The sequence below is a fragment of the Ascidiella aspersa genome, chromosome 2 (assembly GCF_963924565.1).
Source record: "Ascidiella aspersa chromosome 2, kaAscAspe10.2, whole genome shotgun sequence".
NCBI classification, from domain to species: domain Eukaryota; kingdom Metazoa; phylum Chordata; class Ascidiacea; order Phlebobranchia; family Ascidiidae; genus Ascidiella; species Ascidiella aspersa.
Window position 1 is genome coordinate 25,539,862 of NC_139448.1, and position 70,705 is coordinate 25,610,566.

Genomic DNA, 70,705 nt, shown 5'->3' on the forward strand with positions numbered 1-70,705 from the left:
AAGCTTAGATTTAAAAAAAAGTTGGAAAAAACAGTAATAAAAGTCGTCGAATCTACATAGCCTTTACGTGTATATCAAAAAAATTTAATATCTTTTAAATTGGTAACTATGCTTACCGTTCTGTTGCGAAACGGCTTGCATTTGTAAGTAGTTTGTTCCTACACAGAAAACAGCGTTTTACTAATTGTTTTAAAATAAAGATTAACTTATAGACCAGCTGGCGATACGCTAAAAGTGGTTCAATACACGATTACAGACAGTACACGATATCCTATCAGGGAAACGTCAATCGCGATCTACCGGTCGATCGCCGAGTCGTTCGCTTCGTATATACGTCATTACAGTTGGTGTCGCACACAATTAGCGCTCAAAATATTTAAAGTGTTCTTGTGAAATTTTGTACCGAACCAGTCGATCAAGAGTCTCTAAAATAATTTTCAGTCGATCGCAATCAAACATAAATTGGCCACACCTGCTATATAATATAATAAAGAGAATGCCTTATTGTAAGAAAAATAATATCTGTTGTCAGAAAACAGTACCTCGGGACTTTAAGTAACTTTACCATAGCACTGTTTTTTATTGATTTGTTGTATTTTTGTTGTACATCTTCAGTAACGGTTAAGAATATTGGCGCAAAGGAACCAAATGTTGGCCTGTTGTAGTCATTCTATTTTAGGCCCGACAAGCTTGGATATTTGTAAAACAAACATTTGCCGAAGTAATAACATTAAAATTGGAAACCTGGTATGTTTCATCGCAAGGTGTTTTTTGAAGGCACCTGACATCCTGCGGTGTCTCCGTGCAATTAAGCAATCTGCAAAGTGTGTACCTTGTTTAAGAACTTACTGTATGTTATATCATTAGTTTACCAGCACAAAAGAGCAATCCGGTTTGGGGACATTGTACAGTCAACTTCAAGCTTTTATATTTTAATATTACAAGATAAAACAAACAATAATAGCCTATAAGAAACTCTCTTTTACCCCATGTCGACGAAACACGTGGCGGGAACATTGCCTTTAAAGCAAAAGCATTCGTCAGACATGTCGAAGCAATCGAACTGACCGTCACATAATCTACTCTTGGGGATTTTCATTGCTTTGTCGCGACAATTGAAATAGAAGCTGAAACCAAGATTAGGATAAATAACTTTGACTATTATTAGTAAGTTCATTGCTTTAAAGCAGGGGTAGGCTATATGCAACCTTATTCGACTTTACAAACATAAATTGAAAAAATGAAAAGCTTAGATGCTAGTATGGACAAAAATACAAGAGTTTAGTTGGCAAATGCGCAATGTAATTCACTTATTTTAATTAGGCTCAAATAGAGTTTGGCGGAAAGGTATGATTTTGGAACCCTGGATCTGTCATTTGATGGCTTGCCAAAAACATAAAACGACCTTCATGGCCTCATAATGCTCAAGTTTCATAATGCTCAAGTTTTTTTTTTGTTTTTTTGCATGAATAAAACGAGTATTTCGAATAGTAAGCTGCTGAATGATTGTCACAGTTTTTTTAAGGAGGTTGTAGACCGGATGCTTACATTGGCGGCCACATTTCGCCATCAGGCTGCAGGTTTCCGATCCCTAGAGTATAGGCTTTCCTTTCATCTTTGTTTTTTACACGCTATACAAGATTAGTTCAGCCTGAACGTTTTATTTTGTTTAGTCTGTCCTCCATGGTATTGTTTGCTATATTTGAAAGATTCAAGTTGTGGTCTGAAACGTCCGGCCAATTTAAACCTGATTTATACAGTTAATATGTTTCAAAACCACATGAAACCTCCAACACAGTTTAAACAAAAATCACTGATGAAACCTACTTAAAATATTAATCTTGAAGCGACTTCGCCACTAAACTATTCTGAAGAAAGCTATCACCAAACCTCTCTGGACGCTCGTCATCTCCTTCGTCGCAGTCCTCTATCCCGTCGCTGACCAGATGATTGGGTATCACGCAGATCTTGGCGTGTTTAAAGCACCTAAACCCGGTGCCGTAACTGTTTTCATCAGTCTGGCGTCCGCACCCGTCCAACTTGCCGTTGCAGAGCGATTCCCTGCTTGCACATTGCTTGAGATCTTGCGCCTTGCACCTGTAGAAGGTGCTGTGACAGCCTAGGTCGCACTGCGACTGAGAAATGTTCGAGTGGGCGCAGTGCAGGCCTGGAAACGTGCACGCTTCGCTTTCTGTGAGATCGCAGCGAAACTCGCCGACTATTGATCCTTTGGTTCCCCAGCATCTAAATAGTCAATAGACGTTCTTGGGTGAGAGTAAAACAGAAAACGAACTACAAAAACGTTGCCCAAAATCTCTCGCGCAAACTAAGCACTTATCAACGTTTTTGGTCAATGTGAATCAATAGTGCTCGCAGTTCAATGTGCTCTAACCGTAGAAATCCGAGAAAATGGTTTACGTTGTTAGTGTGAGATTAATTTTTACATGAGAGTTTTTAACTGAGCTTGAAAATGAATGTCAATTTTACGTCAATTTACTCGACTTACTTGGCTTCGACATTCATTTTTAAGCTACTCGGGTTTCAAATTAATTTTAGTAAAAAGGTTAGTAAAATAATTAAGTCAGCATTTTTGCTTACTCCAGATCCACTCGGCTGTTGGTGTTGTTTCGTTTGCAGTTGGCAGATCCACTACAGGTTTGAGCAATATCGGATGGGCAATTGCCTGTTGTAAATAACTAGTGTTAGGCGAAAATGCTTGTGGATGTTGGGGCGGTATGGTACAAAACACAATATTGTAGCATCGCGCAGCGCTAACAATACCTATACAAATTTTAGATTATAGAGGTATAGAGTCAGCCAAAACAAGTTTTAAGCCGTGTTAATTTTGAAGAATTTTGAATCTAAGGTTAGTTTGTTTAAATAAATTTTCTTTATAAATAAGTTTTCATCCCAATCTACTGTTTATCAGAATATGCAGGATGCTAAAAGTCCACGCTTTCCGATAAATTTATACCTTTGAAATTGTCTGCGATCCTGGCTATAACCACGATTTTTTCACTCTTGGTGGCCTGTCCTAAACTTAAGCTAAACAATAAAGTTTTCCCATTTAAAAGCCTACAATTAAATCTTTTAACAACAGTTTCTGTTGAACGTAGAAAAGTAATACGGTTGAACCTTGATTTGTAAAGTTTAAACGTGAAAGGCACAAACGTTTTTTCAATAGATTTAGTATACGTTAATTGCAACTAACCTTACTCAAATATTTGTATTGTGCAAAGGGGATTTATCAGGCGTTTTGAACTTCGATATCATCGATGATTTGCCAAGGAAGTGAGTTTAAAACTATAAGCCCACACAATATTTTTAACGTCAATACGACCGAAAATCCTAACAACAGGCATTCTGCCGAAACCGCGTTAATTTCAATAAAGTCTGCGTATATCCCAGGCATAGATAGCATCACATCGAAAGTTTGTATGACCTACCTACATCCTGCTATAGAACAAAGTTTTATGTCTAACGGTGTACTGTACAGTACATGCTAGTAATTTTGTTTTCTTGCAATTGCAATACTGTAAGGCGAAAAATGTAAAACAACATATGCAAAACTTCGCAACCCATTTCTTTATTTCGCCAACCTTTTTTCAGCTCATTTACTGTTATTAATATAATGAAGTTAATAAACAACAAATATTCCGTTTATTACTACTTTTCGATTAACACCAGGGTAACCAATGTGATTTGCGGATTATAGTTACACGAGTAGCCATTAAGAAAAGAAAGGCAGTGTTAAACTAACGAATTACTAAAGTACTTATTAATGCTGCTACGACAAAAATAAGCAAACGTTAAAAAAATGTAAATACAAAACAAACAAACAAACAATTTGCGATAAAACGTTCACTATGTAAAATGAAACATGAATAGTTAAATACCTTACCAATATGCCTAGATAAAGCGTCTGTAATGATCGGCGGATTTGGTTCACCTCTGGCAGCAACAAACCACGTTAATATACAAACCCACCGCATAAGGCGATATCTTACTTTACAAAATTTAAAACTTCGAGGGTTTTGCCTGAAAACGTAGAGATAGATGGTAAATACAAATTGCTGCAACGCATAGCTGCCCCGCTAAATGCACTCTAAACAATGCGGCACGAGGGGAAACGGGGACATTTGATAGCCTACGCCTTTTCTAAATTTGGCAAAGTTGCTATGAGGGAGTTTGAAGACCAACGGGTAGATTCAATTGAATTATAACTTTTAAAAAAAACTTTACACCTCACGTAAAGTACACAAATAAACCTCACATTAAGCACTTTTATTTAAGCAAACTTAACTGTAATAATGATAGCAACATGTTTTGGGTGGTATTTTGTGTTTACGAACATTTCAATTATTTTTTCCTGTAAACTTTTAAAGACCGCAAGATCCTCAAATAAATTCTGATCCAATTCAAAGCACCCTCATTCTTACTAGTTGTTGCCTTAGTTTTTCTTTATAAAAACCTCATATAACAGTTTGACTAACTCGTCATTTATGCCTTCATACACAGCAGTAGCACCATGGCGTCTGACGTGCCAGCTCGTATACAATTCGATGAACTTCTTTGCGGTATCATTGCGAAGTGGATACGTATCTGCTAAAGTTAAAAGGTCTGTCGCTAACTTTTGGACCGAACGTCGCATTTCGACAACCTTTATACGTACATGGTGTAAACCATAATTTGACGTGTCTCAAGACTGCGGAACTCTAAAAGCACTGAGCGACTGACAAGCCTACGTCAAGCCATTGCATCTGTCCAAAGCTAAAAATTCAGTATTTTTATGCTGTCATTACGTTAGAATTCCCATTACGTTAGAATTCGCGGTAAAACATATTTATACTCACAGCATGCCTATGACGATTAAGGGTTTTATGTTGTTGCGCAACAATCGTGGTAACGTTAACGTTTTAATAATATCCGCCTTAGCAATCGTGAGTTTAGCCATATGTGAAACTTGTATATAAAGAAACTGGCATTTCACAATAAAATGTCGTATAGGCTACAATTAGGTTTGCGAAGTCAATAACTAAAAGTGGCCGAAATGAATTATGATCCGTATTAACATACGCCGTTTACTGTAAAAACATCTATATAACCTTAGAGTCTAGACTACTAGTAACAATTAGTCGACGTTGACAACAATTTTAACTATTCTTGTTTTAATCTCTTGGTTTCATGCAACACTTGAGCTTTTAAGTCACATTTCATTTAGTTCTACTTGCGAAGTAAAGCCCATAGTACGTTACGTTAGCTGTTTTCTTACGGGCCACATACTTACATCGAAATTATGCTCGGACTGTACTTAAACTATACTGGAACGTCGTTTCAAGCTATTTGAACGTCGTTATTTTTTTAAATTGTTATTTTGTGCAAAGTCAAGGAAAAAAGAGATTATATTTTGCATTGCGAATATTTGTTTTGTATATCTTTGAACTATAAATAAAAGCTTGGGAATGACTACTCTCAAAACGTAGTAGGCCTATCTACTTTGCCGAACGGACATCGGACATAAATCTTAACAAGATAATTCAAACAAATTTGAACGAAATCCTAAGCAACAGGAAAAACGTATACCAACTTAAAGTTATTCGACTTTTAAACGCTAGCGTGGTTTACCATAAAACGGCAATTAATTATCTTAAACGCTGACAGTAAAATATTTTGAAATATGACAAGACAATGTTATAGCGGTGGCCGGCGTTGCTATTCAGCAAATATTTGACATAACCTATTGCGGTATAAATAAGAAAAATAAATAAAGAAACAGACTGTTTCTAAAGCTTAGAAATAAAAATATACGACATATATATAGTTGTATAGTCACTTTAAATGAAATATAAGAAGTACTTGCGATTTCAAGTTACTTATAAATATCCAATATTTGAACAATAACCGCAATACGCAGTATTTTGAAACATAGTGGAGCTTCGTAACAATATAGGCTATGATAAGCAAGCACCACTATAGCACAAGATTAAACACAACCAGGTCCACCTTTACCAACGCACCCAATTTCATAGTCAGTAACATTACAATATTTAATTTTCAGAAATGTAAGGTACTTTGATCAACAGTTTCAGTACTACGCGTCATTGATAATATTCTAATTGGACTAGCAATTCTATATACGGGCACCGCGGTAATTTAACATTTGTTTCACGACAAATAAAACTTCCTCCCTCAATTGCAAACGTGTCCCTTTTAGATTGCAAAATTAAGTTTTTTAAAGTAAAATATTTATGTCGTAATCACATTTTAGTTTACGCAAAAACCTCGTTTAGTCATAATACAAATGTCTGTTGTATTAATTTATTAATCGGTGGTCGTACAAATTTCATTTGAGGCAAGCTATAGCTGTTATTTTAGTTAACGATTTAAAGTGTCACAAGAAGAAATGCTATGTGATGCGACAAACCAAAATAACACTGGTCAGTATATTAACAAGTAAAACTCATAGTTAAAAACATGAGTAAAAACAGGACCAGACGTTTTGTTTAAAGGAAAATATATTTCGCCAAAGTGGCATCATCAGTTCCTGTAAGAGTACAAATGAATAAATAAAATCAGAGCGCAGCCATCACACTGGTCAGCGTTTGTCGAATTTCACGTGGATGAGCAGCGAAGGCTGATTGGATGAGCCGTCGGTCGATTCGCGAAAAAGTTGCGCTTTCTGCCACCCACAGTCGCCTGTTCCGCCGCGCAAAAAGGCGTGGACTGACAGCAAGCTCGATCCTCGACAAATCTCCGTTGTGTCGTTAGGCTCGTCTGTAATGAAAAGAGTGGTTTAAACGCTGTTTCGTAACTATGGTGGGACAAACCTCACTGGTGACCGTGCAGTTTTTACTAAAAAATGACAAATTTTGTTCGGTGTTCGGGCAAGTAAAATTTAATCTCTGTTTAAACACAAATTCATTGATTGGCTTGGTTTATTACAAAATACATTTTTCGCCGTAATTTTATGTTTGGATCACCCTTACGCCTTCGCACCAGGATTAAATTTCTTGAACAAATTTCGTTATTGTATTGCTGCCAAATTTCGTTAGGGCCCTGTAATAAATTTTCAGCAAATCCCAAAAGAAAAAAGGGGGGTTTAAAAAGTGGGCCTCGGAAACGGCCATTAAGCACTGTTTCAAAATGGCGTTAAGCGATATATTGAAACATAGATGTCGACAAACCATATTTTTTGGGTAAATACTAATCAAAGGTTATAAATAAACATTATAAAAATTTGCCAAAGCCAAACAGTAGCCATGGATGTTGTGACATATCCTCTTCGTCTAATATTTTTTTTTCATATTTACTGCAACGATGCTATGATTATTGCTGTTTTATAAACCAGAATAATTTCGAGTTGCGCGATTAACTTTTTTTTGTTATTAATTGTTCACAAAAATTAGGACAACTTCCAACCTTAGTTTCGTATATAGTCGAATCCTTATTTTTATTAAAAAAAATAGATATGGCGGTTTTTGGTTCGATGAACAGCTACCTTTGGACGAATCGCTAACAATTTAACAAAAGGTTACTTGTCGCACAATCAAGCAAGTAGCAAAAAACGCCCATAACTAATATATATATGCTTTATCTATAATATGTGTTGGTATGTATTGGGAGAGGTAGTCAAGAAAGAAAAAAAGACTTAACGAACTTGGCTTGAGAACTTGCGATTTGACGTCGCTAGTAGCGAGAAGGGAAACCGACCCGCTGTCAAAGGTGGCGCAGCTGACGCGTACTTTGGCTGCGCTGAACCTGTGAGTGGCAGGAAGCCGAATTTTCCAAGTCGCGCAACCCCGAACACTGCCCGGCGTTCGACTTAAGTAGCTCTGTAAAACAGCAGCAAACCTTGACTTTGGTGCACAAATCTGACCTTTACACACCACAAGGTATACTTATCATATAATTAAAACAATTTTTCGAAGAGCCTAGTATCTCGCCAAGCTTACTATTATTCAAAGCATGTAAATTGTCTCGGATGTGATTTTTCTCTAAAGTCCAATTTCGTTTATAAAAGCGGAAGACTGTTATGAGCATATGAACAATTAGGATGCTAACAAAAAATGACGATATTTTTTAAGCGGGCTGGCCTAATATATAATAAATTATCAAGGTTACACAAAAACACATGCCTTTTTCCAGTCCATTTCCTCCTTGTGCACTATGCTGTTTGAGGTGTATATTAACGATTCCCAACCATCGACGGTTTCGTCACCGCTGTACTTCCGGCAATAACTAGAAGAATACAAAAAGTTTAACATGATTTTAATTCGTGTTTCTATTGTTTAATTTAATAAACATTTTAAAACACAATTGGAATATCTCAAAGCACACTGGTATCATCCCACGGAGGCTAGCGAAATCACTCTTGGGTCAAAAGGGCGTTAGGAGGTTAAACTCGTCGCAACGTGCTACCAGTCAACGACCGTTTGAAAAGTGCGAACGTAAGCCTATAGGCAATGTCGGTGGCCCAGTGCGTTAAATTAAGAGTTAAATGACAGTTTACTGGATTAACTAGCCACAAAAATATTGCATTTCTTTCCGAAAAGAATAAGCAAGATATATATAAAATTTTTAAATCAGTTCGATAAAAAAGTTAGGTGATATTTTAAACGTTCAAATTTTTATCTGAAATTCAGTCCCGAGCGCGAAGTGTTTTACCAAAAACACTATACTAGCAAACGCGGTTGTACATCTTTGTAAAAGCACAAAGAAAAAACCATAACGCCAAAAAGTCATTTTAGCAAGTGCCGCTAAACCGACGAACCCGTCCGTGCTGGAAGAGTAGGTGACGCTTAGCTGCCCCTGCTCCAGCTCTCGGTCCGTTGGGCGAATTTCGAGGGGTTCCTTCGGCGCCGGGGTGTGTGGCCCCCCACTTGTCTCACCCCTGGCCAGTCGCCAAGCCAGCGAACCGGATGTCCTTCCACCAAGCTCTTCGTTCGTCGTCTTTTCCGAGTCGAACTCCGTTTGTTCGATGACACTTCGACGCACAAGCTCCTTCTGCGTTTTGAAAATCTTTTAAGTTGAAACGATCGATTAATAAGCTTTTAAGTTTTAAAGTTTTAACAGCGAAGTTAATGTCCGTCTACGGAAAAACGTCTGACTCATTAAAAATTGGTGAAATTGGAGTAAAAACTAAAAAAAAATAGAGTAAAAACTTAACATGGCAATTTAGACAAACGCTAGCAGTTCAATGACGCTCATGAACTTGTAAAAATGACAAAACACGTACACATAAAAACAACTTTAAATTACTAAAATCAAAGGGAATTGCAAAATTTGTGACTTAATTATCAATCTTTGTTGATAGCTGTATATGTCGATTTGAAATCCTTGATTTCCAGTTTAGTGAGTTATCTGTGTCAACATTAAAATCATTTAGAGTTAAAACAACGGCCATATTTAAGTGTTTCAACTAAGTGCCTTTGTTTTAAAGCCAGGAAAACATCAGCTAAAAGCAAGAAATTTCTTACCTTTCTCGCCGCAGAAGAAACAAGGCACTTGGTCTCATTTAATTCCGCGATTCTCTTGGCCAGCCACGTCGCGTCGAACATCGCGTCGCGCCTTTGATTGACAGCAGAGCGATCGACGCTGTAACGCCAAGTGACGTCAACAACCTGTTCTGAGTTTACAGCGACCACTAGCGAGAGCTTCTTTTTCCAGCCTTGCTCGTACACCAGGGGGCGGTCGCACGCGTTTTCGCACGGGTCGCAGTGAAGCCAACGGTCGAAGGTTGGGATGAAAACCTGATTAAAGGACAGTGTTGATGCTGACGTTAAGATGGCAAAACAGCATCCCTAAATGCTTAACGTCAATGAATTATATATTAATTATTTTAACCTTTTTTCAAATAAATTGTGAGTGGTTGCATAAAGAACTACTGAATCCATCATGCAACTTATTTGAGTTATATGAAGTGGTAATGAATACTCTGACAAGTGTGCCAATCTTAGTTGGCATTTTTTAAAATTGTCGATGCTGAGATAAAAATAGTGTTTTCACCCGTGCCCAGTAGATAGATCGGCGCTGACACTCTCTATTGCAGACGTTCCTAACCGGGGGGCGCCAAACAATTCTTAGGGGGGGGGGGGGGGGCTAACTCTACTTCATTATTTAGTTTGGGTTTGGCACCACTTCTACAGCTGTACAAACTTTGTTTTTTGCCAACTTTAACATTAAACTGTAAAAAATTTTCGCGCTCCGCGAGAATCTTTGTTCTATACTTTTGTTGACTTTTTTTTACCACAAAGTCTCTTTGGGTTTCATTGTTTTTTCATATCATCGAAGGTATAACGGCCCTATTTTAAATTTTTTTTCCCCCCCCTTTCGTACTATTTTTTATCCTTATTTTATAAATGATAACAGGCTAGCGACAGAGAGACTCGAACTTTTTTGCGCGAATCTATGTTTTTGCGATATTGCCGTTGTATTCTTTTAAAACACGATAACGCAATGTTTAATTTTTGCGCTTGACATTTTTATTTGCGCTCGACATCACAGCCTTGCAACTATGGAGTATATGCCCTCACAATACGTGTGTCAAAATCATCTCGATAAAAATCAATGTGTCCAGCACGAGAAATTTGTTGTGTGCCCAATGCAAAAAAGTCTCCTATATTACAGTTTAGCCCAGTGATTCTCAACCGGGGTGCTGGCGAGAGATATTTGAGAATCTGTAAGAATCTGATTTTTGCTCAACTCTTACAACTTTTTGTGTAAATTAGACTGAAACAAATTCAATTATAATACGCCAGGAACTTACTTAGTGGGCTGTCACAATCACAGAACGTGACAGCGTTGTTTTTACATGGGTCGGTTAATTCCAGTGAACAATTGAAATAACACTAATTCAAATTTAATCTCGGAAATAATTAAGTTTCAATAATTAAGTTTTCTTGCGTTTCGATTATTTATTTGACCATTGTAATGTCATTTGGAATCGCATTAGACGGGCGTCATTTTGGCCTACAGTGTCGAATGAGGTATTAAAATCAAAACTATATCGCACATAAAAGCAAATAAGACAATGATTAACGTGGTTAGGGATCGTTTTGGACCAACAGTTGTAAAAATACATTCGACTACATAAAGCTGTTGCAATGTTGTCTATTAAGCCGAAATATTTTCTGGAATTTTCCATCATAACTCGCAGCAGTAAGGCAGAATGCTACTCACTTGGCGCCTACGGTGGCTGAAGAATCAGCCTGGCAAACCGGCAAATTGTTACATTTAAAAACGTGCTCTTTTTTAAAAGATTAATTTTACACCTTTTGCGAAAATTTAAAACAACTATCGTGGTTGTTTTCGAACATAATCATTTATATAAAATGTATTTTGTGTAAACGTACTACATTTGGAAGAAGTTAATTTTGTTGTACAATTATAAAAATAATTCCGTAAGTGCGAAGTGTGTTGTTTAGTAGTGTGTTAGCATATACAGAATTTATTTTTAAAAACGGTTCCAGGGAACCAAGCCATGCCGCCTAAACATGGCAAGGTTTATACATTCAGGCGAGCACAAAATTTAACATTAGTGATGTGAAAAAATTAAGATTTAGGCAAAAAATGATTTTGATCAGAACGCTGTCAAGATTCTGCAAGCCTTGCTCGCAGTCGGTAAATGTTAAACAACAATAGCGACCATCGCACTGCTTACCATTCCGCAGTGATGCAAAAACTAGGCCAAATATTTCACTATTTTCGAATAAATGACAATGGTAAAAATTTATACACCACGAAAATATGATACAGTTAACAGACACAAATGTTTGTGTTATGCGGTTAAAAATAAATGCGGTGGTAATAACTATCTCTTACCTCGGTCCAAACGTGGTCGGTCCAGTCCATTACATGTCTTGCTTCAAAGTCGAGCGCTCGGCATATCAGAGTAAAGCAATTGGCCCACTCGCCACACCGACCTATGCAAAATCAACTTGAACTTTACATATGTTTTACTCTGTGAATCCAATATTATTAGCATTGACCCATATCGGGAAAAGTTGTCCATGTATTTGTCTTGACTATTCTGTTGAACGTTTAAAAGATTTGCTTATGTAAGCAAAGTATAGCGACGATTTATAATGATGTAGGCCAGGGGTCGCGAACCTTTTTAGCAAAGAGAACCATATAAGCTAAATATTCTTAGTGGTATTACCCTGAGAGCCATATAACATTTTGTTTACATCTATAGTTATAGTTAGAAAATTTATAGTAATTTGAACAGGGCCTTTTATTTTGTTCTCATTTAAAAGATAGGACATATTAAGGGCGAATAAAAAATTAGTTGAATTTACGGCTATGAATGCGTGCAGTTTTATTCAGGTCATGCTGATGAATGAGAGCTTAGATTTATCCGTAAGCAAGATAAGTTCATCAAAAGAGCCATATGGCGTCACAAAAAGAGCCACAGGTTCCCGATCTCTGATGTAGGCTATATTCCAATGACTAACTATTTGCACCCGTCTTACTATCGCCTTAGTCAACAAAGGTTTCATCAACGTTCAAAGGCCAACCTGTTCTGGTTTGAAGAAGTTTCTCCGGGTGGTTGTAGCGTGGAAAGCGAAGGCTACTGCTGCACCCCGAACAACGGTACGCTTCCACCCTCGACGCTCCCCAAGCTAGCTCCTCGTCTGTGGGGTGGTGTGCTCCTAGACAAGAAGCAAATATTCAAATTAGGACTTAAAACTACTGCAGCAAATTTTGCGTGTTTCCTATGATAACAAGGTAATAATATTAAAACGCCGTTATTTTTATTCGTACTTGATAAATTACCATGAGCGTGTGACGTGTAAACGACAACAATATATACCTAAAGTAGCCCAATAATATAAATATTTAGAAATGGGCATTAGGTAATACAATTGTCAGGAGATTTAGTATGCCAAATGACGATGTCATAGACGCCGACTTTTGAGCAAATAGATTTCATTTTAACGAATAAGGGCCTTCATGATATCACTGCGAATTTCGTAAATAATAAACCAACTTCTTGAGGTATAAACATATTAGCTTGCTATTTTTTTTTAATTAAAACTGAGGTGGATAAGTAATAGGCTCCGATCCACTAAGTTAATATATCGTGAGGTACAGTACAGGTTTGCATATATTTTGGCAGTAGAGTTCAGTAAAATATGTTTTCGGCTACTTAGTTTCGCTGCAAAAATATTTTCTCTCGTGAAATAGCACTGGCTATTAATCTTCACAGCTCCTGTACATTTATACGATTCGCCAATACAATTTTTTTTTCGCCCAGATTTTCAATAAGTAAATAATTATAAGGTCGATCGAATTCCTTTCAAGTCCACCAAATTTGTATACGATTTGCGCTTGCCAACTTTGTTTTTTGCGGTTTACCTAAACTTGACAAACCAATTCCACAATGTACACCGAAAAGCCATCGCAGACTCACCGAATCTGTCGATCTATGATGCAAGCAGAGCAAGCCAGAAAAACAACTGGCCTGCAGTGAGGTTCGAACTCACGACCTCCGGTCAAGCCGGGACCGTCGCTCTACCAACTGAGTTATGCAGGCTCAGAGAGGAGCGAGTCGAGAAACAACCATGCGCCAATACTTGCACATTTTTGTTAGTACAAGCAACTTCACACTGGGGGATCATCAGTCCGTATCAATCAATGAACTATTGATACGGAAGCCGTAATCGTTGGTCATAAAGCAACTTCCGAGGGGCTAGATCACAGATGTTATTAAACACATATGTTTGTGTGTGTCTTTCATTTTTCAATTCCACAATGATAATTACCTATTCTAAAAATGATAACGGCGAAAGGCAAGTAAATCCTGGCGACAGCTAGATTTCAAATCTGACCTTTTAGGACTTTATAAATCGTTGGCGAACTGTAAACATGTTCGGCGAAAAAAAGAAAAGTGACGTATCATTATAAAAGTCAATTGTTGACAAACTTTGTCATTATGAGGCGAGATAAAAGACTTGGTGTGGCAGTTATGGGCCGCAATGACGAAGCTATACCAGGTGAATTGAACAACTACACGCAAAATACTGTATGGTTTCTGATAAACTGATGAATGGATCAAGAGTGCAAAAAAGTCTAAATGATTCTCTAGTCATAGAAATAATGCTTAATAGACCGACTAATTGTGTCGTAGTTTATGTGGAAACAGGGTCCAAAACCGTACGTATAAACAGAAGTGTACAGTAATTTACAGGTAGATTTGTCATCGTTTTAGAGGGCGAAGCTCCATAAACTTTGAACTTATGGGTTATGGTACGGAACCCAAGTTTAAACAGTTCAAAAAATAGTTGACAAGTGTTGGAACTTTTAGTTACCATAAATAGTTACAGATAAATAGATTAGATAGCAAAATTTTATATTTTTGGAACCGAAACAACAAGAACGCAGTACAAGTTAAGAAGAAAATTACAGTTGTTTGTTCCAGGGTACAGTTACGTTCATTGTTTTCTGCTTACAACAATCAAAAAAGTTTTAATATTCATTTTAAGACTCTGTCAATGCTTCCTTTTCCCTTAGATCAGTGGTTCTCAACCCTTTTCTACCCGTGGCCCCTTTTGCTTTTCAAAATGGTCGCAGACCCCTTACATTTTTCTGGTGGAATCTGCGTTTATAGTTCTTTTTAATAATTCAGTATATCTGCCTATAGTGTACCTTATGTTGAATAAATTAACAGACAACACCAAATTACTTTATAACACGTTTATTTTAATGTGATTTCTGCTGCTGCATCTCCGAGGCAGTCTTTAAATGCGTGGTTGTGTTTTCGATAATGCTAGAATAGATAAACGCATGTCATATTTTCCAAATCCAGTACATGAAAACTGTAATAATCCTGCCATTCATTTAGCAATATATTTCTGTTACATTACAATGGAAGTGTTACGTCACACTCAATGCGATTTACAACATTTTACAGCGTGATTTCATCACTTACCAAAATCGTGATTAGGCATGTTTCCCAGCGTTAATTATTTTACTAAAGGTATATTTAGAAGTTTTTGCGGACCGGACCCCCTGAAAACGTTTCAAACGTTGATAGACAATCAAGAAAACGTTGATAGACAATCAATTAATATTGACCAACTAAACTTGCTTTACGCTATAATATTTCATGATTTTATTGCATTTAAAAATTCCCTTCGTATATATCTGAACAGCAGTACCAACCTACATTTTCAACCAGACTAACGCTTTCACATTTCGTACATTTGGGCTTGTCAGTCCAGGTGAAGAAGTCCCGCTTGAACCAGGCAAGAAGTTCAAGCAGCAGGCAGTGGAGCTTGTCTGTTACCAAACACACAAGGGATTTGTAGGGACTATTTCTACAAACTTAGATAATAACACCATTCGTCTAAGTAATAAACTTTAAAAAAAACTTTCATTTACTAGAACAACCATGGAAATGTATGTTAAACAACCATGTCCCCAGTTTACACACCCATCGCCTATTTTGTGCAATTCTTGTGCAGACTGTATTTAAAGACTAACAAAGTTGAGTACATTATATAAATCTAGACATGCTTTTTAAGTAGTCAGCAATAAAGCATGTTTTAGGTAGGTAAGTACAATAAACCTTTATCATATTCTTGTTAGATATTTGGCAACTAATTACCAGCATTTTTGTCGCGAGAAAGTCTCTTGTTTGCCTTTGCCGTAATTGTGTCAAGCGGAATAAGCAACTTTGCTTTCCTCTGTAGGCTTGTATTGTCGTAAATAAGAGAGTGATCGTAGTGGGATATAATTCTGTTGAAAGAGGAAATATTTAATATTTAATAAAGAATTATATAAACAAATGTGCCTAATGTGGGTGTGCAATGTGCATAGCCTTGGAAATTTTATTGCAGGGTTGTCTAAATGCACACAATATTCACATTTTGAGTTAAGTGAATTTCACAAGTCGAAAAGCAAGATGTGCTTGAAAAATGTCTAATTATAAATTATTCCTAGCATGAAATTCATCAAAATGAAGGTTTCACCAATTTAATTGAATTACATTTTTCGAAAGAATCCATTCCATCTTTTATATAAAAATAATTAATGAGAGTATAAGTAATATGAGCATATTTGTTGTATGCTCACATTGCTCACTGTGTCATGTCCATTCTCAAGTGAAACTTTGGTGCTAATTCAAACCAACCAACTCAACTTATTTTTGACCCTTCATGCAATTTCTGCTTTCAGTATATAATTATGGTGATTGGAAATTCATAACAGCCTGTGTATGGCGACAGACGTTGCTCTAAGATAGAACAATTCCATGTGATAAAGTTAAGGGAATAACGTTCACTGTTCAGAGAATATATATATATATAATAGGAATATTTAAATTTAATTTTTTTTTGGAATATTTTTGGTTCTGCCTGATTGCTCATTATCTGTCACATAAAACAGTTCTATATATTTTTTTAATAATCAGACCACTATTTAGGAATTTCGCCGACTCCCCAGACCCTAACACAATATTTAGGTTTTTGTTAAAAATACAGAAACCTTGTGATGTTTAATTGTTTATATTAAACAACCGTAACAAAGCATCGGTAATCTTTTTTTCCCTTTTTCATGCTACTTGAACAGTTTTCTTAAAATTTCAAATCCCTATTCTACCCCATTTTAAAAGCTGGTAATTAACTTGTCACATATATATATATATATATATATATACAAAAATAATACAATTCATTTGAAATACTAAATGTATAAAATGCCGCAATGATCATAAAAAAAAAAAAATTTTTTTTCTGATAACATCAGAAATTTTGTTCTTTGTGCACAAAATAAACTTTTCCTCATACAATGTGTTTTTGTAGGCTTATACAATGTGTTTTGGAGTCTAACTAGGAGTAGTTTTTGAGCTATACATATAAATAAAGGATAAAAAATGTGCGATTATGTGTTTTACTTTAGGGGGGATTTCCCCATTTAAGTGTTTTTGTGGAATAATTTTTTTAAACTATCCTTATAGATCAGGCCCACTTTTTTTACCGCGGACCCCTAATTTTTTTTTTGCTTTGCATAGACCCCGGTAGACAAGAAATGCTCCAAAATGACATCACAAAATAAATAGACTTCATGACTCTGTTATTTTGGTCCGAAAAATGTGAAAGTTAAATGGAGTCTAACTATACATTCAGTGCAAAACCGTTTAATTTTTAATTATAGTGTTTTCTTTTAAACATTAATTACTTCAAGTATACACCAGTTTTTTAATTAGGCTTTCATGGACCTCCTAAAACTAGTTCACGGACCCCCAGGGGCCCCTGTTACAGATAGATAAAAAAAAACTATCTTCCAACATAACACAACTTCTACTTTGGTGACATGACTGACTCCACTAACAAACAAAAACCTTTCAATACCTTTGAAGAATTCCAGATTGTGACAATTGAGTTTGTTTGTTAATTGCAGCAATTGGTACCTTATTTACCTTGGCTTTAACAAGCTGATCAAGGATGGCAGTTAAATCATTTAGATTACTTCCCACAACCAAAGTAAATCTGTCACCATCTTCCTGTAAGATAAATCTCTAATTTTGGCAAGAAGTGTACTGTATTGTTAGCAGCTGAATAAAAACATATTATAATTGGATGGTACATTTACTTGAATTTTGATAAAAATGATGGACAATTATAATAATTTGCAGTAAGGGCTAAATGTGAAAAAAATATTTGTTTTAACCTAAATATGATATTTTAAAGCTGATATCTTGAAGGCAATTCATGGACGATATGGGAGACTGTCAACAGACTTGGTAATTAAATCTAGTGTTTAGACTAAACTATTTAAAAACAGTATATAAGGTAATTGACCTTGCACAACAGAACAATGCTCGCAAACATTTACGATAGAGTATTTTTAATCTTTATTCTTATTTTTATATGAAGAAATTAGTGCATAGGTGTTATTTAGTCTTCTTGACAAGCCTGGTATATTTCTGTATTGTGATTGTAATTTAACTAAATAATATAAAACATCTTACTTGAAATCCCATTTCCAATAGACATTGAATGGCCCCATCTATGGGTAAAATTTTTTCCTGAAAAACCTTACTGTCAATCTTTACGGAGCGATATTTTTCAACATTGTTAAATCTACAAAAAACAAATCAATCTGTTTATTTATTTGGCATTTCTAATTTAAATATTTAAACTAAAATACAAAATGTGGAGATATTTATTGTTTTCTGACGACAAAAGGTTAAAATTGTTGCCAGTTTTGCAAATATTTTTAATATTTTTTTTGGATGTTTTAAAGGGATAGCAGAACTGATGAGTAGGGATCAACTTTGCGCTCATTTCAAACTCTGCTAATTCACTAATATTTCTAGTAGTGTTTAAAACAATTACCAATTTGTGCATTGTTAAGCATTAGCATTATAAGTTCATTTATTATAGCAATAAGTATTTACTATTTTAAGGTAATTCTAACATATTTAAAATAATAAATTTATAATAACAACGGTGCTGGTCTAGAATCATACCACCTTTTTTATAATAAAGAAACCAGTTGTCAAAATTGAAATTGCAAGGAAGAAATAAAGGAGCTATTTCAGTTATGCACATAGAAAATAGAAATTATGCAAAAAAGGTCTATAAATACAGCATACCACAATGCACATTGTTTGGGTGAGGGTGGGTCGAGTATTTATAATAACACTTGACCCTCCCTCACCCAAACGCTAACCCGCACCCTAACAATGTGCATCGTGGTATGTGGTATTTTTCGCTTTGTTTTTTTGCATAAATTTCTATGTGCACCACTGAAGGAGCACTGGAATAAATATGGGAGAACAATAGTAATACTTGACCCTCCCCCCAAAGAAACTCGCATCCTAACCCAAATAATGTTAGCAATATAAACCCCCGGACAAAAATGTGGTAGGATTCTAGACTAGCGCCTTAAGAACATTATTTTTGTTATAATGAAAAAAAGGGTAACACTAATTTACGGAATGATGAATGGTCGGAATTGGGTAACACTAATTTACGGAATGATGAATGGTCGGAATGCTCGGAACGCTCACAGTATTATTAATAAATATAATAACACTTGACCCACCTTCACCCAACGCTAACCCCCACCCTAACTCAAATATTGTGCGTTGGTTTAATAATTGTTCTAACGGGGTAACACTTAAATTAGTGAGCGTTCCGACCATTCATCATTCCGTACATTAGTATTACCCGTCGGAATGCTCACAGTATTATTATTAAATATAGTAACACTTGACCCACCTTCACCCAAACGCTAACCCCCACCCTAACTCAAATATTGTGCGTTGGTTTAATAATTGTTTTAACGGGGTAACGCTTAAATTAGTGAGAGTTCCGACCATTCATCATTCCGTAAATTAGTATTACGCCAAAAAACTAAGACAAACACTTCGCAAATTCATGTAAACGCACTTCAAAATGTTCGTTGCTATTCGAATCAAAACCTGAGATGCAACTTGAAATTCTTCATCGGTGTTTTTCGATAGTGATTGAACACCTTGGCTTTCCATTATTGCGAAGTAGTACGATTAGAAACGAACATGCGATAAAACAAAACTGTTTTATTTCCCAGTGGCTATAACTCTATATAGAGCACAGCTGCTACTTTTCAACAAACAATATTCTTTCAGGTTATAAAATCATAAATGTTTATTGGTCAGAATACAGTATTTGAAATATGATAATCGAGTTTATGACCTATAAAAATAAAAAAAAAAAACACAACAAAAATGATTCATTAATGGTATATGTGAATAAAATCAGAGTGTGACAAGTCTCATAATACTGATTTATTTAATATTGTGGTATTTCTATTTTTACTTTAAATATTTATGACATAAGAAAATACTATTTTCCAAATTGTTGCTTTGAGCAATGATACTATAGGTTATATAGTATCATTGCTTTGAGGGATATCCCTAATTAAGTATCAAAATTTAATTTTAATTTTATGATCAAAATATAAAATTATTTGTGTAATCCGGAAGTAACGAAACTTTTTTTTTTAAAGGTCCGTAAAACTTTAAGTTTCGATCGCGCACCTTATAAAATGTTGTGTCAATCTCTATTGGCTTGGTTATTAGTTGAACCAACGCTTGTTATAGATAGGCGTTGGTTTAACGAAGAAAACCAAAAATATTGTTCAAACTATAGTGAGCTTTACAAAATTGTTGTTTAGTTCAAATTTTATTAAAGTTTGGCTTAGCTTTTCATCCGTCAACCACTTTTATTAATCAATAATAACGTAATTAGTATAGTTTTGAAAAAAATCTGTGAGCCGGAAAAACTCAAGCCCTTTTTTTTTATTGACGGTAAACGATCAAACGTCACAAAGTAATGTACAACTGATTTGTTAAGAAATAGCCAATAATGACTGTCATTGGCAAAAACAGTACGTTGCTTATGGTGTAAAGATTTAATAGTTTGCTATACGTATAATAGCATTCTAAAAACGGTAATTTGTGCATGCGAAGCGTAGTGGTTGTCAAACGCTGCCCAGTATTTTTTAAATCATTGTTGCGGAGACTCGTCACAGTTCGGGTGAAATAAACTTGCACTCTTACCCCCGAAATTTCTCTCGGGCACCCCAGCTTAAGACGCTTTTGTATTAAACTTCCCAAGTTAGGTTTCTGTTCGAAACAACGGTGGTATTGTTTTATGAATGTAATTGCTCAATACATATAAAAGGTTTCCCCATACGGGAAGTATTTTTTTACACCCATCTTATGTCGCAAGTGAGCGCCAAAGGGATACAAGATGTGTTTTTTTATCATAACTTTGCTTCATCAATGTTGTAAATAACACTGTTGGAAAAAACGAACGAAATGCGGTTCAAATGGCCGTCTGGGCAAAAAGCCACTTCCATATAGTCTTTGTAGACCAGTAATTCTAAGTGAAAATGACTAAAGCTCAAACTAGTCACAACATAAGGCTTTGTTATTTGAACGTTAAAATGTAGAAGAAAGATTCTTGCTTTATACCAACAAACGACGTCATGGCGTCATCACAAATCTAAATTTTGACGAAAATAGTGCATTACTACAAAATATATGTCATTAAGCTACATTATACACAATGTGCGAATGACAACCTGCGCACGTTAAAAAGAAACCTGTGCGCCAACGCAAAATTAAAATTTGTGTTGCTCCTCTCTCCTTATTTTGTTAAATTGAACGTGTTGTAATTATTGTTGTTTTTCATCGTACAATTCTTTTGTTTCTTAAGTTTTTATTGGTGTTTTGCAGTTTTTTGTTTTTTCGCAGTAGGCTACCGGTATACATTATACATCTATCGTGTTTTAAAGGGTGTCTGACTTGGTGACCTTCGAGTCTTTCGTCCCCCTGCACGTTAATTTAATTGTTTATTTGCATTCTGTTTTTTTAAATTATTACAAACGTGAAAATAAAATATAATCTAATATAATCTAATCTACTATATTCGAATCAAAACCTCAGATGCTGCGTGAAGTTGTATGCAATAACTGTTTACAATGACAGAAATTGAACACCCTGGTTTTCAAAGTTGTAAAAAAAACAGGATCAGCAAAGACAATTTAATAAAAAAGGGGTTTTCTTGTTACTTTACAATCTTTCTATTTTTATTATGTTATTTTTAGATGAAACAAAAATGGTATACGGTATTACTAATACCTAGTGGATTATTTAATAGTTGATCAGAAATCCCCTGATTTTGACTACGTAAAAGTACAAACTACTTTTACTCCAAAAACGTATGATTTATAAAAATGTTTACCATATACAGTTACATATAAGGGAATCTCAGTTAAATCAACTTTGTTTTAAATAATTTCATATTCTACCTTTTATGCAATGTCAACTACTAAATAGCTGAATGCTAAAGATAGTATAGGCCTATATTTTGTAGTAATATAACAATATAGCTTTTTGTAAAGAATTTCATGCTGAAGATGAAAACTCATATATCTAATGGGAATTTTATGACACTTATGTTTGGTCTTCGAGGAAATGCCAATCCAATCACGTATGAAGATCAAAGTATTTTTTAATGTCGCAGGTTTCATTTTTGTGTATCCGCGATTGTCATTTCCTATGGGTCGAAAAATGTTGAAGTGGGGACCTGCAAAAGTGCGCGTGACCTAATCGTGTAGAGACCGCACAGGTAAATTAAGGTTTACAAAGAAGTCGTTTTAAGCAGTTGGTATGTTGGATTTAGTTATTCGTTATTGACTGTGAGCATGAGGCAAAATAGTTGAATACGAGAAAATACCTTAGCTTAAACCAAAAGAAAGCAATCTCGAAGAGCAAAATGGTCCAACACCTAAACATTTCTCAGCGTGAATACTTTGTTTCAAAAAAATGTTGTATAGCCTAGATGTAGGGTAGCCTAAATGTTTCGAAGGATAAATATATCGTTTGGAATGATAAATAGCTTTGTTGAACTTAGAGCCTACATTTAGGACGAAAAGGTGCACGACTAATTAAAGAATAATAAAGCTTTTAAAAGCCAAAAATGTAAGCTAATGTGCATGCCAAAAGCGAGTGTAAAAACGTTCATGAAGATGTTGGCAAAGCTTGATTGTATTTATTTAGAAGGACACATGACGTATCGTTTCATATTAACATACATCGATGCTGACTTCCATAACGGTGTTCTATTAAAGGTTCTGGCGATTTTTATTATTTAAGTAAAACCGAGGCAAAGCAATATATGTAGACGGTGGTCAAAACTATAAGAAACAAGAAGAATATTAAGTCAGTCAATCATGAACAAGTTGAACCAGCTAAAACTGAAATTTGCTCTTTATCTTGTTGGTGTCGTCATTGTGTTTTCAGCGTGGGCTTCTTTGGTAAACCTTCAGTCGACTTTGAATATTGAAGATGGCCTTGGTAAGATCCTACTCATAACGGTTTTTATTGCCTATACCGCAAAACTGTGGAATGTTTTTTTTTTATCTATACGCAACATAGAAACAACTTGGTTTTTGCAGGGACACTGTCGCTTGCAATAGTCACCGGTGGATGCATATTAAGCGGCCTCTTTCTTTCTCCGATTGCACTAAAATTCGTCAACGTGAAATTCGCGATTATGTTTTCTGATTTCACTGTTTTTAGTTACTCACTGGCGAATCTTTATGCAGGTAAATTTCTTGATAATATTGTTAAACATATACTAGAAAGAATTATGCAGGGATTTGTTGTAATAGACCACATTCACATGTATAAGTGTATTGATTGAAAAAAAAATCAACTGACGGTCTGTGCGGCCTGCCAACAAGATTCCTAGGTTTGTTTTTTCTTGCTACAGAATCTATGTTTTTGTACGAACTTAACACACTGTCTTATTGTGACAGACATTTGTTTAAGGGTAAAGCACAAGTCCCAGCATGTAGACTACAACGTACTGCGTTTTCACTTCTTATAATAAAAGAGCCCGAATTGATAAAAATATTTTAAGTAATCAAACAAGATAAACTCATAATTACACAACTTAAAAAAAAGCACGCTACTCTTGAAAACTACATTATTGTTTTCCAAATGGTTATCACTACAAATATAAAAAAATAAGCACGGATTGATAAGCCTGCCTATAAGTAAAATTGCATAACCCTCCAACTCAGAATCAATTGTTCAACTCAAGGTTACCACTGAGCAGTATAGGTTACGTTTTTAAGTTAGATTTATTTACAATCATAAAGATTTAGAATTGTTGTCATTCAGTCAGTAAATTTTACTTTTCCGCGAATTTGCATCATTTAAAATTAATGAGTAAGAAATCTGTAAACTTCTTTGAATATGTAATTTAAACAATAAACTTGAACAACTGATAGGTTGTGTTTTTATATTCATAAAATGCGTTGCAGGGTAAAATAGGTTTAATCTCTTGTGTCGGTAACTGGACATGATTTGCCAGCACACCTTCAGGCAATAAATGTCGTTGTGGTTTCTACAATTTGCGAACTTTTTCACAGATGTGCATAATTCAAAATGTGCTTTTTTATATATGCGTGCATTTTATAGTGATTGTAATATGAATTACATTTAAAATTCAAATAAGAACTTTAAGCGATCATTCTTTTCCTATAGTTATAAAAAAGTTAACTTATTATGCCAGATCGATGTTTAAAGAAAACCCCAATTTAAAAACTTACCTATATCTTTAAATGAGTGCACATTTTTGCGCACTTTTTGCGAAAAATCTGGATCCGCGTATTCCTGAAAAACTGTTAGTAGCATTGCGCAAATCGCGATGCTTTTGTCCCATCCCGTAACCGGTTGAACGGTTAACAGCTAGATTTCTAGTTTTAAGGCAGCACCAGTAAACTGTGCCTCAAACGATGAATGTTGAGCAGCAGTAACAATGACTTCAAACGTGTGTCCTGGATTAATGTTATAACTGTATTTAGTTAAGGGAACTCTGCTGACTGCTAGTATCGCTGCAGCAGTGGGCAGAAGTTTCTTTTTCATCACCATCGGCGTGCTCAATGTGCATTTTACCAACTTGTTTCACTCATATGGAAAAAAGGGCAAGGAGTTTTACCTGGGCAACGTTACTGGATTGTTTTATGCCGCTTTAATGTCGACTCAGGTCGGTCGGTTTACTGTTTGTTGTTTCCATAATGAAATCCTGAAAGGCAAGAATGTGTTTTACAGTGTGAGTTTCATTAACGTAAACAATTTCTATATAGAATTCATTTTGCATGCTACCAACGCACAAAGCTGTTGTGCGAGTTGAAAGATACATTCCTATTTCGCTTTAACCTTACCAAACGAAACACTTTTTCTTATAAAGTTACTCGGAAACCTTATTTCGTTCGTTGCTTTAAATGGTATGTCGAACGAAGGAAACGCGACTCAATATGGGGCGACCACCATCGGGACTTACACGAATCCCAGTGCTACAAACCAGTAGGAAGAGAAAATTTTTTTACTATAATAAAGGATGTTGTAGTAATAGCGAACATGACTCTTGTCTATGCAGGCCGCTAAAGTTGTCATGTGGAATAAACGAGTGCAAGGAAAGCTTTGCCGTGGATGAACTCCCTTCCGAATATCAGATAACAAACAAATCGTCGATTTATTACCTTATCGGGGTATTTATTGCCATGGTTTTGACCGGAACTGTTCTACACTTTCTTGCTATTCCCCGCATAACAGAGGGTAAGGTTAGAAATAATCTTTTATAGGCTAAAATCAGATTAAACAAATGTGTTAACGGTGAGTATAGATTGTTGAACGAGGAGACACTGCTTCGTTTATGTTTACAAAGCTTAGTTTTGAATATTAATGTACGATAAAGTTGGAATCACAAATAAAGTCTTATTGCTATGTAGGCCGTTGGATTAATCCACCGCAGCAGTTTTACTTAGAGAGTCTACAACGTTTAAAAACTAGTTTCTTGTATACTATAACCTTTTTATCAATAATTCACAGCCTTACGAGTCGTAATGGCAGCGAAATGTTTATTAATAAAACTTGTATCCAAAATTCAAACAAACCGTCCGTGCCCAATCGGAAATGTGCGCGAATATTTTCACGCAACACGTATTCATAAAATGCATTTATGTCTGTGACATTTGTAGGGCGCTGATGAACACGGCCTAAGCATTCTGTAAAAACAGGTTAAGTAAAATAGGTTTAGCAAGTACGACGATATCTGTTGTAAACCAGTTGTCTAAAACAAATTTTTCTTTAGTAGAGGCGAAGAAGTCTGAAAAGAAACCTCAGGCATCATTTACGAACCCTGCGTTTAATACTAATGATGGCGGTGGAGTTGAGTGGAATCGAAACATGCCAAACGTCATAACTGTAATGGGCTAAAAAAAATAAAAAATATTTTAAATAATGTAAACAAAGTGAAAATGGATTGTTTTTGAAACTGTACTATAATTGAACAAAGTTAACACGTAACAAGTCGTAACATGTTGCTGATATAACAAAAGTTTAATGTCAATGTTGAAACTTCAACGTTTAACCTTTGCCATAAAAGAAGTAACAAAATGTTTTGCATATATGTTGTTTTCGTTTTCATTTCATTATAACCATGCACGATTAATTTCCTAGGTATCTAAAAGCACTGTTGTTGAATCCGAGGCAAACAGCGCAAAATCCACCCAGTTGCTTATTATTTTGCAAGAGCTTAAAACCTCCTGGTTGTGGTATGGCAATATCAACCAACTGCTCATCACCAGCCAACAGGTTTTCTTTGGTCTTCAAATCGGCTTTGTCTACAGTGAATTGACAAGAGCCTACGTTGCCTGCGTTTTCGGGATAGGGCAGGTACGAGCACAAAATGCAAATATAGGATTGATTGTAGTTGTACTCTCTGCTTAAACCTAAAACATATTTTATTTCAACCAGGGTTGCAAAGTCAGAGTTGGACACGGGACTCGGAACTCGAGTAAGACTACGTAAAACTACCAGAGTCCCGAGTCCCAAGTTCCGAGTCTGGCGTGTGTATGTGCATTTCCAAATTTCGAAACTCATTAGGCAGCAAACTGTAAATTGTAAAAGTGGAATATCCAATGGTGTAATATTTTGGAACCGTATATTGTGGTAACCGGCTCCGCAGCCCTGATTACAACACTTTTGTTTATATAACATGGTGTATTTAAAAACTTGTATTGCTCGAAACAAGCTTACGTGTGTTCTGTTGCAGATCGGCATAGCAATGTCAATTTACGGACTCTCTGCTTTGGTGGCATCGTTTGGAAGCGGAAAGTTACTCGGCAGTTACGACAGGTAAAGTATTAGTTTTATTGGTCTAAAACTATATAATCTAAACTGAGGAAATTCTGTCGCGCACAATATGGGTTATAAGAGCTAAAAATACGATTAATATACTTAACGAGCAATATCAACTGAATGTCTCAGCTGTAGGCAGCCGTCGGCCCTCGCCTTAACAGCCCGCGCCTACTTATCCATAGCAACACACTCTAAACGCTATACTTGTAAAGTCCAATGTATTTCAAAGTGTAATATTATTGCCAAAAGAATAAAATTTTAAATTTGAGTATCTCGCCGAACCGCCTTTTTAACAAAATTGTGCCTAATTCTTGTTGAATATCTTCTGCTATATTTTATTATCTGGTAAGGAATAATAACGTGGAATCAAAATGTACAACAGCACAACAAGTTGCTGAAACGCGTATAGTTTCAGTGTCGACTTACTTATACTTTACTTTTTTATAACTTTTTGTTGACAAATTTGTATTTGCTTGTTCTATTAACAGGGCCTACATCATGGCTGCTTCTTTTGCCTTAAACCTCGGTTTGTATATTTTTTGCATTGTTTGGGCTCCGGTACATACTTCTAGCCCCTGGGTCATTTATGCGGCTCTTTCTGGATTCGGGATAGTCAACGGCATATTTCAGACCGCAAATGGAGGTACTTACTTGTGACGATAAAATGATGATGACTGCTTGTTTGCAATACTACCAATGTCGGGGACATTTTTCGCTTTTCGTTGCAGTAATTGTGGCGATACTGTTTCCGAAGTCCGCTAAGCTTGCTTACATGAGTTGCACAGTGCTGAACAGTTTGGGTATGTTTATAAATTTTTCCTGGAGCTCACAGCTGTGTATGTCATACAAGGTCGCTGGACAAATTGCCCTGATGGTCCTGAGTGCCGCTACCTACGGTAGGAAGACAATTTAATACGGAAATGCAGTAAATAAAGAAAATGTAGGAACCGGTTTATTAAACTTAACGATCATATTTTATCATCAAAATCCTGCGAAATGAGAGCGATGTAAAATATTCCTAAAATTACTTAAAACATTTGGCTTCAACGTGTTGATTTATCATCTGAACTATTAGGATTAACCGTGCTTTTAGAACTAAGGAATAATTTTAATTGTGATTTTTTTCTTCTTTATTTTAACTGTATATTATGCTTACACTTTGTTGTACTGTCTTGAAAACAACATCTTGTGACGAATATTTTAATTTTTTAAGCAAATGGTCTCAATATTGTTTTTCAAAAATCCCATTTTGCGACGGTGCTTAATTATTTTCTTTGAAGGATGAAAACTAGGAAAGATTGTTTGTCGCTTGTGTCATGCCGGTGCTTTTAATTGGTCATTGCAAAGAAGGCATTCCTGTATTGTGGTCCTTATAGTTTTTGTTTCCGTTTAAATCTCTTTTGGTGGTATTGCTTCTTTATAGGAGTTGCTGAATGTCGACATCGCACTGAACTATCGACATCGCAAGTGGGCACTGAAATTCCTTCTGCCGATATGGTTAGACGAGGAAGGAGGTTTAGCATCCACCACTAAGACAGAGGTTCTCACTTGGAGTGGACGATGCAGTTTGTTATTGGGGTTTTAGCCAATGTTTTTTCCGATCAATCAGCAATATTTGTTGGAGACCCCCATGTTGACATGTCCCCCTAAGCTATATTTTCGGCAAATTTTAACAATGCAAATGCACAATTTTTCGCGCTTTGCGAGAATCGTTCAATTCTATTCATGTTTTAGTTCTTCTTGGTGACATCCTATTAGCTATTGGTCTCCGTGCATACCATAGCACATTTTTTTCTTTTAAAGATATACTATCGAAATTATAGATCCTATACCAGAAATAATTTTGCCAATTTATGTAAAGAATAAAAGTTATCCCGCTTTGTGTTTTCGCATTATCCCGCGTTGTTAAGAACTGGGGAAATTCATTATGTTTTTGCCGTTTGCGCAAATGTACAATATGTTTTCCATATATCTAATGTATTGTGAGTATAACATTTTAAACAATGTATACTTATTGTGTTTCGCGCGTACTTTTTGCCTGGTTCTATATGTTTTTGTACCTCTTACATTTTGGTACCGGTATACAGTGGAATGAATCTTTGAAAAGTAAAACTTTTGGCAAATCTTAACCAAATAAAACGCATTTTTGCGCAGTTTTCGTGAACAGATTAACCTTGAGTTATATTCGAACACCAGTTCTGAACAGCAAGTTATTTATAACTCCTTGTTTTATGACGCCAGGTTGTGACGTAGATTTGTGACGTTAAAAAATTGTAATATCTTAGGGCTTGTGTAGTATCTGAGGTGGGCGAAAATTACAAGACGCTTAAAATTGAAATTTTATTAAAAAATTTACCAGTATATGATTTACATTTAATTTTTGTTTTGTGCTTTATATCTACAAAATTGTGAAAGCAATGCGGTGTGGTAACCAGGTTAGTTTGCAACAAAACAAGACGTCAGGTCTTGCACAAGAAAGTTCAATCAAAAGCAAGAAAAAGACAAGTTTTTTGGGCAAAATAGCTGCTATATATTTAGTAAATGTTATATGGCTTAAAAAACACTTCCTTAGTTATTGCAAAGTTAGCTTAGCTCGTGTAAGGGTTTATCGAAAACCACGCCAACGAGTGTGGTATCCAGTTAGTTGTGTTGATATAGCTCAAATGAATAAAACACCTTGAAATGGTTTTATTTTATTATAACAAACAAACAATTATTTTAGTCTACCGATTTGTTGTACAAGTACAAATTAGAGTCTAATAGGAAAAATCAAATAATATTTCCAAAAGTCAATTGACTCTACCACAACGAGTTTAAGATAAGACTAGTTGCGCTCAGTCAAGGTAACCACACATTCTCGCGGGCAGACAACTGCAGATACTATTTCCTTGTCAAGCGGAGGCGGGTAATCACGGGCGCTTCTCACATGAAATTTTTGTAGAATTTTCACGAAAAACATAAAAATTTCAACACGTGCCAAACTCTCGCCGAGACAAAATCGTGAACCGATTCCAAAAGGAATCATCTTGCTTGAGTTCACGAATTGACCGTTGTCGTCGATGTGCCGATAAGGATCGAACTTTTCAGGATTTGGCCAATCCTTTGGATCCGAAAGAGCACCTTGCAGATTTGGTATAACCTGCGCAAATGTACATAAACGTCCTTTGATATTATTACAGTGGTAGACCGGGACTTTCGAACTTTTATTGGTGTGTGATCTTTTCGAATTTGTTAAAACGTTACTCGACCATTATTTGAGAGATAGGATTTGTGTCGGTGCACATTTATCGAAGCAATGTTAACTGGGTTTGCACTTTGCATCAGTTGTAAGATTCACAGGCCAAAAGTAGGCCAAAACAAGTTCTAGAGATGTTTATACTTGTAGAACTGTAGGTCTGCTCGCATACAAATTATTCATTTTCAATTAAATTTACTTACGGTTGTACCCTTCGGAATAACAAAACCCTGCAGTTTAACTTCTGCGATGGTGACATGTTGAGCAGCCAAGTGAGCAATTACTCGATATCTCATAGTCTCTTGTATGAAGGCACATGTAAATGGCATTTTCGTCCGGTTTGACATTAAAGGGGTCCCTGATGAACCTAACGCAAATAAAAATCCGGCAGTCGTTTTAAGAAAGTTCTTTGATTTTCTACCATATACATTATGATTTTATAATTTGTTGTTTTCACAGATTATTTCCCTTGCAGTAAATTTATGGTTTGACAGGTGATCTCTTACCCAACACGTCGTCGATTTCTTTATCAATTCTCTTTTGATGTTCCGGAAAGTTTAAATAAAGAACGAAAAGCCATGAAAGTGTTGTGCTTGATGTTTCGGTACCAGCCATGAAGAAGTCACGGCAAACTGCTAACAGTTGGCTGTCCTGTTTGATAATAACCCATGCTTACGTTTACATTACACTTAAAGCATTCCAAGAAGTACCAATAAATCGCGAATGGTGACCATTATGGCCTATAAACACACAATAACACATGATCCCAAATACGAATAGAACAAAAATGTGTATTACAAAAATACAAAATGGAGTTTACCATACACGTTTTGTAAAATTTAAAATGTAGAAGGAATTGCAAAAACATTTAAACGGTTTGGACAATTTTAAGTTTCGGTTTCGACCAACATGACAATTTGTAAGTCTGGTTGAGGTCTGATTTAATGGCTCTGAAAGGAAGGCAAACATCTTATAGCTCATCAACGATAGAAAATGTTTAATTTAGTGTAAGTGTATAACTTAACAAAAGCTTACTAAGTTTGATTAAGTAATAAACATTTAAAGAATCGCAGTCACTGAGTAAACTCCCACAACACTATTAAAATTTATTTAACTTTTTCATTTTTAATGTTTCGCGCGTTGTTGATGCGTGTACGTTTTTGGCTTATAATTTAGTTGTTTTTTGTCGTTTTTTTTTTTATTATTTGAATAGCCGTGCAAATCTATTTCCCCCCTCTCTTTATACGCGCCCACCCCCTCGAGGTTACCTTTATTAAATTTTAATTTTTCTTTTGAGAAACAAATGTGTGAAACAATAAGTTGAGTAATGTAGCAATCGTCGATTTCTTTAATAGGTTTTGCAATTTGTTTTTTTAGGTTTCCCAAAATTAACAATACGAATTAATTTATGCTAAGCTTCTGAAAAAGTAACTTTAATGATGACAAAGTAAAAACCTTATTCTTTTCCTATGAAAATATGTTCGATGGCCAAAAAAATCTACAAGAAGACGTTCAGAACTGGTCATATCTTACAATTAAGGATACACAAACATATAGGCTATGTGTTCAACAACTGTAAGGTTGCCATTCTGAATCTGCTTTTAGACAAACGATTACCGTTTATCATTAGTACACCGAAAGCCATCGCAGACTCACCGAGTCTGACGATCAATTATACAAGCAAAGCAGGCGAGAAAAATAACTAACTTGCAGTGAGGTTCGAACTCACGACATCCAGCCATACCGGGACGGTTGCTCTACTGACTGAGCAACACAGGAGCGACACGAGATACAGCCGATACATGGGATCACAGTCATACATATATGTGTTCAACAACTGTAATCTCGCCGGTCTGAAGCTGCTTTTTGACCAACGTTTAAAATAATTTTACATTTAATGGAGCGTGTTTTATGATATACATTTCCTCACTCGGAATTCTTTTTCGTCAGGGTGGCTTCCACATTTTTGCTCAAACAAAAAAGCATCGATGAAGTCTTGAATATTTTCGCGGTCATATGTAGTTTTGTGCTCATCTATTTTCTCCTGCATTTTATCTAAAAAATACAAAATCAGATTCCATCATTAGCAGTTTGAATAGTTCGAAACGAAATCAACTTATTTTGAAATAATTGTTTTGATTAACTTTTGTTTCTCCTAAAATATGTCATATAAAAAAAATATGTTACGGAATTTGCATGCATTACAGTACACAATTTCCAATAAAATGAACAAGATGTTTAGAGTGACCCAAGCGATGTAAACCTGCTGAAAATGAAGAAACTATTTCATACTTATTATATGTGTCATATTCCCTTCGAATGCTTGCATCGATGCTTTAAAGTAGGGAAGTTTCGCCAAAGAATTCCAAATAAAAATTAGACTTTGCCTTGCAGCATGTTGAGGGTCAGAAAACCTATTTCAATATTGCTGTATTTTATTTCCATTTAATTATTTACAAACTTTCAGATATATAACCTCCGTTATTTGGTATACAAAAATTCTGGCGTATGGCAGGGGTTATGAAACCAGGGTACGCGAGAGAAATTAAAGGATACGCAAACATGTTTATGTTACTGAGACTACTATGATTTGGGCAAAAGATATTGAAAAAATCGTTGCTAACGTTTTATTTTACATTAATATCTCGCCCTAGACAGACATTATTTTCTGTTTTGTAATAAATGAGCTTTTAAAATGCGTTGGAACGTTACTCGCCAGACGTATAGCCTACGTTGACTGCAGTAAATTTCAGTTTATCTATACTGCCGTACTGATGGTGTAGGCCAGGGTTATTTATGAAAATTTGGCGCATATCCGCCAAGGATTTAGTTTGTTTAGGTTAAAGTTCATTATGTTATCGCAGATATAGATAAACATTTTTAGGGTATAGGGGTTCTTGAATTTATCTTCACGCGGACCGCCTAAAATTATTTTTTGTTTCGCGTGGACCATGGTCAACATGGATGTTTTAGAGTTGACGTCATAAATTGACGTCATAAAACAAGCAAACTAAAGAAATATGCTGTTTGCGGTCAAAAAAATGTGAAATTGAAATGGATACTGATTATATTCAAGAAGGAGCAAAATCGTTATTTTAGTTAAAATCATTTCTTTTAAAAATGTATTTTATTTTTCAAAAACCAACTATGCAACATTTATTTTGGGCCTTCATGGACCCACGTTCCCCCAAGGGGTCCACCGACCCCATTTTAAGAACCCTTGTTTTACGGCGTACGTCACAACTTCAATTGATTTGAAAGGGTACTCTCTTGACAAAAGTTTTAAAATATCTGGCGCATCGTTTGTTGAAGAAAAGTAATTCAGCCGATTCCAACAAACATACAGTATATTTACTTACAGCATACTCATGCTATGCAACAATTTCTTGTACGATGGATCCTCGTAGTCTGAACGTGATCCAAATACAACTCGCGAAATGACGTTTGATGTGGCTTGGAAAAATGTGTGCTTTAATACAAAGCATATTTTCAAATACGATTGGTAAATATTTATTATATATATAATTTGTAATTTTAACCGTTCGCTTTACTTCACTGTAAACAACAGCGGAATTTAAAATTAGCCTACAAAGCGAAGTAAATTTGAAATAAAAGTAAGTTTAAACCATACTCCGTACAAACCTTTAGATTAACTTGGTTGTTTAAATTTTGTAGGTCCCTTAAATACCTTACAAATGAGTCGCATTCATCGTTTATTAGAGTTTCCATTCTATTTTTTGCAAGACCTTGCCTGAAAATAAATTTTTTCAACAAAAAAACGGCCCAAAAAGGGAAGGTATCTCTGATTCGCTGGCATACGGTATAAACTTAAAATTTTTAACAGCAAGCTGGAAAATCGCATCAAAACACGAAATTTTGATGTAGAACACAGAGCAGGGCTACTCAACTGGCGGACCGGGGTATAAATGAGGACCTTTTCATTGTTGGATCCGAACCTCATCTGATGTCTCAGTATTTACTTAGCAATGCGATTTGATGAGTTTTTTCTTGGCAAACAATTGCTGCTGTTCATTGAAAACCTTAGTAACGGACATTACAGGTTTCTCAGTTGTCGCAAATAACATATGTAAATTATACCGTATTACATTTTGTATGACTGTAAATTATTTTATGAGAGTTATAACGGACCTACGCAAATTTTAAACTTTTGTAATTCGACATTTGCTAAAAATAGTTGAGTAGCCCTGGCGTAGAGGATATAGATTAAAGCAGAATTAACACTTAACATGGTGCCATTAAAATATATGCAAAATTTTGAATATTATAGGATTTTGCTTGGCGATTTCCAAGGGGGACGCGCCCACCCCTGGTTAAGAACAATTGCTGTGGACCTACTCTCGTAGATATTTTAGAGCAAAATGCTTTTGCGCCTTAAACCCTTCTCCGTATTTCTTGAAAACGATTCCGTCCTGTTTCGTCAGGCTACAAAACAGTTCGACCCAGGGACGATCTGAGAATGTGTTTCCTTGCTTGACGAGTGCCTGCAGTGAATAAATTTATTACCCAAACACCGAATATAAGAAAAGTTTTTTAAGCGACAATTGAAATCAGCTTGTCACACACTTGTTAATTATAGCGGTGGGTGAAAAATCACATGTTAAAGTCAACACATCGGCATAATAAATCAATATTAACGTTGTTTAAATTAATTATTTTTTGTCTGTCATATAAGTACAAGTTTATTTACCGATATTAACACTCTTTATACTTGGGTACACTATGCACGGATCTGTAATGTAGAATTGCTTCTCAGTCACATTAACTGAAGATGATACAAGCTCGTATCGCAACGTCTTATTAATTAAGATGATGATCTACTTGACCTTTTTGACTTAGCAATTTATTACCAAGCCACACTCTTTATTATTATTAAACAAAAGAATTTTGAAATAATAAACAAATGTATAGACTGTTTCAATATCAAAATATGAGCCTAATGCGATTTTGTTTTGTAACACTATAAATCACAACGTAAAATAGTAAATTACATTAATCTTTTAAATCATGAACTATGGATTTCATGTCAGCTCACCTGATTCAACGAGTTGAAATCATTGAGAATAACAACGTTTTCTGTTCCAATGCGAACCGACATTATCGGACCGTATTTAAGACTCCATTCCTTAAAATTCCTTCCAGGTTGATCAGATAAAAAAGGAACAACTCCCAGTAAAGGAATTCCTTTAGGCCCGGGAGGAAATTTTGGATGTGGAGTCCTTCGCCAATTTATGTAGAGCAGAGCTGCACAAATAATTAATATATTCCAAAAGCTTATTGTGCACAACAAATTGAATGCATTTTCGATTATTGGTGACAACTCCATGCTTGCTACCAACAGGTCAATGGTAAAATTTCACATGTGAACCAAACGGGTGGTTGGTTGCAGCAAGCTCTGTGGCTAATGATTGACTGTCAATAGTTTCGATTCAGTTTACTTTGTGACCAACTCAATGTAAGCGCAAACAGAGATGATCGTTTTCGTCTAGCTTGCACTTTTGGAATGTCATGTGTCATAACCCTTGACTTTTTCCAATAATTTACATTATATTTCGCGAATCGATCGGATACCAAATGACGTCATTATCTACCTAAATAAACTTTAAAAGAAGAAGTTTAGTTACCTCGTTGTAAACTTATAGGCTACTGGTTTTTGGTAAGTTCATTGGTCAAAGTGGAAGTAGCTATACGTTTGATCCCAAATCATGACTGAAAATTGTATTTTAATCTGGAATCGAATCGGCACCGATACCGTCCTATAGTATCAGACACGTCCATATCTTGTTTTTGCCGTTATCTTTTTTTGGCTTGCTATGGTTGCTATGGTTTTCTTTGGTTTGATATGGCTTTCTATGGTTTGATAAGGAAAAATATAAATCCTAGAATGTCTAATTTTCAGACATGGCGCAGTAGAGTGTTATTTAGGTAAATATAATAGGTTTAGGTGTCTGCACCTCCAGGGGCTGTTCATTTGGGACCAAAATTTAACAACTAGTGTAACGTCATACTTATATCTATAGAAGTAGCAATATTTCCAATACGAGGTTCGTTCATATTAAAAAGTTTTGCATATCAGTCGATAAAAAAGGACCAACTCCCAATAAATGAAGTCCTTTAGGCCCAGGAGGAAATTTGGGATGCGGTGTTTTTTCGCCAATTGATGTAAAACAGGATTAGAAAAATACTGAAGTTGATATGTTTTAGGAACCTAACGTGCACAACGTAAGAAAAACCTTTTCCAAATATTTCTAAAGTCTATCCCTTCAGCTGCTCCACCCAACGGTAAATATTATAGTATGTATTTGAACTAGGGGCTGCTTGAATGCTGCGATCAAATGGGTAAAACTATGGATTTCATGTCAGCTCACCTGATTCAACGAGTTGAAATCATTGAGAATAACAACGTTTTCTGTTCCAATGCGAACCGACATTATCGGACCGTATTTAAGACTCCATTCCTTAAAATTCCTTCCAGGTTGATCAGATAAAACCGGAACAACTCCCAATAAAGGAAGTCTTTTAGGCCCATGTGGAAATTTTGGATGTGGAGTCCTTCGCCAATTGATGTAGAGCAGAGCTACACAAATAATTAGTATATAAAGAGAGCTTATACAACGAATTGAACACATTTTCGATTATTGGTGACAACTCCATGCTTGCCGATTTTTGCCCGCAGCTTTATAGAAAAACTATACATCATAAAGTGGTGTGTATAGGTTGGCATAAAAGATTTTTAAGTCTGCATCCCTATGGCCGTTAATTGGGGAACAAAAAAATAAAATATTTGGACGTCATCGTTTTAGCTCCATTAAGCTATCGACTGCTATCTAGCGGTAGAAAAAAACTTTAATATTTCGTACACATTTGCTTGCTTTGTTTAGCTTGCAAAGTGACGAAGCGACTAGCACAATGCTGCGCATTTTATTGTCACTGGGGAGATTGCGTGCGACTTGCTTTTCAGAAAGAGTCTTCTCTTAGTAGAATAACTTATTGCCCTGACAAAACAACATATTTTACCGCCGCAAATTTATATTCGTTCCGCATGAATTGCTCCAACTAAACATATCAACACCATACCTGCACAACTTAAAATCAGGAAGCAAAAAAAGCTATTTGCGGTTCGCATACTGAAGTTAAATAAATTTTTAGGAATGACGTTACAAAGTTACGTCATAACATGGCGTCATGCAAAAATAAATATTAAAAAAATGCCTTTATTTGATTTAAATTGGCAATACTTTCGATTCAGAGGGTATCGTATTAGGCTTACAAAAGAGTTTTCCATTTTGCCCAAAACAACAGATATCAAGTCTGTTCTAACAGATATTGCCTGTACCAGGGCATAGCAAACATTTACCGAATACCAGTTGGCACAATTGTAGAAAGCCCTAGGCGTTAAACCTTTCAGAAAAAAGTTGCGTCTAGTTTTTTTTATTACTACCAAAAACACAATATTCAAGCAAATCTCCGTCCACATGTCGCTAGTTGAATAATACTATTTCACATTTCGACTTACAGGTTTTTTCAAAGGGTATAATATGTATAAATCGTGAGAAACCTTATGTCAACATTTTCACAGTTTACGGTTTATAAGAATCAAAATCACCAAGTTTTGAATATACTAGCAAGGGGCAACTTAAAGAAACAAAATAAAAAAACAGTTATATTATACGATTAAAGATAAACAGTCAATATAAAAAAACATTTTATTGTAAAGTATAGTTATGTAAAGTATAGTTGTACTCAGGTTTGGGCCCGCATTATTGACTATATTTCAGTTAAAACATATGTCGGTTATATAAATTGTGTTGCCTGGGCAGTGAGCATAAAACGTTTTGTTATGATTTCTTACTACTTTACAGCCGGACGTGTTGACCGATAAAATCTCTTCCTGAAACTAACTTAATTTATTCTTAATCTAAAGTAGCCTACAACATATGGTAGTTAGTTGACTCATACGAAATCCATACGAATTTTAATCACACAGAAATTATAAGGCAGTTTGACGACAGAGTGTTTTGACGACAGGGTTTCTGATAAAGTAAAATACTATACGTTTTATAAAACATATATATAAACTAAAGGTTGGTAGCCTATACTGGATTTTATAACACTGAGATATGCATCGCTTGTTAATACTCTCGTTACTTGCAATGGTGGTGTCGTGCACCTCTGTGGACAAACATCTTCCGGATTCTTTTATTGCGGTAAGTCGAAGTTTAAAAATATATATTTATCTGATAAACTGCTACAGAACCTTTTGCCACGGAGGACTCGTTAAGATTTTGTGAAATCCCATGCACACTATTTAATATAAAGGTTGACCGAGGTAAAAATAACGATAGGAAAATCATATTTTGAAACACCACAGCAAGGTTCTGTATACTTAACTGAATGGCCGAATGCGAAAACTGTATATAAATACAGTCCATATAACATAGCGCTTACCAAACGATTGACCACGTATTACTCTTTTTACTAAAAAAACATTCGTTGAAACTATACTTAGATACAACTGTGAATCAAGCATTAAATCACAGTATATTTTCAGTAAAAAAGAGTGGCCCAAATAAACAATAAAAGATTCATTCTTTAATTTGCATACGTTTCGGCAAGTGCTTATGCTATTTTCAGTGCTGTAAAATAAGGTTGAGATAATCGTAAATCATTGTAAAGACGCTGGGAAGTTTTAGAATTTACCGCACTGAAGATGGCATAAGCACTTGTCGAAACGTATGCAAATAAAGCAATAAATCTTCTATCATTTATTTGAGCCACTATTTTTCTACTGAAGATTATGAACAGATCCGTGTTTAGTGTTCCACAGTATATTGTTATGAACGTAAGAAGAAAACTTTTGGAAAACTATAAGAATTTCATGATTTGTATTTTTATATTTTGTGTAATGGATACGCAGCAGCAGTTTGATTTTACTGCTTTCTGCACATAACTGCTTTATGATTCCAGCAATGGGTGGCTGACATGGTTACGCTACAGCGAACTCAGGGCGACGACTTTGAGAGGTACCTTTCCCGCGATGACGCCACTTTCAGAGACACTTCGTACAACAATGCCGTCGTCAACCTAGCCTTTAACGTTGCCTGTTGGCAGGGCAAGAGCTCGACAAGCGTCAAAAGCGTTATCGCTATTGCTGCAAAGTACACCCGATACGGATGCCACTGCGGGTTAGGCGGGTCTGGAAGAACGGTCGACAAAATTGACGTGTAAGCAAAGTTTCTTAAAAGCGTTTATTTGTAGAATTTAGGGCTATATCCATTTAAGATTACAATTGGTGTATACCAGATATGCTTATAAATACTTTTCTTGTCCGTGTTAGCATTTTAGTACTTCACAGAATCGTATATAGCTCGACAACGATATTCTAAACTGTGGGAAACACGCCGGAGGGAATTTGCTCCTTTTGCTCGCTGTTAACGCGAAAACTTTTCGATGCTCTGTGGCATATAATCCTAATCTATTTCTTAATTTTTGATAACCCCGGTTAAAATTTGACGAGAATGTAATTTCATTTGTCGCAGGTGCTGTAGGATTCACGACATTTGCCTTGTGAAAGCATCGAAGAAATATAAGAACAAAGTGTGGAATTTGAGCTTAGCCTTGGATACCTTATACCGTGTAACCTGCACTCATCGTAGAAGCTACTGCGGTAAGAACAAATTTTCAACCAAAAGCTTTTTTTATTTTTCTCATTCAAATTTTTAAATTTTTTTGGTAATATTTTTGCATATTGGTTTAATTTTGTAATTTTGCAGCTTATAAATGAACGCCAAATACAAATAGGTTAGGTAGATTAATTTTCAAGCAACATATGTAACCCGTATATAGTGTAATTAGTTCAATTTTGTTAAACAAAAACGTTGATTACGATTGTGATCTTATTAAGTTTTGATGGAATAGTGACCTTTTAGCTTATAGTTGCTGAAGTTTATTGTAGCAAAAAGGTTATCTCTGCTAAACGTTCCCTCAGCTTTAATATTACTTAACACTTTTTACAGAAGCAAGTGGGATGGCCAGAGCTATTTGTGAGTGTGACCGTACGGTAGGATATTGCTTCAACAAGTACAGGAATTCGTGGAGATGGTGGCATGCTCTATTTTTCGCGAGACGCAACTGCTAGGCTCTCAATTGCAAATTTTTGACGTCCGCTTGTTTTAGAAAAATACTTTTCAAGTTTGAAACACTATATACGGATCTGTTCATAAGTTTAATGGTGAAAATAGCGGCCCAAATAGACATCAAAAAACGTTATTTTCACCATTAAACTTTTCAAGTTGTGTGTCACTTAATTATGTTTTTCTCACATTGGATCCTTGTTATGTTTAAGAAACTTTGAAGTGTGTCGCGTATGTAAATGTTTCGGAACTGTTGCTTTACAAAAGTTGTATTTTTTAACGTTCGTTTCACATTTGACTGATCAATATGTTATAATACCGTACTAATTTCTCTGGAAAAAAATAAAAACAAAAGTGCTATTGCAAAAAGTTACAAATCGCGTTGTTGAAACATGATCAATTGTAATAGGCCTAAGTGTAGTCAATTATTTTGCGTATATGCTAAAATTCAAATTACTATAGAACCGGAAAACATTCAATTAAAGTTTTTGTCATTGGTAGTTCGTATAGTATGCCTCTTAGCTTAAATTTTGTATAAATATAGACAAACATAACAAAAAAATTATGAGCTTGAAATTTGCACTCGTAAACAGGAAAGCATATTATGGTGAACAGCTTCAAATATGTGAAATAAAATTAGCTAAAAATGTAACTTAAAATGTAGGACGTGGGAAAAGAAGCAGAAACGGCCCGGAAGAGCAGTCTGGTAAAACAAGTAAAAACTATTTATCAGAAAGTCCCTAAACCATTGACTTTTTGCTTATTTTTATCACACATTTGCCTACAATTTTGCGTTTTTTGCACGAATTTCTGTTCACTTCGCGCAAATCTCAATTCGGTTTTGGGTTCTATTAGGTTTTTAAAAGAACCTTTCAAGGTTTAAATTCTAAGCCAAGAACAAAACATTTTTCGTCTGAAAAAAAAAAAAATTATTTACCGACGAATTATAATAGCAATTTTGTATTGAGAATGAACGTATTTTTTCATTACATTTAAAACCAGTGTTTATAGTTTTAGATATTCCAGCAAGCGAAATTCACAACATACGTGTTTGGTGAAACCAAAGAAAATCAATAAAAAGTCCCGACCGATTGAAAAACGTATAGTCGCCATGTTTGGACGAATATTCAACCATATTGCAATTATAAACATATGTGGGTAATATAACGTCGGCTATCTGGACGTAAAACGTTTTATTAGGATTAACTTTCAGGCGGACATCCTAACCTATTAAGTTTCTTGTTGTGTCCTAATCGAAGCCCAAAGAAGCACACGGCATATGGTACCCATACTATATACACACTCCAAACGAGTTTTAATCGCTTCAAACTTAAGTGTTTAAATTCGTTATAATACCGAGTTTATTCTTAAAAAGGAAAATTATTTCTTAGAGATTCTTTGTAAAATACAACAATAAACATTTTATATAACGTAAACAAAAGGCTTGTAAGTCTTTAATAAACTGAGATATGCATCACTTGTTAATACTGTCATTTGCAATGGTGGCGTCGTGCACTTCTGTGGATATACATTTTTCAGATTCGTTTATTGCGGTAAGTTCTATTGAAAATTATTTTGATTTAACATAATATTGAATCTAATGCTTTTATCTTTGTTAGATTAAGCTTTACGTTATTTTCGTTAAATATTGGTAATGCTTCAAAGTTACCATTATGAAAAAACAAATTAGTCGAATACTATGGAAGAAAAACTTTTAATAAACTAAGTAGTGATTTCATGATAAACTGCCAAATATATTTATGGCCTAGCATTTTTACCTATGCTAAAACGCTGTACTAAAGGCGATGGTGGTCCTTTAATTGTTTGCCGCTTATTGTATCAAAACTAGTTAACTAAATGCTACCCCACATAACGAGTAAGACCAATAAAGACACGACATGTGTTAAAGCGGCATTTAATCGACGGCGTTGTATAAAAGTTCGCTAAAGTAGCATGTTACAACCCATGATTTTTACAAAAATTGTGACAATTAAACATGCAACCAAATTGCAATGTTATGTGTTGTTTCTAAAATAGTACAACTAGATACTCGACAATAGCATACAAAAATGTTATTTTATTTTAAAATATATTTTCGCATTGCTTAGCCCTTAACGAACATTTTTGGTCACATATATAAAAGCCACATTATTTTTTCCCTTATCATGTGCTGTCTAAAAAGCTAGCAAAGTCACACGGAAATGTTGTAATAGTGAAAAAGATCCCAGAGCCAAATGAATTTTTAGTGCTTTTCGCAAATAAACATTAAATTATTCCAGAACTGGGTGGCCGATATGGTCTCGCTGCAGCGAGCTCAGGGCGACGACTTTGAGAGGTATCTTTCTCGAGAAGACGCGACGTTCAGAGACACTTCGTACAACAATGCGGTCTTCAACCTAGCCTACAACGTTGCTTGTTGGGAAGGAAAGAGCCTAACAAACGCCGGCCACGTTATAGCCATTGCAGCAAAATACACCCGATACGGATGCTGGTGCGGGTTAGGCGGGTCTGGAAGGACAGTCGACAAAATTGACGTGTAAGGAAAGTTTTCTTCAGGCTTTGCAATAGCAGAATTTTCGGCTCTCTGTCGCATACCTATATTGTTGTGTTTTTTTTGCTTTTATCTTTGTTAAGTATTGTTTAAACCTACGGTAACAGCTTTTTTGCGCAGGTGCTGTAAGGGTCACGACATATGCCTTCGGACAGCAGCTAAGAAGTACAAAGGGACGGCGTGGACTATAAACTTAATCCTACAAACAAAATACCGTGTAACTTGTTTTCATCGTAGAAGCTACTGTCGTAAGAGCAAAAACATAATAATGTGTCAAATAATAAAGTGTTTTTTAATGTATCAAACCTAACAATTTAAATATTGTCCTAAAACCTTACTTTACGTTGGTACAAATTGTTTTGGTATTAACGATTTTATTTGAATATTTGTAAAATTTTACAAGAAAAAAAAAACTTTAGTTATTAATACATAATGCGATGGATTTTTGTAATAGTATTATTTTGTTGTTTGCAAATTTATTTCCGAAAAAACACCTAGCATTGGATTGCCATCATGTATTGTAGCAAAGTAGGCTTAGTTATCTCTGCTAAACGTTCCCTGACTTTTGATATAACCTTATTTTTCGACAGACGGAAACGGGCTAGCCAGAGCTGTATGTGAGTGTGATCGAACCGTAGGATATTGCGTCAACAAGTACAGGAAAACATGGAGATGGTGGCATGCTTTATTTTTTGCGAGACGAAACTGTTAGGTCCCAAGAAAGAGTACTAAATTTGGTCGTTTTAGATAATATTCAAGTTCTTTGATCATTAACAGATTTGTGAAACATTAAATTGTGTCGCGTAAGACATTTTTTCGGAACTACGGCTTTCGCAAAAGTGCTATTTATGAAAAAGTGCTATTTTGTGTATTGGAAATAAAAGAACAATTTAAGTGCTTCTGAAAAAAAGAAATAAACTGTGTTGATATTTGAACAACAAGTTAGTCTATTTTATTTGCGGATAGGCAAGTTAATAGAACTGGGAAAATACCAAAATTAATGTTTTTCAAGTTAATGATAGTACTTCAATTAGTATGCCCATTAATATAGTTAGAATTTTATTGAAACCTAGTGAAACCATCTAAAATTTTACAACTTGAAAAATTTATACGCAAACCTCCGTTTTTGTGTGCCATTATACAAAATATACAAAAGAAAACCGTGACGTCATTGTATAGTTTTATAAATGTTTTTCTTCTCCAAGGTTTAATATTTTCACAAAAAATTGCCACTTCTGATATTTAAAATATTAACAAACTTAAAAAAAGGAAAATCAAAGGCCGGTGCTCAAACTTTGTTTATAAAATAGATAGTACAGCTTTCTCCTGCCAAAATAAACGAACAACAAATCGAGATTTCTTGTTAAAAAGATGATTTGCTATTTGACTCATTTAAATTCCACAGGCGTTAACAATCTCGTGAACAGTGCTACAAACAAACTGTCTAAGCCAGTGATTCTCAACCTTTTTTTGTGCAAGAGCCGCATTTCAAACCTAAGGTTTGCAAGGAGCCGCATAAAAAACAAAAGTAGGCATATAATTAAAAAACATTAAGAAAGCAACTAGAAAACAACAAATATACATTACGCTAGCCTAGCCTAACTAATTAACAGTGTTTGCCATAGCTTGTCGATCAGGACTAAATATATTGTGACGTAACAAACCGCAAACTTATTTTAAAGAGCTGGATGGAAGTACCCGGTAACATTAGTACTTCGTACTCGGTATCCTTGCTGATACAATTCATTAATTCTTGATTTCTCTTACTTACTTTGTTGCAATTCTGCTACTTCTAACTAATTTTTCACTCGGTTAGAGAGACGCAAAATGTTCAGTTGAGAGGCGCGGTTGAGAATCACTGGTTTAAGCTAAACATTTTGTTTGACGTTTTGAGTTTGCTCCAAAAAGTATTAGCGGACTCCTGGTCTAAACCAGTGCCAGTGTTTCTCAAACTACTGTCGCGGCCACCCATATTATAAGCGTTACTATGTCAGCGAAGCAATGGCGACCAGCTACCCGAACTGTAATTTTCGTAAGAGAATAAACTAAAGCATAAGACAAATAAGATAAACCAAATCGAGTTTAACTAACATAACTGTCTTTGTATTCCCCCCTTTAGCAATTTAGCTCAGAACTAATGTCAATAAATCTAATAGGTCCACTACTGCATTCAAGGACCGAAACCAACTAAGTTAACTTTAATTTAAGAGACGTGGCACATGGGTCACACAAAAATACTTCAATTGCTTGTCGTATCGAATTTTTCAAGCTACATGTAATGAGTGCCATTTACTTCGTTTGTCTTGTTATGAATAGTGGTGTTATACACAATATTTAATGGTCAAATTGCAAACAACATATATAAATTTGTGCAACCAAGGAATGCGTTTGCAATTGATCAACTAGGTTAGGATGTGTCATTTTGATATAAGGCATAGGACATAGGTCAACATAAAAGCCGAATTACCACTAAACGTAGCATGGAGCCATTAAAATAGTTTGTTGCAGAGATTCCAAATTTGTATTTATATTATTATTTAAAATAGGCGAAAGTGTAATTCGGGGAAAAGAGCAGCTGACCCAGTGATACTTTAATTAGCCCAAAACCCTGTAATTGGCCAAACACTCCTATAGCTACACCGACTTTACACAGTATACATTGAATGTACGACTATCACGTTTACGAACTTTACACGTCTACTTACGCCGGTTTAAATCGAAAGTGAGTCATGATATTGAAAGAACTGCAAGCTAGACGAAGGCGAGCAACTCTGTTTCTATTTAAGTGGCAAGTCCAAACATGTGCTGTTAATCATTATACATTGATCGCATAAATCAAGCAGCCCGTAGTTACATACGTTGGGTGGAGCAGCTGAAAGGATGAATTTCAGAAATATTTGGAACAGCTTTCCTCACGTTGTGCACGTTAAGTTCCTGGAACATATTAACTTCAGTATTTTTGCATTCCTGTTTTACAACAATTGGCGAAAAACTCCGCATCCCAAATTTCCTCCTTGGCCTAAAGGACTCCCTTTATTGGAAGCTGTTCCTTTTTCATCGAGCAATAGGCAAAACCCTTTTTGTGTGCCTAATACGCCACCTTTTTAAATTTTGTGTGGCTAATATGCTACCTTTTAAAAATTTAAAACCTCTAAACGCAGTGTTTTTTAAGATTTATTTGTACTGCATATTATTACGTAATTTTGTAATGCTAAAAAACTAAACTTCTTCTTTTAAAGTTTATTTAAGCAGATAATGACGTCATTTGGTATCGGATCGATTCGCGAAATATAATGTAAAATATTGAAAAAAGTCAAGGGTAATGACACATGACATTCCAAAAGTGCAAGCTAGACGAAAGCGATCATCTCTGTTTGCACTTACATTCAGTTGGTCATAAAGTAAACTAAATCGAAGACATTTAGCGGTCAATTATTTGCCACAGAGCTTGCTGCAACTAAGCACCCGTTGGTTCACATGTGAAATTTTACCATTGACCTGTTGGTAGCAAGCATGGAGTTGTCAGCAATATTCGAAAATGTGTTCAGTTCGTTGTGCACAATAAGCTTTTGGAATATATTAATTATTTGTGCAGCTCTGCTCTACATAAATTGGCGAAGGACTCCACATCCAAAATTTCCTCCCGGGCCTAAAGGAATTCCTTTACTGGGAGTTGTTCCTTTTTTATCTGATCAACCTGGAAGGAATTTTAAGGAATGGAGTCTTAAATACGGTCCGATAATGTCGGTTCGCATTGGAACAGAAAACGTTGTTATTCTCAATGATGTAAATTCGATAAATCAGGTTGGCTTAAAATTATATTTGCTATTTTACGAGGATTTTACCAGTAAACGTTACCAGTGTATTACCAGTGCAATCCGCATTAACTTTACGTATAAAAAGCATATCAAACAGCTTAAACATTTAGCTTAATTTCATAATAAACACTCAGCATTATTTGTCTAATTCATATTTTTACTGCAGGCACTCGTTAAGCAAGGCAACACCTTCTCAGACCGTCCCTGGGTTGAAATGTTTTGTACCTTGACGAAACAGCACGGAATCATTTTTAAGAAATACGGAGAAGGCTTTAAGGCGCAAAAACATTTTGCCCTGAAATATCTACGAGAGTAGGTTTAATGCCAAAAAAATTAATATAATGTAATCACATCATTGTTGTTACCGAGGTATCTTGCAATGGAATTAAAGTTAAACAAACGTTCTGCGAAAAACACGAATAAGATTTAATTTTTGTACGTTTTGCAATTAAAGTGACATGTAACTTTGGCGAAATAGTTATAATAGAGCATCATCCTTTTAGGCATGGTCTTGGAAAAAAGAAAATGGAGTCTCTTATAGGCGATGAATGTGACATATTTGTAAAATATATAGGGGATCTTCAAAATTCAGAAAAACAGGTGGATTTAAAGGTTTGTCCGTAAAAATGTAATTTTTACAAATTCTATTTTAAAACATATATACCTTATCTTGAAGCGCACATTTTTTCAAGCAACTTCAAACGTCATTTCGCAAGTTGTATTTGGAACACGTTCGGACTATGGAGACCCATCTTTCAACAAATTGTTAAATACCATGAGTAATCTGTAAGTAAACAGAGATGTAAAAAATGCCCAATCAAGCATAGTCCAAATCAAGGATTCTGGGTCACTTAGGGTCAGCGACATCTTTTTTTGTGGTTTTAATTATTCGATTTGTAAAATTAAAAAAAAAAATAGTGGTAATTGAACAGAAAACATGTTCAGGTATCAGGGTTGCCCTATAGGCTTAAACCAATGAGTAAGCCGTTTCCAATGACGTATTAGGTGCGGATAAAAGGATTAGTAGCCTAAGAATTAAGGACATGCTACCTATTGGTATGTTTTAACACGTTTTGAGAGAATCTTCCAAAAGAGTTTTGCAGACGTATAGGATATATGTTTTTTTTTTCGTTCCTTTGTCTTTTCATATGAACACAACAAAGCAAAAATAGCGGCACATTGTTTACTGTCATTGAATTTTCGAGCAATGCATATGCCGTCATATTTTCCTTACAACCGAACCTATTGAATATGATTAAACGGAAAAATTAGTTTTAGTTATTTTAAAGTTATGTTTAATTATGGAATAAAGGTTTTCCGACCCTGATCATGCGCCAAGGCAAAGTCTAATTTGTGTATGGAACTCTTTGACAAAGCTGCCCTACTTCAAAGAATCGATGCAAGTCTTTGAGAAGAACATGGCATATTTACTAAGTATAAGAAGGTTCTTAAGTATATGAAGATTAAGTTGCTTTTGAGACTTTAAAACATTTAGATATAATTTGTTTAGCTTGTGGACAAGTAAAAGTACTAGAACAGATAACTGAAAAGGAACATAATAACGATTATTTCTGTTCGAAAATGACTAAATTAACTGCTGATGGATCTAACTTTTTTTAGGTACAATACAAGACAAAGTAAATCAGCACAAAATCAAATATGATCGCGAAAATATCGAAGACTTTATCGATGCATTTTTGTTCAAACAAAATGATGAAAACCGGTCAAACGATGAAGACTTTAACGTAAGAAAATAACTTGCATTTAAATCTTTATAAAATCAGTTTTCTATGTGATCAGACTTGTGCTCATAAACCATTATTAAAACTCGTAGTGTAAAATATATGTTAACCATTACGCAGGATAGTCAACTAACAGCTGTTTGCCGTGACTTTTTTATGGCTGGGACCGAAACATCAAGCACAACTCTTTCTTGGCTTTTTGTTATTTACTTAAACCTTCCAGATCTTCAGAAGAAAATTGATGAAGAAATTAGCAAAGTGTTGGGTGAGCCATGAATTTACCTACACGTTTATTAAAATGGAAATGTTCATGCGCAAACGAACTTAAAAATAGATACAATGTAAAGCGAGGGCCAAACGCGTGCCACATGCTGCCCCTAATGTGGTCAGTATTTTTCAGCAATTTCATTTAAAGCAAATCTTGGGTCAACAAAAAATTTTTAACAATGAATTTAACAATGATCTTGAGATGCATTCTTTTCTGTGCTATTTTGCTAATTGGCATTATAGTTTAAAGATATCAAGTATATTTTGGTCCCAACCCAATCCCTCGCGCCAAATGTGGCTTGCGACATCAATATGTGGCCGCGAAACGTAGTTTAAATAGAATATTGTCAATCCGTATCCTAATTTATTCGGAAGTTACGGTGTTCGTCTCCCACCTATATACAGAAAATATCAAAATATGCAATAATCCTAGGATGAATAAAGGACGCAGGGGGCACCAGGCCATGCCACCTTACGTACTTTTTGGCAAACTTAACCAATAGACACAAACTTTACTTGTTTGTGGAAATCATTTTTGATTTTCTATTGTGTCAGTCCATTTTAAGAAAATATTTTCAGAACAAAGGCTCCGTGTATACCATAGCAAACGTATAAACGATAAAAAATCCCGCTTCCTTAAAGTATTTTATTCACATCTTTTCTGTGTTACCAAAGGCTAGCGTGGTGTGACTTTCGGCTACCTACTTAACATAGTTAAAGCAATTTTTTTGCGGTTTGCGCGAATCTATTTTTATAATTTAAGTATGTGACGATTATATTGTGAATAAAACAAAACTTTCAAAGGGAAAAACGCTGAGTTCATAGCAATCTTTGATAAGTCTGAGACTCTTGATGCAGATAATTTACTGTACATAAATTATTCTAGATTTCAACTGCGGTAATACTGGTTGTATTAAATAATTTTGCTTTAGGGTCATCTGGGATTCCCTCAATGTCAAAACGGGCGGACATGCCGCTAACATGTGCCTTTATTCAGGAGGCAATGAGGTATCGAGTAATTGCTCACTTAGCTGCTAAACACTGCACCACCACAGAAGTGAAACTACAAGGATTTGTCATTCCCAAGGGTACTGAGGTAGGTGAACTCAAGTGGAAAAAAATTATCGAAATATTTTGTTAAACAAACTTCACAGAGGATATAGCCACGGTAATACGTATACACACATTTACTTCACTCGCGCAGATTATACCAAACCTACAAGGTGCTCTTTCGGATCCAAAGGATTGGCCAAATCCTGAAAAATTCGATCCTTATCGGCACATTGACGAAAACGGTCAATTCGTGAACTCAAGCAAGATGATTCCTTTTGGAATCGGTTCACGATTTTGTCTCGGCGAGAGTTTGGCACGAGTTGAAATTTTTATGTTTTTCGTGAAAATTCTACAAAAATTTCACGTGAGCAGCGCCCGTGATTACCCGCCACCGCTTGACAAGGAAATAGTATCTGCGGTTGTCGCCCCACGAGAATGTGTGGTTATCTTGACTGAGCGCAACTAGCTTTGTCTTGACCTAAAATAATGATTATAGTGTCCACAAGATTTGTAATTTAAAATGATGTGGAATTCAATCCATCTCTATTATAAATTTACAATTAACGTGCGGTAAACTTAGACAGTGATCGAAAGTCATGCGATACATACTTTATACGTATCTAAAGTTGTTTAATAATTGATTTAAGTCGATTTAATGTTGATGGCTGTCGTGTTTCGTACTATTGTGAGAAATGATTTCACCTGTCATGTTATCATGTTCGAGGTGGACTTATCAATTTAAAACATACATAAATTTTGCATCGATAAACGACCCAAATCTGAATGTAAATTCAAAATTTTATGTTGACACTCATGGCCTAATTATTGTGTGATTTTGTACATAACTGAATTTGTAACTAAACAATGAGTAACTTTGTTTAAACAGCATTGCCCGTAGTTCCACTTTTTCTTGTTAAATCATGGGGTATAAAAACCATTCCTTACACATTAAGATATTTATTGGTAATTTAAATCTATGCTGATTAAACAAATGTTGTGAGGCTATTGGCTCTTCGAATGTATGCCTGTACAGCAACCATTTAACAATTCGTGCTTTAACCTACGCTTTGCGTTTGCCTTATTTCAAATAGTGAAACTCACAATACAATGGCTATATTGCAAATCATTTCAGATTCGCACATTCTGAGTCCTCCCTGGCACAATAGCGTGTTGTCAACTTGCCACAGATAGGTGTGAGCAAAATACTTTGGGAAAGCGGGGTGACTTTTATTGTTTATCCAAGTTGGCAAACCCGTTTTTTTAAGGGCTGTTATGACTTTTTAAAGAGTTAACAAATATATTTGAAAAAGATTAAAACAAAATAATTGAGTAACCTACATACTGTAGGCATACCAAAGTGGGATTCAGGATATCAATCAATATGCTAGAATCCTTGCAATAAATTGACAGCGCTAATACAATTTTATCTTTTTTTGGCCTTCCGCACTGCGTAAATTTATCTTAGTAGATATCTCAAAAGAGAATTGTAATAACATACGAAATATAATTGTAAGGTTTAATTTTGCTAAATACCAACCTTGAAAGTATTCGGATCTGCTATGCCAGTGCTTCTTAAACTTGTTTAGTTTCTTTCACCCCTAGCATCTAACATCAGATTTGATTCACCCTTATCTCATGATATGATAAAACTATCTCTTCTATATATAGCAGCACAAAATGACTTAGGTTGTTTCGCAAGCTATTATCTATTTCTGACGGTTCACCCTTGTTCACTCCTTTTGGTTGGTTCACACCTGCAAAAATTTTATTCACCCTGGGGTGAACCATTCACCTGTTTAAAAAACACTGCACTATGCTATAGTGACGGACAATTGAGAAAATAGTTTTAAGGATTGTGAATTTTTTTAATTACCGTAATTTCGCAAAACTAATATATTAGGGAGTCTTGTCAACGCTTTAAAACAATACGCCCCTTTCCGTTGTTGTAGCTTCCCTGTGCCTATGTATCTACTATCGTTTTGGATATATTGGTTTAAATGTATTGACAAACGCTTGTCGACCTTGTTAGTGTGCCACAAGTAAAAAGGTTGTGTAGCAATGTGACTATAAAGGCAGTTATTTCCAACCTTTTAGGCCTACGGCAGGGGTGGCCAACACGTCGATCGATCGCTACATCTCATTTGGTCTATCGCGTTGATCATTTGCCAGATTTCCTTAAAGAGCGTTCTTCAAGCAATATTTATAATGAGTAGAAAGAAAAACAGTCTATGAAGTTGGTTAAACTCAAGCAGCACAAGTAGTGTAGTTATAGTAGGTGTTGGTCCGTTGACTATCAGCTTGTATCAATATATTTTATCCCACCGGCTACCTTGCAGATTCGTTATGTGGAAAATTAGTGATCACGTTATTACAGTAACTGTCGCACACACCAGGGTTGCCAGATGGCCAAAATAAAAAAAGCTAAATTTATTTTTAAAAAAGCCTAAAAAAGCCAAATCTACTACAAACTCTAACAAGCCTATGTTTTTCCTGAAAAAAAAGCAGATATATTTAATTTCTCTTTTCGTAGCAATTTTCAATTTTTTTTCTCTTGATGTAGATTTTTCTTGGAAATTTATTTCTTTTTGGGACTTTTTTTGGCAAGTTTTTTTTTTTTGTATTAGTTTGATCTATTTTTAAAATAAAACTCATAAAATTTTGAAATAAAACAAAAAAAGCTAAATTTCGTCTGTTTTTTTAGAAAATATGAAATCTAAAGAGGTTCAAAAAATTCTAATTTGTTAAATTTGGCTTTAAAATATCCTAACAGGCAACCCTGGCACACACGAGAAACACTAAATTGCCGCTCACGATGTTCATTAAGTGAGCATATAAATTTATTTACAGTTCAGAAATTTCAGAAAAAGCTGCTTTGTGATGTCTGTTCCTCTGACTTCATTACCGAACTGGTTGATTGTAATCATCCATAAGTAGCCACACCTGGCTTACAGGATTATACACAAATGACAAATACAGTATATAACAGACAAGCAGAAACCTGCTGCTAATGGTTTAGGATTTAATAAAAATACGCCCTTTTATACATATTTTAAGTAACGAAAACCCGTGACGTTTGTTAATTGGGAATAGCGCCAGACGTAAAACTTTATGTTACAGTAGCAATTGTTTAGGCTTGCTTGATTAATATATGCGTAATATATAGGCAAATACGTAGTCCCGGTGCAAATTGCTACAAACTTGAGAAAAATCTTCAAACTTGAGTAGTATTCATCCATACTCTACCTAAATGTTGCGTGGTAACACATTGAAAGAAGACATCGGGCATTGGCCTCAATCCCTCCAAGTTATCTTGGTAAGGTTTGTTGTACGATATCCGTGTAGGTTTCCTGATGTTAAATTAAAGTATCTTTAGTATACCACCCGTGTGGTAGCAACGTAACTTGCGCTTTATTCAATGTAAGCGTTTACTTTTGGGTCCCTCGCTGAGACCTCTGGAAAGCGAGGACATCTTTGGTGCTAAATGATCTATCCAAACACTTCGTGTGCGTCGAACACTTTTGAGGTGCGACATTGCTGACTAACGCTAAAGAGGAGCATATCCGGGGCTGTTCTTGCAAGGTATTCGAACCTGCAGCTGGTAAGAGCGATCTGGCGTTCGGCGAGGAACGATTGGCTGTCGACCTCTAGTTTATGGTGGACAACTTGCCGAATTTTCTTAATTCTTAGAGATGTTGTTTTGTGTGAATTTCTGAGGTTTGATTGTTAGATTTGAAGTGTTCGTTAATAGCTGTTTTGGTGAGGGTAAGTTGGCGCTGGCTCTTAAGGCTAGATCCGATAGCTGCCTAATTCTCTTACACGTTTCTTGTACATATCTGACTCCAAAGAACAGGCCGCTAAAATACCTGTCCTTAACTTCTTGAACTCTAGACAAAGTCCTTTCACTCAGTTTATATTGTTCGTTGAGTACGTTCACAAATCTCAGAACACATGATAAAGTAACACGGTGATTCATGCCGCTAGTATATAAGACGTATATCGCAAATCCAACGCAAAACGCACTAGGTTTGGGTGCTCTTCACACCTCGGTGGACACCAGTACCCGTGCACAGTGACGTCAAAATAAGCAGTGCAGAGTCGTAATGCTTGATAAAGGCTACATCGTGTTTCAAAGTTAAAACTGCTAAGCCTCGGGTAAACGCTTTAAGCTGCGTCCAACGTCAGACAAACCCGTAAACCGTTTAAAATAGAAATCGCTTACTATTCAAACTGCTACAACACACGCAATATTTTGCGAACTCTGCCTAAATATTGCGTGGTTGAACATACTGCAAGAAGTTTTGAATTTAAGTCTTTACTTGAGCGTTGCACACGTTCGGTAACAATAAAGGTCGTAACGTATCATGTTTTTTTTTGCTGTACGTGTTGTGTAGTCTGTAGTCTATTGTAAAAGAGCACAGGCGCTGGACGTCTCTTGACCGTTTGCCGCTGATGTGTCTGAAACGGGTTAAATTAATGCTTTCCCACAGTGTGTGGAAGTTACATTAATTCCACTGAGGGCTTAACTTTTTATCGCTCTAATCAGCCTGACTTAAGAGAACAAATTCAATTCTTCGTCTTGTGAGATAAAATTACTCTTTTTACAAAGTTTTTAAACAATGCAACAAAGTGTTTAACCAAAGAGCAATGTTGTGTGCTGTCAAACTGCATCCAACGTAAATATAATCCCGTTTAAAAATGAAATTTGCTTTCGATAAAACTGCCGCATTAAATGCAGTATTTACCAGTTTAATTCTACCTGGTAAAGGACTTTTGGCGTTTTACCTTCAATTTAAATCAATTACAAGTGCAATACCCGCAATAGTTTGCAAAATCCATCTACATTGTACTTGGTTTTGGCCTATACATAAAAAATGTGTTTGCCTCGTGGATATAGACCATAACTATGAAAGATGAATGTGGCAATTCGCATGTAAATTTTTTTTAATGGCATAATAGTTTTTCTTATGCCCAAACGTTGCACTACTTGGCCCCTCACGTTAGGTAAATATAAATTTCTTAGGATATTTGATGTGTGTTTTTTTAGTTCGCTATGATCGGAGAATATGTGACCCACCACATTGTAAAACCGAAAAATGCGCTGTCTGTCCCTTTGATGCTACAACTGTTGACCGCTGATTGTGTCTAAAAGGGTTTAGCTGAATACATTTTCGACTGGCGTAGTAAAAAAGGTTGCTGAAGCCGCATGTTATAGCCTACGGTTTAAAAAACAATGTGACAATCTGTCATGCAACCAAAGTGTAGCCTTCTGTGTTGTTTCTGTAATGGTACGACAAAATGCTCGAATATAACACACAACACTTGACTAAGCGTGTCATACAACTTAGTGACAAAACCCTGTGACATTTATCGGACCAAAATTACAGAAAAACGTTAAAACTTTAAGCTGTAACAGCAGTTGTTACGGCTTGCGTGATATTTAAGCAAATCATCCCGGCACCAAACTGCGTTATACGTAAGAAAACACCCTTTGAAAATAGATTGGTTACCCGTGACTGGTTTGCCAGGCGCTCGCTTGACATGCGCAGTTTTCTTTCATAGCCAATCTTCTATGAGCAACATTGCCCTATCTGTCTTTTTATCGAGGCAGCCCTTGTAGTGACTAGGCATTTAGAAGGCGGTAAAGTAGTGGTCTAATATTTTTGGCATAGTAGTATCAGTAAATTTGTAAAAAGGCATTTTTTGTCTATCCCAATACCTAATAAAATTAATATAATCAAAATTATACATACTTATTGCATAACATTTAAGTATTGCTTATAATTTAAAAAAATGTAATTCTATTTTTTTCTGGATCGCAAATGCAATAAAACCAAAGGGTATGATCCAAACTGCCAATATTCATCGAAATTAATGGATTATATTGTTTCGCATAGAATATTTTACCTGCAAAGTTGCGCAAACGAACTAAACGTAAGTTGAATGTAACATTCTTGGTCTCGTGGTAGTGTCAACGTGTAAAATTCTTTAAACGCAATGCTGCTTTTTTTCGTGACCTATTTCACGTTTCATTGATCATTTGCTTGGCGTTTTTTCTCTGTCACTGCCCTTCGCTGTTCCTGCAACGGTTGACCAGTCGACTGGAAGTGATCGTATTCAGCAAACCCTTCGGTTTCGTGTGTCCAAAGCGCCTCGTTTGATTAGTGTTAATCAGTTTGGCAAAACAATCATTATGGGCCGAAAATTTATTTCATGACATATCTTGTTTTCATAAATCAAAAACAGCTCCTCTGGTAATTTTAATTCTATACCAACGTTTCGGCAACCAATGCAAGCCGCCTTCGTCAGGGTGAATGACACTGAACGCTCGTACTATGAAAGCACAAAAGGAAAAAAGCAGAAATAAACGCGAGCAACAAAACGATAAGAAAATAAAGCGACAATTAGCGATTGGCTCTAGTCCTTCAGCAGGTGCTTGTAGCATGCAGAGAGCACGCGTCAGTTTTGATGTTTATGGCGTTACCCTTTTTATGGGTGTTCCACGTTTCCAAAAATAATTTAATATATTTTTTTGTAGTCTGATTCTCGTGCTATTATTGAAGCGGCACCAAAATCAATTTGGTGGCTTCGGGAAACAGCATGGTATGAGAGTGCAGACTTCTTTGCGTCGTTGTTTGTCACGTTGCTTTGGTGTTTTTTTCGGCGAGTCCTGAACGACCTTCCGGGCTTGCATAGGTTGCCGAAACGTTGGTATAAAATTAAAATTACCAGAGGAGCTGTTTTTGGTTTATATTACCATGCCTGGTAGCAACAGTTTATATATATCTTGTTTTTGTCTGTTTTAACAATTTAGTTTAGTTGCCGAATAGCACATTGATCTAGGCATAGTCGTAATAGTTTCAATTCAATCTGGTTTGATCGTTAGAGTGTTTGTTGAAAGTCTCACTGCGTAAAAATACCTTTATTGCGTTTGATTTTTGTTTTACTCGCTGGATAAGCAACCGTTTTTTATATGCATAAACCCTAAAAAATAATTATACATTTCACCGCCTAATCAATATTCAGGGCTGAGTGAAACAATTGTGTGCTAAATGTGGTGATACCTTGGCAAAGCAGATATACATTTGCTGAATGCCTTCATAAAAAGCAATTTATAAGTAAGTAATTTTATTAAGTGCTGGTAGATGTGAAACGATTGGTTGGCCAAACGTTACTTACAGACCATAGGACACTGAACGGAAAACGGTAGCGTCTCGGAAAAACAGTTTGAGATGGATATTTCTCAAGTTGTGAGGAATTTTGGCGGGTTTAGTTGCCTAATGTAAGACGAGCATACTTTTGCTTGATAAGTAATATATTCCGCGCATCATCGATGGTTTTCGATGTTGCAATCTTTAAAATAGTTTTTAAAATCTCAAAAAACTATTTGGTACTAAAAATATTTCGTTTAATGTTAGAATTGTATCAGTGCTGCACACTTTGACTAATGTAAACATTTATTTGAAAGCGTGAAATTTCGCTTAAACTCCGTAAGGCAAATGTTTGGCTGTTTTTTGTTAAACGGAGAGAAAGCAAAATTGTGCATCTATTAGTGAAACTTTTCTCAACAAATTCTCGCGCCTACGATGCAGTTAAAGCTCTAATTTATGGCGATCGGTTAAAAAAAATTCCTTGTCAATTTTTTTGCATTAGGCAATTCTTGGTGTAAATTGAAGCAAAGTGGCATTAAGATTTTGGCGACCGTTAAAGTAATTTATACAAACTTGTTGTCTTTGTATTTTAACATCCACGTTTTTTGTGTTAAATTTTTTAACAAAAATTTGGCTCTGGATCAATTTTTACTCGGTTACTGTTATTCAACTAAAACTTGTTTTAAAGGATTTATCTATCAAAACTTTGAAATCTAATAAAACTTCGTTTTTGCTCAGCAATTTTTGCTTGGGCTGATGGCTCGAAAGAAGGCCGGCGGTCCATTTGTATAGTATTATGAGAGGATGTGTCCACGCATCACGAGATATTTAACGTGATATAGGTGATAGGTGATAGCCCAAGGCGTTGGTTGCGATGCAGTCTTGTTGTTAACAACCAAAATCAGTGCGTTACCTTAAAAATAAATATTTTGTTAAGTTTAGTAAACTTTGGCTGCTTGGTGCCCTAAATCTCTTTTCGTATAGTGATTATATGGTTCTTCCATTTCATCTAAAATAAAGACCGATTACACATACAGACCAGATTACCTAGCTGTCATTTTATTGCAAAAAAACGCCAAAAATGAATCTATTTATTTTTTGGTTGGTGTGGACCCGGGTCGGTGATAAATTCTTCGAGCTGACGGCATAAAGTAACGTTATATAATAAATCTATTAGAGAAATTTGCATGATTTTAATTGCAACTATAGTTCATGTTCCCGCAAGGTGATTACGGGGGAACACACAAAAAGACCTAAAAAGCAAAAATACCTAAAGCAGAATAATCTATAAAACCATAGTATTAAGACCAATAACATAATACAGCCAAATCCACAGTAATATCCCGTACAGCATAAGATCAAAATCGTCTGAATAAGACCTAAACCTGTCAGAATAAGGTCTAAATTCATCAGAATAAGGCCTAAATTCATCGGAATAAAGCCTAAATTCGTCGGAATTAGTCCTAAATTCATCGGAATAAGGCCTAAATTCATCGGAATAAAGCCTAAATTCGTCGGAATTAGTCCTAAATTCATCGGAATAAGACCTAAATTCATCGGAATAAGACCTAAATGGCCATAATAACGCCAGAACCTGTGGGAAAAGGGTATGGGACGATCGGGGGCCATCTGTCTGGCATCGGACGTTTTGGTGCCAAGGTTTGGACGCCATAGTCTGACCGGTGCCGTCAGGGCGTCGCTGTTTTGGCAACGGATTTTCGGTCCTGTTTGGGGTTATTGGTGGGTAATGGGTGGGGTTAGAAAATGGGTTAGTGTTGAAATTATTAGGGGAGTTAGTGATGTACTTAGGGGTGGGGTTTGGGGTTAGTTAAAGTGTTGTTTAGGCCTGATTTTGACCATTTAGGTCTTATTCCGACGGATTTATGATTTATTCCGATTTAGACGGTAGAAATATCATTAGGTATTAGTCCTATCTTGACCTTATTCCGAATTGTGTTTTATTCTGACGTTGGTGTTGTTCTTATCTCGGTCTTATGGCTGGAGTCCGATTACGGGCCCCAGTTCAAGAGTTCTTCCTATCTTTCAGTTGACTGACAATACCATGACGATCTAAACAGTGACCAATCAGCAGGGTTGACATAGCGTAGCAGTTTACCACCGTTAAGAAATGCAAGCTTTAGTAACTTTTGTTTTAAAATGGGGTGCTTGGCAGCATAAAACGCCCAAGCTGTCTCAGTTGCCGCTGCCCGATAGCAAACTTTGGTTTACTTGGTGAAGTTTTGCTTGTAATAATAATTTTTTCATTGATTGATTTGCTGTAATGCTTCTAGCCAAATTTTTGGGTTTTGTCGCAACATTGTGTTTTCCATTGGCTCTAGATCAGTGGTTCTTAACCTTTTTTCAGCCGCGCCCCCCTTTGGTAATTTTCTCATGCGTTGCGCCCTGCTATGAAAATATTTCGACATTTTGCAATTAAATATCACTGAGAAAACAGGAAAATAGTGAAAGGTGTCGTTGGTCGCGCTAAGCGCGAAAAATTTTGAGTTTTATTTGGTCGAATTGGTTAAACTGCAACCGAAGAGGCGTTTCGCATTGGGCACTAAACAAATTGCGCGAGCTCGACACATTGATTTTATCGAGCTGATTTTGACAAACGTGTTGCGAGGGCATTTACTCCACAGTTGTAAGAGTTATGAAGTCGAGCGCAAAAAATGTCAAGCGCAAATATTAAACATTGCGTTATCGTGTTTTCAAAAGATGCAGTTTTAATGTTAAAGTTGGCAAAAAACAGAGTTTGTATGTAGGAATTATGCCTATCCCAAACGAAACCATTAAAATCACTGCAAAAAGTTAAAATATTGAAGTCGAGCTCGCGCCCCCCTTAGAATTCCTTGGCGCCCCCCTAGGGGGGCGCGCCCCCCCGGTTAAGAACCGCTGCTCTAGATCGATTTCACAATCACAATAACAGCGTGTCATAGTTCTTTCCCTTCCGACTTCATTTGACATTAGGAAATTTACTTTCACGTTTATCGCAGAAAACGTACTAATGCTGACTCATTCAATAATATTTTGTATGCCTAAACTTAAAATGTCAGTCCTCTCGTCAATCCAAAAGTTTACTTTGTCGTTTGTTTAGGGCGTTGTTGTTCTGTTAAAAGTGTGCTGCGAAATAGTTAAGATTTTTTTAGTGTGTCGCGAGCCAAAAAACTTTGGGAACCACTGATCTAGGTCAAATAACGTGGTAAAAATCAATAAATGAAGTTTCTCACTTCTCCGTCAAAATGAAAGAATTGATAAAGAACACTATGAGAAACTAAAATAAGACAAACTCTTCTTACAAAAGTCTGCTTACAAAGGTTGTACACTAGCTTCTGATAAACTTCCTGGAAATTTATTTATCAACGAATGGATGTCGATGTACTCGTGTTTGTGGATCGTGTAATTTAAAAACAAAACTGATTTTAATGATCAATATACTTTTTGTTTCAGACAAGAAAAAAAATGGTGTTTCAAGCTGCTGTAAAAACGGCATTTACTTGGTCTTGGCGCTTGGAATTTTGTATTTATTCTTGGATTCCTACTTTACATTAACTGGCGAAGAAACCCGCATCCGAGATTTCCCCCCGGACCTAAAGGAATTCCTTTGTTAGGGGTTGTTCCTTTTTTATCAGAGCAACCTACAAGAGATTTTAAGAAGTGGAGTCTTAAATATGGACCGATAATGTCAGTTCGTCTTGGCCGTGAGAGTATGGTTATCTTGAATGATTACAACTCATTTTTTCAAGTAAGTCTTGATTGAAACCTAAATGCATTACAGCTACAAGGGATGTCAAAACGTTTTTATATTTGACGGAAAACAATCGCGTGCAGCGTGATAATTTCCATTACATAGTTTGAGTTTCCCAAACGTATCACAGGGCTCTATAAGATACACAATACCTTCGAGTTTAAGCAATTTCAAGAAAATGGTCTAATCTTTAAATATAATTTATACTAGCAAGTGACAAAAATGAATTAAATATCTTAATTTAGTTTGAAATCCTTAGATTGGAATCCAAATTGGATTAGTATGCAATTCTGCTGTTGATATCGGGTATTTGGAACCAATCTAATTTCTTTGTTTACCGTAGATGGTTGCGTCTAATTTTAACTTACGCGAGTGCATAGTTTGGATAAACGCCTATAGCGGTGGCGAAACAATTTATGTGCTTAATTTAAATGTAGCCATGAATCAATTAGTTGCAGATAAACTTCGCTTAATCATTAAGTATCGATTTTAAGTGTTGTTGGGCGAGGTTCGTCATATAATGCCAGGTGCAGGGTTCCCGGTTTCCTTAAATGCGTCCATTTTAAAAACACACCACAGTAAAAACAGCGAGTTTTCTACAGCTCTTCTCATAACATCGCCAACAAGATTAACTCCAGCAGGCAACAGGCAGTTTAAGTTTCAGGCTTTTTAAGCTTAGCAATGCGTCTAATTTTTAAAACGAAATACATATAGTTAGTGTGCTCTCATGGCTAATACTTTTCTACAATTAACACACTGAGGTTTGTTCTTACCACTTTCCCAGAGAGCTGTAAACCCTAAATATAGATGACTGACATTATTATTGCGTTTTTTTAGTCAATTATCGTCGGTCGAAGAATTGCTCTTGGGCTTCAACTAATCAACATGTTCTTACTTTACATTTATAAATTAATGACTGATTTAGCCTTTGTTTGTCTTATGTGTAAGTAGATCAGAGTGTTGAATGTGATTGTTAAGATATAAATAGTTGTTACTGTTTCGTAACAAGCAGTGTTCGAATGCACATTTCGGGCATCATGACCAGTTGACCATCTCTGTGTTAAATTGCTAAAGTAGTGGGCAAAAATTACACGTCTATAGCGCACTGCATTTCTCAAACACTTACACATACTATGAGGGGCCCATAAAGTACCTTTTTTCAGTTAATCCGAGGTAAATTACTCTATTTTAAGTATGTAAAGTGATCAGGGCCTCCCGAATTGGCTAACATGGCGTATTTTTTCAGCTTAAGTGTCTTTCGATCAACCCAAAATCCCAACTGACCGATAGCCAACTCCAAATAAATGTATTGTTTTCTGTAGGGATTCGTCAAGCAAGGAAACAACATCTCAGATCGACCATGGATTCAGTTGTTCTGTAGCGTGACCAAACACCACGGAATAGCTTTCAAGAAATACGGCGAAGACTTTAAGGCGCAAAAACACTTCGCCCTGAAGTATCTACGGGAGTAAGTTTTTTTTTTTTTTTTTTGCAGTAATATAGCAACGAAGTAACTTTGAAGTTGGAAGCTGCTCTTTGTACACTAACACCCGGTGTTTATCAGCAATAAATTTTACGTATGATGACGTCATTATATTTTACGCATGACGACGTCATTATATTTTAGCCAAAACAGGCGTTGCAGGGAAAGTATTAACCGGTGGACAGCTTTTCAGAGCACTTTCAGACAACATTATTAGATTTTAAAAGCCAAAAACTGTTAAGCAAATATATGTTTTACTTCCTGGACGGCAGTAATCTAAACGATTGCATGTAGCGGTCTACAAAACCGCAATTCGTGCAATTTTAGTTGTGTCTGCTAACATTTATGTGGGTGATGACAAAACCGCATGGAACGTGGCGATTAGCATTTGTTGTTTTAAGGTAATTTACGATCGCTTTTTCACTGAGGAAATTTAGTGTTTTTGTGTGAATTTGCAATTATGTGCATGTTATATAGCCACAGATTGTTTCATTTTTGTAAAAATATACTTTTTTTTCCGTTAATTTTTTTAAACATGTGACATCTTCTGCGCTGTGATAAGCGTGTCGTTTCGCTTGGCCTATACCTAACATAAACAGTGTAAATCATCCAAATCGGGGGGCATTTGATTCACAAAAAAAGGTAAAAAGTATAAAAATTCTATCACATTCAAAAAGCAGTTTTTCCTTGAGGTACCCACTACAGGTCGGCGTACAGTAAGACCAATTGGGATTCATTTACATTTACAATCTGGTAGTTTAGTTCTTGGACGCATGGATTTTAGGTGTTCTACCGTTGTGTTATTTTTTATCAAATTTTATTTGCTATAGGGATCTTAGTGAATGAACAAGCTAATACATTAAAAGATCAAAACATATTTGTAACGCCACAACTTACAATAGCAGTATTCAAAATGACGGATTGCCATCCATAAGCGGTAGTATGGATAGGTTATGTTATACATTCTCTGTTTAATAACTGACACTTATTATTTAGACGTGGCCTTGCAAAAAAGTCAATGGAAGGTATCATCAATGACGAAGGGGACATATACATTAAACATTTGCAAAAACTCCAAAGGGTTGATAAACAAGTTGACATTAAGGTTGTTAAGTTTTTATTTTTTTTATGCAACACTGGATTGCTGCGGTGTAATACTTTGCAATGCTATCCTGAAAAACGAAAAAGTAAATCTGTTTTTTTTGTTTTTTTTCATTAGCGCAGCACCACAGTACTAGCATTACCTTTATTGTTTTAATAAGCGCAGCATTACACTACAGCATTGCAATTAAATAGCCACAGTAGCACAAAAACTGAAGCCAAATTTTGAATAAAGATCGTGATTTTCCTTAAATTTTTGTTGTATATGTCAAGCAATTTTCCTTTTTTGTGTGATGTATATGTAAGTTCTATACCCATGCAGCAATTATTGTAGCACAGTAATTATACGAATGTTTAAAGTTAAATCTTTATTTTGCTATGAAAAAAATGAAGTTATAAAACTAAAACAAACTTTTTCTCTTTGAAAAGCAGATACAGCAGTGTCACCCTTGATTAGGAGCGGATCCAGGATATTTTTTAAATAGGTCATAAAAAAGTTCAAAGATTTAGCCGCATAGTTAACGTCATTATGTGACGTCATACATAAGTAATCGATATAAAACTGTTGTTCTTCGTCAAATTTGTGCGCAATTTTGCAACAGAAATGGAATATAGAAATTCGTGCATTTTGGTTTCAATTTTAAAACTTTTTCTGGCATTTTTTTGCGTTTGGCTATATGTCCCTTCTACATCAATCACTGGTAGCCATAATGGACAACAGAGAACCGAAACGAAAACTTTTTGTAGTGTCTTGTTTTACACCTAACGAGTTGTTAAAGATTAGTATATATCTTACCAAGTGTTATGCGAATAACCGAGAGAAAAATATGTTTTCAAAGCACACAATGTATCAAGCGACGGCAAACATCATTTCTCAGGTCGTCTTTGGAACACGTGCAGAATATGGGGATCCATCTTTTGAAAAGTTGTTACATACCCTGGCAACGTTGTGAGTTAGCATAATACAAAGCTTAAGCAATAGTGAGCTATGGTATATGTAAAGTTATCAAATTAAGAAAAACATATTTAAAAGTCATAGTCCTTGTTAGATTTTTTTTGGTAAAACCCCGGCATCTGCTGTTCCTGACCAATAAGCCTATATTTAGTTATTGTCAAACTACTGCTGAGTATACGTTCGATTGCGCAAATTATGGGTTCTTAAACGAGATACGCTTACAAGAAAAAATGGTACGCGAACAAGTTTATTTTATCGGCACTGAAACGATTTGTAAAAACAGTGATTTAAAGAAATCGTTGGTTAATTTGATTCAATTTTTAACGATAACCATTGTTCTGTTTCAGCATTATTTTTTCCTTGTTCAATACTGTGTGTTTCTTAACAAATGAGCTTTTGAATCGATTTGTAACGTTCCTAGTCGCAACTACAGCAACTGATAGTAAATTGTGTGACACTTATATGTAAAGGTTATCGGATCCAGAACATGCAACAAGACTATCTTTAATTTTTGTTTGGAATTCTTTCGCCAAACTTCCTTACTTTAACGCATCAATGCAGGCCTTTGACCAGAAGATGGAATTCATATTAGGTATATTAACACATTTATTAAGTTTCATTTAAAATACAGGACTAAATTACAATTTTTAAAGGTTTGTTTTAGAATTAGGGAGTTGTCTAGAATTAGCCTACGACTCAAAATGTGTTTTATTGTAAAAAAGTTATTTTCAACATGCAAATAACGCCATATATTTGTAATCGAGTACAGTATGTATAGTAAAAAATTTTAGCCTAAAATTTTATTGTCAGAAAAACTAGCCTGAAATTCGCATGACGCTCCTTTTACAAAGGTATCTGAATATCTTAAACACTCATTCGTTTGCTGATTTAAGAAAAGTTAACCTGACATGCGTTCAACAAATTGCGAATAAACACCAAAAATTATAAACGAATCGTCCATCTTAATATTTTGTATTGAAACCAAACATTTTCTAACGAAACAAGTTTTCAGGTAAAATGCAGGAAATGATAAGTACCCATAAAACACGTTTTGACTCCGAAAACATCACGGACTTTGTTGATCATTTTCTGTTTGAACAACTGACCGGGGCCAGACCCGAAGAACAAGGGTTTAATGCAAGTAACATTTAATTTGCTATAAATATTGGCCAAATTTTAGTACGTTTAAAGTTGACACTAACGCAATCTTTTGAACGTATGTGCCCAATGCTATGTTTTTTCACCGTTCTGGCCCAAGAATTTAATACAATGATTGATGCTTTAATCACTGCTTTCTTATTTTTTCAAAGGATATTGAACTAAAAACAGTTTGTCGGGACTTTCTAATGGCTGGGTCCGAAACAACCAGTGCCCAGATTTCTTGGGTTTTTGTACTTTACCTAAATTTTCCGGAATATCAAAAAATTATTGATGAAGAAATCAACCTTGTTTTGGGTAAGCATAATTTTTTTGGCTCACCCACTTGCAACAAATGACTGTTATTTTGTAGCCGAAACACGTTTAGCTTAAAAAAACTATTTTTCGTTCAAACCTTGCTCCTAATATTTAATTAACAATTTTGATACTGGCATATATTTGGAATTATTAACATCTTGCTTTTTACTTTTGTAGTTAAACAATGGCCACCTAAACCAGAAAACAATGTTGTATTTTCCCAGGACCTTCTGGAATCCCTGGAATGGCAAATCGTTCAGAAATGCCATTTACGTGTGCTTTTATTCAAGAAACTATGAGGTATCGCGTTATTGTGCCTATGGCACAACATCAAACCACAACAGACGTAAAACTGGAAGGATTCGTTATTCCAAAGGGAACAACAGTAAGTATATACAAACTTAACATACGCAAAACACTTACATTAAACTTAATGAACACCATTTTTCATGAAGGTAGCAGCAAATGTGCAAGGTGTTCATATTGACCCAATCGATTGGCCAAATCCGGAGCACTTCGATCCCTACAGGCACATCGACGAAAACGGTCAATTCGTAAACTCCAAAAAGATTATTCCGTTCGGAATCGGGTCACGATTTTGTCTCGGAGAAAGTTTGGCGCGTGTTGAAATTTTCATATTATTTGTTAAGATACTGCAAAAGTTCCATATACGCAGCGTCCACGATAATCCTCCACCCCTTGACAAACCACTAATAACGGCTGTTGTTTCCCCAAGAGAATGTATCGTAACTGTAGAACCTCGTTATTAATCTGTCGGTTTCGTCCGTAAAATATTAATGTACATTGACAATGAATAATAATGTGTGTTGTTTTACTTAACTCGTTACTGATAAACTAAAAAAAATATATATACACAATAAAATTGAAAATCCTATTTATCTTGTCGTTTTACAAACATTTATCTGGTATATGTTCGTAAACTCTCTTGAAAATGCATGACCGTTATTTAAACAGGCACACATTTCAGTTGGTGTAGAACAGTGTTTTCCGAAGTGGGTGGCACCGCACACCTGTGTGTTTTTAAGAGTTGCAAGGGGAAGTTGTGAACCTTATGTTCCTTCGGGAGGGCGCTAAACCCACATTAAAGGGCGTTCTTAACATTTAATCGTATAACAAATTCTATTATGTAAAACACGCCACTGCTACATTTTGGGGGTTTACAAAAATCCCGTTATCCTAAAGATACTATTTTAAACTGAACTGTTTAGGTTTGTATATCGGGGTAGCTAACTAGATAGATAACAGGCAAGTGTGTCGGTTCCTCCTTAGCCTAATTTGTGCCCAGAGTCACATAACAAATTGGACACGGCAAATGTTGAGCCTACTGTGAAGTGACCCAATATATAAAAAGCTCCGTACGACCTTGTTTACTTAAAATTTAAACAGAGGTAAAAGGTGACATGAAAAATCATTATGCATATCAATATCATCATGTCACTTAAACCAAGCGGAGCTGCCTAATTTTTACACACTGTCGGTGGTAGTTTGATTTTGGCTGCAGGCTGCTTGTGAGTACTATTGCATGTCATAAAAGAGCGTTCAATGCCAAACAATAATAATTTAATAAAAGTATGTGATGCACCCTTGTATACCTTTTCGTACTGGTGCACGTGCTCACCGGTTGAAAAGCACTGGTCTAAGCCTGTAGCTCTGTACAATATTGCTTGAACGCGTAAAATTGCTTACTGCCATATATATATACAATGCTTGATTTGTGCGCGGCAATGTAGCGTAAGGGTTGTCCGACCATATAAAGTAGATAAAACGAGCAACTGCGTATTGTTCTTAGCGAAATTGGTTGGCGTGATCTTAGCCTACTTGTCTCTGACTACAGGGTGCTGGTTATCATTGCTGTTACAGCTAGATTTTTTAAGCAATTATAAAAATTCAAGGATTAAAATTGATGCTTATGATGTTTTAATAAACCTGTTATTGCTATAAACTTCAAATAACAAAAAATACATAAACGTTAAATTAAATTTATACGACTTAGGTATACTTAAGTTGCTATGGTATTGGTTTTATTTTCCTCTAATTACTTAATCTTGATTTGTTATAGTATTTAATAACCCATAATGATCATTAACACTAAATTACAGCCCATGTTCCCTAAAAAGTATATTTTGACCAGTTTGAGTTTGCTTGATTTATTAAATGGGTTTAATTGTGTTTAACACCTAAAAGGTAAAATGTTTTTCTATTTAGACTACATTTTTTCCACAAGCAAAATGTATTTAAACTCAATTTAAGTTACTTGTTTTATGATGCGATTTCCTACGTAATATTTTAAAGTTGTTTTGCCATCTCCTATCCTGACATCTTAAATCAATCCACGGGTTTGTTGAAACATAAGGGCGTCGCAAGAATCTGACCAGCTCAAGGGGGCGCTAATACAAAAAATGTTTGGAAACACTGGTGTAGAAGAATAACGTCTGTTGGCAAAAATGCAGCCTAACTAGATCAAGTTTACCTTTTCTTGCAACACACATATAACGTCATAGTGTACACTACAATTCAATGGCAATGCGTCATTACAAGGGTAGTAGGACTACATCGCCATGTGTATTTAAACAAAGCTTTGCGTTTTTGCGCAGAACATCCAACTGACAGCTACCTTCCGAGACTTCTTTGTTGCAGGTTCAGAAACTTCCAGCACTACAGTTGCTTGGCGGTTTCTTCAGTATCTGAATTTTCAATTTAAAAAAAAATAAATTGATCAACCAATTAAAGACGTTCTGGGTAAGGAAATTCAGCTTATCATCTACTGCTTTTAATATTTGACCCGACAAGGTTAGAGGCAGCTTCAAATCGGGTACCCACTTGCATCCAGACGATTGGCCAAATCCCGAAAAGTTCGATCCTTATCGGCACTTTGACGAAAACGGCCAATTCGTCAATTCCAACAAGACTATTCCCTTTACAATCAGTTCACGATTTTATCTCGGCAAGAGTTTAACACGTACTGTTGAAATTTTCATTTTTTTCTTGAAGATTTTGCAAAAGTTTCAAGTGAGAAGCGCTCGCAATTACCTTCCACCGCTTGATAACGATACAGCCATTCCTTCTCCGCGCGAATGTGTTCTACAATTAAATAAGAGTGAATGACGCTTCTCGGACAATTGATCATAATTGGCAGTATTTTTTAATAGAATTATGTTTGTTTTCTGTTTGCCTTATAAGCAATTGCCAATCAGTCAAATTTTACATGTTAAGCTGGTTGTGCTTGTTGCAAATTACAGTAGCCTACTACATAATCTTTGTGGTAAACAGTGCTTATTAAAAATGTATTGTAGTGAAATGTTCGTTTCACCCATACTCCCACAGTATATATATGATTTGTTTACTTTGGCATTACACGGCGTGTAGAAGAAACGAGAAAAATAATTGTTCGATTCTGACTTCAATTAACAACAATAGTGGTGAACTAGTTGGGATCAGTTGGTAGGAATATAGTACCCTCCACCAGACCCACATGATGACCACAATAAAAATCAAACATAGAAATAAGGGAAAAAATTAAAACTCTGTATTTTCTTTATTCGAAACCAACATGAGCTGGAGTTAGGACGTAGACGTATTTTTATTCACATCTAAAAATTAGAAATCCATGCAGCACAATACGAAACCCATAATGCTTCACTCGAAGAATTCAGGTTATTTTGCTTGAATCGGACTCGGGACTCGACTGCAAAATGAATATTTTCCAAACATGTATTATGGTTGCATGAGTTATATGACACTGTCACAAATTTAATTATTGTAGCGCTTTTGTGCCGAACTAATGCGTTTGGCCACGGGAAACTGATTGTCGTACTGTCCAATAAACGTCTTGCTCGAGAACGTAAAGTCAATCCTTATCCTTAGCAGCTACTTTGGGGATTGTGTCCCGATCTAGTCTGCGACAGAAACATAAGAGGATGTTTGAATATCCAAGCAATTTTAGTTGCTTAAATGGGTGAAATATAGGCTGTAGAGTCGGGGCCGGAATCGAGACTCGACGAAATCGCACATTTGACCAGTCTCGGGATTCGGGACTCTACAGTGTCCTGTTGCTCTATACAACCGCATCCAAGTTGACACGATATAAGGAAACCTGTGAAAAGTGATCTATTAACATTATTATTACACAAACTGGTGAAGTTAGGGAATAAAATGCCCCCTGAATCTATAATCGCAATAACATAGCATATGATACCTCAAAAGATTGTTCGAATACAAAACAGTTTTTCAATTAGACAATTTTCACAAGCAAATTTTCACTTTAAATAGTCTTTAATGGACCTGCCTGTTTCCCCCTGATATCCACTAATTGCAACCCAGTTAGATTAGGTATTTCACCTTTCTCTTCGGACCCAGAATATTCGTGGTTTGGTGTTAGATGCGTCATTAAAACTGCCATGGCGCGCGCATTTTGAGGAAACAAGCTACTGGCACAAGCACTCTTGCGTCAGCCATTTAATAGAACATAGTCAACACTATGCCGAACTAGTATCCAGCGTTAGCCTACATGGTATTTTTTTGCATACGTTATAAGTGTCTACTAATTTTAGGGTTTCTTTTTAAGGAAGAAAAATGCGCTTTAGTTTGACAGTTTCTTAAAAAATAGTGGTTCCCGAAATATGAGTGCAGACCCAATATGAGCATAAACTTCTCTATTATTTATGGATATTTCACCATAAGAAAGTTTTTGAACAAAACAGTATGGATAAAAAAGTTAACAATGTTTCGATAAGCATAGACGTTTGGTCGCCGAACTGCAACAAAGATATGCCATTGCTGTCATCAAAACACGTTTAACTTTAAAAGACTATTTTTTGAAAACCGATATTCTTGTATTACAAATTTACATATACAGTCCGCATGCGAGACTTGGATGTTTGGTATACATTATAGATAATGAAGAAAATAATGTTGTATTTGCCTTCTGTCGTGTCGTGTATTTGTTTGCTAAGTTATAACTGTAAGGCTTTGTAAACAATTCTGCCAAAAATTTGTTTTTATTTTTTACTGTGCCTCAGATTGGAATCGTTTGGGAATTACTAATGGATAGCAATAGGTTCGCCAAGTTACAAAATAATATATTTTAACGCCTGCTACCATAACTAGGATATGAACTGCACAAACGCTTGTAAGAAGGATAAATAATAAACCATAATAAACGTTTTTAGCAAGCTTACATTGCCAAAGTTTAAAATAACGTTAAATAAGCGTTTGCACATATTTTGTAGAAAGGAAAATAACAACAAGAGTCCCTAAATGAAAGTGTTTTG

At 35.6% G+C, this 70,705-nt stretch overlaps 7 protein-coding genes and 1 pseudogene across 7 annotated transcripts in view; 5 read left to right on the top strand and 3 right to left on the bottom strand.

Annotated features, from left to right (window-relative positions):
- Window positions 1-4,031, bottom strand: part of LOC146164500 (uncharacterized) — an 11,918-nt gene extending 7,887 nt beyond the window's left edge. The window contains exons 1-6 of the mRNA XM_083382713.1: window positions 3,902-4,031; window positions 2,599-2,683; window positions 1,891-2,244; window positions 987-1,127; window positions 745-817; window positions 117-158 (exon numbers count right to left, since the gene is read on the bottom strand). Of these exons, the coding sequence (XP_083238839.1) occupies window positions 117-158; window positions 745-817; window positions 987-1,127; window positions 1,891-2,244; window positions 2,599-2,683; window positions 3,902-3,992 (786 nt within the window). The 5' untranslated portion in view covers window positions 3,993-4,031. The remainder of the gene's footprint in view (window positions 1-116; window positions 159-744; window positions 818-986; window positions 1,128-1,890; window positions 2,245-2,598; window positions 2,684-3,901) is intronic.
- A 2,564-nt stretch (window positions 4,032-6,595) lies between these two features.
- On the bottom strand, window positions 6,596-19,556 carry LOC146164501 (peptide-N(4)-(N-acetyl-beta-glucosaminyl)asparagine amidase-like). Its single transcript, XM_083380735.1, has 12 exons — window positions 19,398-19,556; window positions 17,972-18,083; window positions 17,352-17,503; window positions 15,608-15,738; window positions 15,163-15,279; window positions 12,516-12,650; window positions 11,821-11,921; window positions 9,477-9,749; window positions 8,771-9,003; window positions 8,136-8,238; window positions 7,658-7,832; window positions 6,596-6,774 (listed from the first exon to the last, which is right to left on the bottom strand). Exons 1-12 carry the CDS (start codon window positions 19,493-19,495, stop codon window positions 6,596-6,598), a joined length of 1,809 nt encoding a protein of 602 aa, XP_083236861.1. The 5' UTR covers window positions 19,496-19,556.
- A 3,172-nt stretch (window positions 19,557-22,728) lies between these two features.
- Window positions 22,729-27,364, top strand: LOC146164502 (protein unc-93 homolog A-like). Its single transcript, XM_083380736.1, has 6 exons — window positions 22,729-22,852; window positions 22,954-23,103; window positions 24,370-24,551; window positions 26,027-26,242; window positions 26,622-26,704; window positions 27,196-27,364. Exons 1-6 carry the CDS (start codon window positions 22,729-22,731, stop codon window positions 27,362-27,364), a joined length of 924 nt encoding a protein of 307 aa, XP_083236862.1.
- A 2,167-nt stretch (window positions 27,365-29,531) lies between these two features.
- LOC146164503 (cytochrome P450 2D20-like) lies at window positions 29,532-35,286 on the bottom strand. The gene is made up of 7 exons (XM_083380737.1): window positions 34,996-35,286; window positions 34,299-34,444; window positions 32,235-32,356; window positions 31,873-31,997; window positions 30,449-30,593; window positions 30,146-30,309; window positions 29,532-29,846 (listed from the first exon to the last, which is right to left on the bottom strand). The coding sequence occupies exons 1-7, from the start codon at window positions 35,284-35,286 to the stop codon at window positions 29,532-29,534; spliced, it is 1,308 nt and encodes a 435-aa protein (XP_083236863.1).
- A 2,794-nt stretch (window positions 35,287-38,080) lies between these two features.
- Window positions 38,081-39,188, top strand: LOC146164504 (uncharacterized). Its single transcript, XM_083380738.1, has 2 exons — window positions 38,081-38,167; window positions 38,928-39,188. The coding sequence occupies exons 1-2, from the start codon at window positions 38,081-38,083 to the stop codon at window positions 39,186-39,188; spliced, it is 348 nt and encodes a 115-aa protein (XP_083236864.1).
- A 3,199-nt stretch (window positions 39,189-42,387) lies between these two features.
- LOC146164505 (basic phospholipase A2 homolog 1-like) lies at window positions 42,388-43,356 on the top strand. The gene is made up of 3 exons (XM_083380739.1): window positions 42,388-42,629; window positions 42,765-42,892; window positions 43,235-43,356. Exons 1-3 carry the CDS (start codon window positions 42,388-42,390, stop codon window positions 43,354-43,356), a joined length of 492 nt encoding a protein of 163 aa, XP_083236865.1.
- A 6,067-nt stretch (window positions 43,357-49,423) lies between these two features.
- LOC146164506 (cytochrome P450 2D20 pseudogene) lies at window positions 49,424-49,990 on the top strand (annotated as a pseudogene).
- Window positions 49,991-60,354: 10,364 nt separating this feature from the next.
- LOC146164507 (vitamin D 25-hydroxylase-like) lies at window positions 60,355-66,184 on the top strand. Its single transcript, XM_083380740.1, has 8 exons — window positions 60,355-60,417; window positions 61,743-61,888; window positions 62,900-63,008; window positions 63,844-63,953; window positions 64,430-64,551; window positions 65,289-65,414; window positions 65,639-65,799; window positions 65,870-66,184. The coding sequence occupies exons 1-8, from the start codon at window positions 60,355-60,357 to the stop codon at window positions 66,182-66,184; spliced, it is 1,152 nt and encodes a 383-aa protein (XP_083236866.1).
- The last annotated feature ends 4,521 nt before the right edge of the window (window positions 66,185-70,705 follow it).

What these genes read in the sequence shown, in the direction of transcription:
- LOC146164505 (XM_083380739.1), top strand. Translation starts at nt 42,388, where the DNA reads ATGGTCTCGCTGCAGCGAGCTCAGGGCGACGACTTTGAGAGGTATCTT. An exon ending in ACAGTCGACAAAATTGACGT is followed by an intron (nt 42,630 to 42,764) that starts GTAAGGAAAGTT and finishes TTTTTTGCGCAG; the next exon opens with GTGCTGTAAGGGTCACGACA. An exon ending in TCATCGTAGAAGCTACTGTC is followed by an intron (nt 42,893 to 43,234) that starts GTAAGAGCAAAA and finishes ATTTTTCGACAG; the next exon opens with ACGGAAACGGGCTAGCCAGA.
- LOC146164504 (XM_083380738.1), top strand. Translation starts at nt 38,081, where the DNA reads ATGCATCGCTTGTTAATACTCTCGTTACTTGCAATGGTGGTGTCGTGC. An exon ending in TTCCGGATTCTTTTATTGCG is followed by an intron (nt 38,168 to 38,927) that starts GTAAGTCGAAGT and finishes TTATGATTCCAG; the next exon opens with CAATGGGTGGCTGACATGGT.
- LOC146164502 (XM_083380736.1), top strand. Translation starts at nt 22,729, where the DNA reads ATGAACAAGTTGAACCAGCTAAAACTGAAATTTGCTCTTTATCTTGTT. An exon ending in GAATATTGAAGATGGCCTTG is followed by an intron (nt 22,853 to 22,953) that starts GTAAGATCCTAC and finishes TGGTTTTTGCAG; the next exon opens with GGACACTGTCGCTTGCAATA. An exon ending in GCGTTTTCGGGATAGGGCAG is followed by an intron (nt 26,243 to 26,621) that starts GTACGAGCACAA and finishes GTTCTGTTGCAG; the next exon opens with ATCGGCATAGCAATGTCAAT.
- LOC146164507 (XM_083380740.1), top strand. Translation starts at nt 60,355, where the DNA reads ATGTCAGTTCGTCTTGGCCGTGAGAGTATGGTTATCTTGAATGATTAC. An exon ending in GCCCTGAAGTATCTACGGGA is followed by an intron (nt 61,889 to 62,899) that starts GTAAGTTTTTTT and finishes CTTATTATTTAG; the next exon opens with ACGTGGCCTTGCAAAAAAGT. An exon ending in ATAAACAAGTTGACATTAAG is followed by an intron (nt 63,009 to 63,843) that starts GTTGTTAAGTTT and finishes ATGTTTTCAAAG; the next exon opens with CACACAATGTATCAAGCGAC.
- LOC146164503 (XM_083380737.1), bottom strand. Translation starts at nt 35,286, where the DNA reads ATGGAGTTGTCACCAATAATCGAAAATGCATTCAATTTGTTGTGCACA. An exon ending in GCTCTAAAATATCTACGAGA is followed by an intron (nt 32,357 to 34,298) that starts GTAGGTCCACAG and finishes ATATTGAAATAG; the next exon opens with GTTTTCTGACCCTCAACATG. An exon ending in AGAAATCGACGACGTGTTGG is followed by an intron (nt 30,310 to 30,448) that starts GTAAGAGATCAC and finishes TATTTGCGTTAG; the next exon opens with GTTCATCAGGGACCCCTTTA.
- LOC146164501 (XM_083380735.1), bottom strand. Translation starts at nt 19,495, where the DNA reads ATGGAAAGCCAAGGTGTTCAATCACTATCGAAAAACACCGATGAAGAA. An exon ending in TATTGGAAATGGGATTTCAA is followed by an intron (nt 17,504 to 17,971) that starts GTAAGATGTTTT and finishes TTTATCTTACAG; the next exon opens with GAAGATGGTGACAGATTTAC. An exon ending in ACTTCTTCAAACCAGAACAG is followed by an intron (nt 11,922 to 12,515) that starts GTTGGCCTTTGA and finishes GATTTTGCATAG; the next exon opens with GTCGGTGTGGCGAGTGGGCC.